We start from the raw sequence: 71,454 nt of genomic DNA, 5'->3' as shown, positions 1-71,454 counted from the left end.
GCAAACCACCCCAGTGCACATTACAGGTCCCTGCTTGATGGAGCCAACAGGACAATGTCTGCAAACAGCAGAGATGAGATCCTGTGGTCCTCAAACCAGACCCCCTCTGGTTTGAGGACCAGAGGTCAACCAGGAACATGAGGTCAGACACATAGAAACAGCCTTCAGGACACCAGGCCCAGCAGAGACAGCCATCACATGTGAAGACATGTTTAAAGGCCCGGCTCACACACATGGAGTCATCAGTCTGTTGTTGTCTGGTTTATTTGACACATATCAACACATTTTTGGTTCAAACTTCAGTTCTGGTTGTTTGTTTATTCACACCTCAGGCTCCTGTAAGAACCAGCCTTCTGATGCTGCCAGTTGTAATTACACATGACTTACCGTGGTCGTAGTCAACCTCCTGGCCTCCTGGCATTACACTTCACTTCCTGTTGAGGAAAGCCTTTGTCCAGTCCATCTCTGTTTGCATTTATGTGATTACATTTCACTTAAATGTGTCTGCTGTATTATCGCTGTCACAGGCCAAAGATTTAAGATGTGATCATGTTTTGTGACACTTTATTTTGTTTCCAATCCCATTTACATTATAACCAATAACTTTGATTCCCCATTGGTAGTTGTTTTCCATTCTACTAGCGCAGAGCTGCAAGAGAAAGGAGTGTGGAGGAGACACACACACAGAAGAGAAGAGACAAAGGGAGGCAAACAAAGCCAAAACAGCAGAGACAAAAACAAACGACACGAGAAAGAACATCTGACCTCCTCCTTCTGTCCAACAACCAATGAGAACATATTTGAAGTCAACTGTGTCCCAAGAACATTTATATTAATTGTATTAGGTCCATTCTTTAAATGGATAAATAAACTGTTTTTCATGAAATGAAACTGTCCAGGTTTAAAAGACGAGTAAAACAACACCATCCTACAGGAGAAATACAGTAACTGTTTTTGTTTTCATTAATAAAATATTTTTTTGTTCTTTACAGATTGATTGTTGAGATTGGGAGTGAAAGGATGTATCTGAACTTGTCACTTCTGTTCTGAGTTCTTCTCTAATGAGCTCCTGTCTCCTCCTCCAGACTGAGCAGCTGTAACCTGTCAGAGAGAAGCTGTGAAGCTCTGTCCTCAGTCCTCAGCTCCCAGTCCTCTAGTCTGAGAGTCCTGGACCTCAGTCTCAACGACTTGAAGGACTCAGGGCTGAAGATGTTGTGTGTTGGACTGAAGAGTCGTCACTGTAAACTGGAACAGCTCAGGTCAGAGGGGTTCATATTCTTCACTATTATTACATAACCTGTTGGTATTTGCATTGGAAAATCCCATTTGATAAAGTCACATAAAGATATGGGACTTGTTGTTTGTCTCATTTGGGTTGAATGTTTCTAATGAATGGACTGATTCCAATAATCTGTGTCCTCAGACTGTCAGGTTGTCTGGTCTCAGAGGAAGGCTGTGCTTTCTCTGGCCTCAGCTCTGAGGTCCAACCCCTCCCATCTGATAGAACTGGACCTCAGCTACAACCATCCAGGAGACACAGGAGTAAAGCTCCTGTGTGCTCTACAGGAGGACCCCCACTGCACACTGGACACTCTCAGGTATGGACCTGTGCTCACACTGTAGCTCCTGTGAAGCAGGAATTGTAGCGTAAACACTAGTGTGTCATAAAGAATCAGTCCATTTGAACAGATTAAACGTAAAGCCTTAATGAGCCACAGTAATGAAACATGTGTGTTCTCCTTCAGACTGGAGCCTGCAGGTTTTCATTGGTTAACAGTTTGCCCATGGAAGAGTGAGTATCAAATAAATGCAAATGCTGTTATGCTTTTTTGTTTTCAGCATTTAATACATTAAGAACACATGAAGAGTTTAGTGTCCAGTTTTATAGTTTTATTATCAGCAATAGTCCAACTCTACATCCAGGACTAAATCCAGAGCAGTTCTTGAAGCAGATCCTGAAGAGTCCAGTCTGGAGCTGTGGAACTGCACTCATGTTTCAGCTCAAACATGTACAACACTGATCTTCATTCTTCTTCTGGAGACAGTGGATTTAAACCAGTCCCCTGTTCTCCTCTGAGCTGTGCCTCTGCTGTCAGTCCTCCTCATCACCAGAACAAATGCAGATCTCACACAAACACTGGCAAAAGGACAGCAGCTGTGAACAAGCTCCTGCAACGCAGAGCCACATGTCTCAGCCCCTGTGTGCACCAAACCCCATCACAACTACTGCTGCTGGAGCAACGGAGGAGCACCAAACCCCATCAGAACTACTGCTGCTGGAGCAAAGGAGGAGCACAAACCCCATCACAACACTGCTGCTGGAGCAAAGGAGGAGCACCAAACCCCATCACAACTACTGCTGCTAGCAACGGAGGAGCACCAAACCCCATCAGCACTGCTGCTGGAGCAAGGAGGAGCACCAAACCCATCAGAACTACTGCTGCTGGAGCAAAGGAGGAGCACCAAACCCCATCACAACACTGCTGGAGCAACGGAGGAGCACCAAACCCCATCAAACTACTGCTGCTGGAGCAAAGGAGGAGCACCAAACCCCATCTGAACTACTGCTGGAGCAACGGAGGAGCACCAAACCCCATCAGAACTACTGCTGCTGGAGCAAAGGAGGAGCACCAAACCCCATCAGAACTACTGCTGCTGGAGCAAAGGAGGAGCACCAAACCCATCACAACTACTGCTGCTGGAGCAAAGGAGGAGCACCAAACCCCATCAGAACTACTGCTGCTGGAGCAAGGAGGAGCACCAAACCCCATCACAACTACTGCTGCTGGAGCAAAGGAGGAGCACCAAACCCCATCACAACACTGCTGCAAAGGAGGAGCACCAAACCCATCACAACTACTGCTGCTGGAGCAAAGGAGGAGCACCAAACCCCATCACAACTACTGCTGCTGGAGCAAAGGAGGAGCACCAAACCCCATCACAACTACTGCTGCTGGAGCAAAGGAGGAGCACCAAACCCCATCACAACTACTGCTGCTGGAGCAACGGAGGAGCACCAAACCCCATCACAACTACTGCTGCTGGAGCAAAGGAGGAGCACCAAACCCCATCAGAACTACTGCTGCTGGAGCAAAGGAGGAGCACCAAACCCCATCAGAACTACTGCTGCTGGAGCAAAGGAGGAGCACCAAACCCCATCAGAACTACTGCTGCTGGAGCAGAGGTTGGGGGTTGGAGCTCTGGAGCCACGGACACAGTCACAGCTGTTGGACTCAGCACAGGATTGTGGTCTCACATGGAGACATTTAAAGAGGGAATGATACAAAAAACGTCTTCTTTAGGTTTCTCCCACATTATAACGACGTTCGTCTGTGGCCATACCGGCTTGTCAAAGTCTGATCCCGTCATATATCAGAAGATAAGCAGAGGCTTGGTCTGGTCAGTACTTGGATAGAGACACTGGGAATTCCAGGACCCACAGAGGGGCGCCAGTGGCAAAAACTGTCCTTGTGTCCTTAGGCAAGACACTTCACCCACATTGCCGAGTATGAGAGATGTGTGTGAGAGATGGTGGTAGTGAGAGGGGCCGATGGCACAGATTGGCAGCCTTGCTTCTGTCATGCATGCAGACTGCATTCAGTCTGCCCCAGGGCAGCTGTGGCTACAGTAGAAGTTTACCATCACCACCAGTGTTGAGTGAATGAATAATGAACTGTAAAGCACTTTGGGCGTCTTGAAAGGCGCTGTATAAATACAATGATTAACAAACCTCCCTGAAGGCTCATCCATGTTTGAGTAATCTACTGATCTCTTCAGGGCCCTATTCAAACCCTCCTTACTGTTAGCAGTATGAGCCTGTACGAGGCTCCGCCCACAAGCCACATCTCCCATGCTCCCACACGACAACTCTCCATAAACACAAAAAAACATGACACAAAACTGAACACAGCAACTGGACAAACCTGATGTTTGTGCAGGAGTTTCAGTAGTGGTTGTGTGTGTTGGGATAGTGCTCTGAAGGGGGTGGGACTTAGCACAGGGAGCAAAGAGAGGGGAAACTCAGAACATAGCCCCTCTTTAAAGGAGAAAGTGTGTGTCCAGGAGCACAGAGGAGTGTAGGAATGTGTGGAGTGACGTCAGAGACTGGAGCTGCACTTTGTCACTGCAGCAACAAACTCCAGAGAAATCCAGATTTACACTGAGAATAATCTGAAGTAGACTCAGATTTACACTGAGAATAATCTGAATAGACTCCAGATTTACACTGAGAATAATCTGAAGTAGACTCCAGATTTACACTGAGAATAATCTGAAATAGACTCCAGATTTACACTGAATAATCTGAAATAGACTCCAGATTTACACTGAGAATAATCTGAAATAGACTCCAGATTTACACTGAGAATTAATCTGAAATAGACTCCAGATTTACACTGAGAATAATCTGAAATAGACTCCAGATTTACACTGAGAATAATCTGAAATAGACTCCAGATTTACTATCTGAATAGACTCCAGATTTACACTGAGAATAATCTGAAATAGACTCCAGATTTACACTGAGAATAATCTGAAATAGACTCCAGATTTACACTGAGAATAATCTGAAATAGACTCCAGATTTACACTGAGATAATCTGAAATAGACTCCAGATTTACACTGAGAATAATCTGAAATAGACTCCAGATTTACACTGAGAATAATCTGAAATAGACTCCAGATTTACACTGAGATTAATCTGAAATAGACTCCAGATTACTCTGAGATTAATCTGAGATTTACACTGAGATTAATCTGAAATAGACTCCAGATTTACACTGAGAATAATCTGAAATAGACTGGTGTGGGGCTGTGAAAGGAAATGTTTTTACACTCATATAAATGTGAGACAAACAGAAGAGTGGAATGATGAGAGTGGACAGGGGACTAACTGCTGCTGTNACATGCGATAATTAGTTTTTCCATTACTTTTTAAATTGATCACACAAAAGTCCCAAGAAGTAACCACAATTTCTAGTTTAACATTTAGCCAATCTGACAGGAATTCTGAAACAACAAAGGTCGCTGTCATACCTTCTTTTGGGAACGCGTTCTTCGTGTCTTTACTTCCAGGATTTCGTGGAGGCATCGTTTGCAGACATTACTCTGTCAAATCATCCGTCGGGGTCACCACTTGTGGGTTTTTTCTGAAGGTTCAATGCGTGTCCTAAAAAGAAGCACAGGAGATGGAGAATCCGAGAGAACAGGCCACTTTATTTCATTTTCCATTGAGAGGGATTCAAGTTGATTACCAAGTACAACTGTCACCCCGGAACGACACCTCTGACCAACTCAAAATCAGGGGTAGCTTTATACTACATCTTGACAAAACATTAACTTGTTGATTTAGCATATACAGCAAGAAAATGAACAATACTGCTGACCCAGTACACCTTATCATGGGTGGGACCATGCCACGGGGTCCACATATGTCAGTTTTTCTGCTTCGTGGCACTCAAAGTCCAGAAAAACATGTTCTTTATGGCACTCAAAGTACAGAAAAAACATGTTATGTAGACCTATAGATAGTCATACGTGTTTTCCACCCTGTTGTCATTCCAAAGTCCATAATATTGGGTGATTTAGCATGACCAACACATAATATTACCCACAAGGTCCATCTTTTAAGATCTCCATCTATGGTCTGCAACAAGTTTTTATAATTGTTTTCAAGCAGGGAGTTGAGAGAGGAATGAATATAGACCCCTAAATATTTGATGCTTTGTACTATTGGTATACTATTAGAGGGTTCATCTAATGTTGTTGATCCCAGAGGCATCAAAGCAGATTTAGTCCAATTCACCCTGTAACCAGAGACATTTCCAAACAGTTCAAATATATTAAGAAGATATGGTATTGATTCTGATGGGTTACTAGTGGATATTTTTTAGGACTTCCTGCTTCTGAAGAGTGCGGACGCTATCCTTGCTTGCTCCTGCTGGTTTCGCTTTTTAATCAGTTTACCTCCTCAAACAACGGATAATGTGTCTATTTTTGATAATGTGTCTATTTTTGATTTCCTTTTAAGTAAATTAATACTTTTAAACATTTTTACATTTTTTAAAACAAATCATCTGATGAGCCAACATGTCAGGGAGAAGAAACCAAGGGAATTCTATCTGTGAGCGCTGTCGGAACTATCAACAAGAAATTTGTGAGCTACAAGCACGGATATTTGCTTTAGAAACTGAAAAAGGACTTCATCAGATGCTACCAGTGACTTCCAGTGGTGAGCAACCTACAGTTACTTCTAGAGAAGAGGGTGAAAATTCTTTCAACTTAAACCTGAGTGATACTGTGTCTTTTCCAAAACTTGGTACTGTCAGCTTCTTCTGGAGGGGCCTGAAAAGAGCCTTAAAAGAGAGTCCAGAAGGATTAAAGGTGTTCAGAAACATGTCTCTTTATTAGGCTCACACAGGTACAGATCTCTTGATTCAAGTTGATTCACACAGCATCTCTCCACGTCACCTCTCCTAGTACAAGAAGAGCTGACAGCTTTATACTGACCATCTCGTCAGAATATTGACAAACTGTAACTGGTATTTACAGGAAATTCACAGAAATGTTGACCTAGACAGTGTAACCACAGATAGTCATATGTTAAAGAGTTCAGACACTCCCCCTTTATGTCTCATATACATCACAAAGTCCATCATAACATGTCCCAAACTCATTGACATTTTAAAGTTCAGACACTGACTTCTCTTTATGACACATGTACAAGAACATTGAACCCCCTTCCACATTACATGGTGAATTAACATGAATGAAAAACTAAAAATACAGAAATTAATTCCCACAGTACTGACCAAAATGCTAAGCCAGCGCAGCGAGTGGTAAAAGACAATGCTAATATCGTTATATCACCCACAATAAAGCTAACAAACAGATTTTCACCACTGTCACAGACTGATGTTAACGTACAAACGTATAATGTACTGTCATCACAAAACAAGAACAATAAAGTTGGCAAAAGAGTGCAGGCATACCGGGAATCTGTGCCAAACGTCAAGGTCAGAGATACGTTGCTGCTGGAGACGGGGCATCAGTGGTGTGAGTCACAGAAGAATCCTAACATGCTGCTACCCGACCTACACTGTTACTGAGATAACAAAACTCCTGCCAAAAGTTTTGTCAACACACCAAGGGGTTAAACAGCTGATTGCGCATGTGGGTGCAGTGGACATCAGAATGGAACAGAGTGAAGTCTTGAAAAGGGATTTCACTAAATTATTCGAGGAGCTTAATAAAGTGGAGGTTAAGACATTTATCAGTGGACCTCTTCCCAACATAGACCTAAGGAACAGGAACAAATTTACCCGACTGTTTCAGCTGAACACGTGGCTGCTGAACGTGTGTGCGGCCAGAGGATTGCACTACATTGAGAACTTTGATCTTTTTTTGGAAACGGAAGGACCTGTTTGAGGGAAATGGCCCACACCTAAGCAGAGGTGGAGTGAGAGTGTTGACGGAAAACCTCCTCCACGCTCTGAGGCACCGGCCTGGACAGGGTCCTGTGCATCCAGTGAGAGAAAAGAGAAAAGGGAGAAGCATCCCTACTGCACCTAACAGAGAACCAGCCAACGAGTCAGCACCATTGACAGCACCACCACTGCCACAACCACAACCACTTCCCCCTCCCCCAGACAACAACTCAGCAGCATCACCACCTTCCCCTCCCCCAGAGAACAAGTCAGCAGAACCACCTCCCCCAGAGAACAAGTCATCATCACCACCTTCCCCTCCCCCAGAGAATAAGTCAGCAGCACCACCTCCCCCAGAGAATGAGTCAGCAACACCACCACCACCTCCCCCAGCGCCACCAGCACACCCATCACCTCCGCTGCCCATAGACCAGCCTGGAGTCCCGCTTGCTACATCTACTCCATCAACGGACTCTTCACTCTCCTTCTCCTCTCCACCTTCACCCATGGCACTGCCCAACCATCTAGAAAGCCTCATCAGATCGGGAATCAAGATGGTTCCTCTCACACCTAATATAGCACGGTCAAGGGTTCTGACATCAACTATGTTGAACTCTCCCCCAAACAAAACTGTGCCTGTTTCACCACCAGAGACTCTCTCAGCCTGGTCCCTCACCTGGTCACTCACCCAAACTCTCCCCTGCTCGCCCTCCCCCGCCTTTCCCCAGAGCTGTTATCACAGAGCTAGGACGCACAGGGCCTCTGCTGTCCCAGGACATACAGTCATGATAAAGGTAATATCAGGCTGGGGCCCTGCGATGGAGCTTTTATCTCCAGTTACAACACGTAGACAGATTAAAAGAAGGACAGTTAGACTGTCTAATCAGAGAAATTTAGTTCACATTCCCTGTAAGAAGATAACATCCAGTCCTACTGAAACTAATCAGAAACTTGCTGTGCTCAATGTCAGATCTTTATGTACAAATCATTTCTAATTCATGATTTTATTTCTTCTTTTAATCTTGACTTTATGTTTTTAACTGAAACATGGCTTGACAAAAACACAGGTCGTGCAGTGCTAGTGGAATCAACCCCTCCCAACTTCAAATTTGAATCTGAAACACGAGCAAATAAAAAGGGTGGAGGAGTGTGTGCATTTTTTAGAGATCATTTGGTTACACACAGGTTGTCATTTGGGGTGTTTTCATCATTTGAGTATGTTTCCTTCAAAATGGAGCTAAAACAATCACCGTCCATACTCTACATAGTCATATACAAACCTCCTCAGCACTGTCAAGGTTTTATTGATGATTTTACTGAGATGCTTTCAGTTGTTTGCACAGACTTTGATGGTTTAATCATTACAGGTGATTTTAATGTACATGTGGATAATGTGTGTGACAAAAATGCCAAAGAGCTTAGTGTTGTCCTTGACTCAGCATGTCAGTGAGCCCACTCACAACAGAGGGCACACTCTGGACCTGCTCATTACAAAGGGTGTAAATGTTTCAAATGTCAATGTGGTTGATGTTGCTCTGTCTGATCATTTCTGTGTCTTCTTTGACCTGTCTGTTATTCCCAAACCACCGGCTGCTCCTACAGTTGTTCGAAGAAGACACATAAATGATAACACAGGTGCACTGTTCATGGAAATGATACATTTTGAAATTGCCTCATGTTCTAATGTTGATGATGTGTTGAACTCTGTGACTTTGAGTGTTTTGAATGTTCTGGATGCCATCGCTCCGATAAAGGTTAAAGTGGTTAAAGATAGGCAAAAAGCTCCGTGGAGGAATGATGACTCAGTCAGGGCACAGAAAAGGGAGTGACGGAAGGCTGACGAAATGGGCAAGTCAAACCTCCAGGTTCATTATGAGATTTACAGAGGAACAATGCATATGTACAACTACACTTTGAGTAAAACAAGAGAGAAGTATTTTTCGGACATTATTGGTAATTGCAGTAACAACTCTCGTGTCCTGTTTGCAACAGTGAACAGATTAACAAACCCTCCAGCTCCACTGCCACTAGAACTAATTTCCACATCTAAATGTAATGAGTTTGCAGTTTTCTTTAATGACAAAGTTCAGGGCATCAAAAATGCATCAATTCCACAACACAAATAACAAGCATGCAGCCACAGAGACACTTAGAGCTGAATCACTTTGCACCTGTAACTGACAAAACTGTTTTAGAGATCGTTACCAGTCTGAGTTCATCTACTTGCTGCCTGGACATGTTACCCACTAGATTTCTAAAGTCCGTCCTCAACAGTTTACTTTCACCACTCACTCACATAGTTAACATGTCACTTCAATCTGGAGCATTCCCAAACGCATTGAAAACTGCGGTCATTAAGCCTCTCCTAAAGAAGAGCAGTCTTGATGCCACAGTACTGAACAATTTCCGACCCATCTCAAATCTGCTGTTTTTTGGCAAAGTCCTTGAAAAAGCTGTTTACCAACAGCTTACGAACTTTCTCCAAATGAACAACTCCTTTGATGTTTTCCAGTCAGGTTTTAGAGATCCACCACAGCACTGAGACTGCTCTTATCAAGGTGACAAATGACATCCGCCTGAACACTGATGCAGGCAAAGTCTCAGTCTTGATCCTGTTAGATCTGAGTGCTGCTTTTGACACTGTCGATCATGGGATCCTCTTACAGAGACTAGAGGACTGGGTGGGCATCTCTGGTACTGTACTAAACTGGTTCAAGTCCTATCTAGAAGACAGGAAGTATTTTGTTGAAATTGGAAACTGTGTCTCAGATCACATGGCCCTGACCTGTGGGGGCCTCAGGGGTCAATCCTGGGCCCCCTGTTGTTCAGTCTCTACATGCTGTCATTAGGCCAGTTAATAAGCAGCAATAATGTGTCCTACCACAATTATGCAGACGACACTCAGATCTACGTCTCTCTGGCAGCAGGAGACTATGGACCAGTGGACTCACTTGGTCACTGCATCCAACAGATCAGTGTGTGGATGCAAAACAACTTTCTCCAGCTAAACTCTGACAAGACTGAAGTCATAGTGTTTGGTCCACAGAAACAAAGGGACAGTGTCAGCAGTTACCTCCAGTCTCTCTCTCTAAAACCTTCAAATCAGGCAAGAAATCTAGGGGTAATAATGGACTCAGACTTGAACTTTAACAGCCACATCAAATCAATAACATCCGCAGCCTTTTACCATCTAAAAAACATAGCAAAAATCAAAGGTTTACTGTCTAAAGCAGACTTGGAGAAACTTATCCATGCGTTTGTCTCCAGTAGGTTAGATACTGTAATGTTCTGCTCACTGGTCTCTCCAAACGAGCTGTGAGACGCTGCAGAACATCCAGAACGCTGCAGCTCGGGTCCTTACTCGAACTAGGAAGTACGAGCACATAAGTCCTGTGCTCAGGTCTCTGCTCTGGCTCCTGTGGCTCAGAGAATAGACTTTAAAACAGCTCTGCTTGTACAAGTGTCTCCATGGCCGAGCACCAAAGTCCATCTGTGACATGTTAGTGTCATATGAACATCTCACACTCTGAGGACCTCAGGGACCGGCCTCCTGCTGGTGTCCAGAGTCACGACTAAACAAGGGGAGTCAGAGTTTCAGGTTCATGCAGCTAAAACCTGGAACAGTCTGAACATGTGAGACAGACTCTTCTGTGACGCTGTTTAAATCCAGACTCAAAACATTTCTGTTTAACTGTGCATAAAACTGAAAGGTTTTCATTCCGCACTCTTCTCTCCAATTTATGTCTCTCTTTTTTAATTTTAATCTTCATGATTATTTATGTTTTTATTTGTTTTTATTATGATTTTAATGTATTTCTTATTCTGTAAAGCACTTTGAATTACTTTGTGTACGAATTGTGCTGTACAAATAAACTTGCCTTGCCTTGCCTTGCCTATTAAAATATCATCCGCATACAGGGAGATATAATGGGCTGTATCATGGATTGTGATAGGCGCCATTTTTCCTGATTGTCTTACTAATTGCGCAATAGGTTCCAAAGATAAACAAAATAAAAGTGGCAATAGGGGGCAGCCCTGGCGTGAAGAATGAGACACAGTGAACCTGGATGAACACACATTACCCGTTAACACAAGTGCAGTGGGATTAGTTTATAAGGTTCTAATCATATTAATAAAACCAGACGAAAAACCCATATGCTGCAGCACATCCCACAGATAGTCCCATTCCAGCCGGTCAAATGCCTTCTCAGCATCAAGTGATAGAATGGTGTTTTGATTTGTAGATTGGCAGGATGATTCTATGATATGGAGAAGGCGTCGAATGTTATCAGAGACTAATCTAGATTTGATAAAGCCAGTTTATATGTTAAACGTTAATATTTTTTAAAGATTTTTTTTTTTTTTTGGTGAAGGGGTTCTCTTCAAAATGAAATATTGGGGATATAAATTACCATAATTTATTAACCCTTTAGGTGCCAGTTTTTGCAATGTACCACCTATTACCACCTATTGACAATTTGAAAAAAAATGTGATAATTCCATTATAGGCATTTTTTTTTTAACTGATTGGCCAGTCACACTATGATCAGTGTGACACTATGACCAGTGTGACTGGCCTATCAGTGGATGTTAAGTGTGAATATGAAAATGATATGTAAATCATCTTACATTTTACATAATTGTATGTGGCAAAAGCAAACATAAAATAAAAGGAAAAAACATTTGTAGGCTTTTAATAAAAGGGGGGATCTGAAAATGTAATATATTTTATATTCCCAATATGTCATTTTGAAGAGAACCTCTTCACAAAAAAAAGAAAAAAAAAAAGAAAAGAAAAATATAAATGCTTGATGATTTTATGGCAGTTTAAAAATCAAAAAACACAAATTGTCCTGAACACTCACATTGTACACACATTACACACATTTTGAACAAGGAACAGTGGTTAAGTTGCCACACTGTTGGTTTTTTTTTTTTTTTTCAAATACACTGGGAGGAGACCTGTTAGACCTGTGGCAGAACAATACAGCGCTGCTCTGGCACACACAAGGTAAGAGACGCTCTTCAATACACTTTAGCAATAATTATAAATGTAAAAAATGGTTTGACACAGGTTTGAATGTCTGGTTTAATTTTGTTGACATGTTTGGTACAACAGAGATGCACAGGGAAAATTAAAATAAAAATGTTTCCTCTTTTTTTTTGAGCTAAAACTGCAAACTTAGAAATTGTTATCAACAAATCTTGTTGCTCTTGTTTTGTACAAGATTGTAATGTTTGGTGCTACTTTAAAGGGCCATTTGTAAGTTCCTATAGGAGAAAATGGCATTTAGAACCAGAGGGGGAACTACTCAGTTACATTTAGGCTACTTGAGTAACTTTTTATATAAATACTACTTTTTAGAGTACTTTTCTGCCAGCACACTCTTAGTCCTTCTTGAGTAATATTTTATTGAAGTAACAGTACTCTTACTTGAGTAAAAGCTGTGCTTCCTCTTCCCACTGTGAGTGAGTCTAAAGTGACAGAAGCTTTATGTGGACAACAGTGTGCGTGACTTTTATGGATAAGCAAGCAGACTTGGGCTGGGTGGACATAAATATTTAGTCGATAACAATTGAATAACACCACTTTTCATACAAACTGCATTATAAATGAGTATATATATTTATTTTTTTGGGGGGGGGTCACGTGAGTGTGTGTGTGTGTGTGTGTGTGTGTGTGTGTGTGTGTGTGTGTGTGTGTGTGTGTGTGTGTGTGTGCGGGTGTGGAAAGGGCATAAAGGGCGCGCTCACCTTGGCCAGGGCGGAGGAGAGAGGTCGGCTGTGTAGCCGTAATTTTTGTTGACCGCTATTGCTTTTGTTTCTGGTTTTAATATATTCCTGCTCTTTGTCCATATATGCACGTTGTCCCTGTGATCCCAGTTACATTAAACCCATAACATAAACACATACTGGATCCAGCCTCTTTTGTTTTACATCACATTCAGCGTGTCATAGTTTTTACTGAAACCAATTCTAGCTCTCTGTGGCTCCCAGGAAACAAAAGTGTGGTGTGGTTCGATATTTTAAACTTTTTTTAAAATAAAACTGAAAAGTAGGGCTTGTGAAAATATTCACCCTCTTCCTAGTCAATACTTTGTAGTAGAGCTCCACCGATATATTGGTTGGCCGATATTATTATTATTATTGCTGATATGGGCCGATATTTCACGTGGCAGACGCGTAGCATTCGGCGGTGACGGTGTCAGCGCCCCCCCCCCCATTTTAAAATTATTTTGATTTGCGCATTTCACTTCAGGCTGAGGGCACAAACTTTAGCGCCCAGACCAATGACATCACAGTCTCTGTTTATTTAGTGGAGTGTGATTGGACAACTGTCCTGTCACTCACGTCACGTCACGTCAACCTGCTGCATCAACTCGTAGCTGCTTCACGATTAGCGGCAGCTGCTACTTTAATCCTAAACTTCCACACAGGAAATGGTGAGGAGAGAGCCAAAGAGCGACACACTGACAGACCCGCCGCCGGGACCCGGGACAGTCACTGCCGGGATTGGGGCAGCCGCTCGTTGCTCTATTCGCCTTTGCCCGCTTGTTTCTGGGTGTAAAGGTTTGACCCGAGCGTTGCGCGCAGAGGCATAATTCTACCTGGTGTCCTGGTGCTGATATGGACTGGCTGTAACTTTCAGATTGAAGTGGGAAATGGGATTAAGACTAATTTTACAACCAGCTTGTGCACTCAGCTCCCCGACCTCGCGTCATGGACCTGACTGGAACAGGATTTGGACCAGTCTTTTCATACTGGACAACAGACTTTTGGAGACAGAACCAGTGGGACAGTGGATAGAAGAAACACTTTGCTTCAGTCTCTGAGAAGGTAGAGGCTTGTTTTCATTAGTTTGCGGCAAATTTTAACATGGAGCCTCACAAATGTAAAGTGTTATAGTTTTAGTTAAATAGTGTTATAGTGTTAATAGTTAACCCTTGTAAGGTCTTCGGGTCTGTGGGGCCTGTTTTCAGTTTTTAACTTCAGAAAAATTATACAAAGAATTATTTTTTCAGCCTGAGATTATTTGGCCTTGGCTCATTTTGAGTGAGGAACATGAATCAGAAAAAAAAAAAATTATTGACCCCCCCTTGATTCCAACTCCTTCACACTTATATTACATACAGGGTCTTCGGGTCCACTGGACCCGGAGCTACTGAAAGTATGAAAATCATAGCTCCTCATTTCCCCTTTCTCCTCTTTGGGCCTGTGTGTGTGTGTGTTGTGTATGTGTTGTGTGGTGTGTGTGTTTTGTATGTGGTGTGTGTGTGTGTTGTGTGTGCACCCAACACTATCTGCACCCACATCTCACCCTCTGAATGAATAAATGAATGAATCTAGGGTTCCCATAAACATCTGTCAGTGAGAATCCCAATCACAACTGATCATGATGGTGAAGAAATTCTCAGTTCAGACTGCGATGGAACTGATTCTAGAAGAGACAAAGGGTTTTGCTGGTGCAGCTGAGGAAGATGTCACTGAGAATGAAGAACAAATTTGTGAAAATTCAGGGTCAGAGAGTGAGTTTGAAGAGGAAGGAGACAGGAGGGTGAAGATCAGCCAACAGAGTCAGGAGCAGGAGCAACCATGAGCAGCCAGCAAACACAAGTGGACCTCAGCCATAGGACCAGTCTGCCAGCAGCTGGTCCAAGGACCAACTTATGAGAGGTGAGCTGGTGAGCAGTGAGACATAGGAGGGGACAATGTATGATTGAGAAAAGATGGAAAAATTCAATGGTGTTTCACTTCAAGACACCCGGCTTCACATGGCTGCCAACATGATACTGAAGGCGCCAGGGCCTACACGCTCGGCAGTCACACATGTAGATGACATCAGGTCTTCTTTTGACATTTTCATGCCACCCCAGATCAATAACATGATCATGGACTGCACCAATATAGAAGGAAGGAGTGAGGAAGGGAGGAAGGTTTTTGATGAAAGTAATTTAGATGCCTACTTTGAGATTTTTATCCTTGTCAGTGTTTTCCATGTTTTTCTGTGTTTTATTGCACTTTTTACACTTGGTGTTTCACCAATATATCGGTCGAGCTTTACTACAAAGTATTGACTAGGAAGAGGGTGAATATTTTCACTTTTTACACTTGGTGTTTCACCAAGTATAAAAAGTACATCTGCAATAGACACAGTGAAACTCTGCCCCTCGTGTGATATAGTCTGTCATGAAAATGTCTGTGTTCAGTGGAATTAATGTGTTGTTCAGAGATGTTGTGTAAACTCACCTGTGTAAGTTAAATTTCTGCTACACTCAAATGAATAGTTCACTATAGTGTTGTGAGAACTTTTTTCATTTGTACATTGTTTGATTATCATCCAGTCATGGCTGTTATATGATGCATTTCTTGATTTTATTCTATTTTAATAACCCTAACCTTTACAAAAACGTGTGGCCTTTTTATTCATATGTCAGGCCTTATTGTTTTTTACTAAACCTGAGCCTTTTATTATTGTCTTGTGTGTGTATCGTCTACCACACAGCCTCAACAACTATTGCAGCTAATAATAATAATTTTAATATAATAATGATAATAATAATAACACATAATTAGCCTAATACTGTTAAAGAAAAACATGTTTGATAGCATTTCTGCTGTGTATGACTCCACCGTGTTAAAATATTTCTCAAATGGTAGTGCCCCCCCTGCTGGTGACCCACGCCCCTCCAGTAGATGTGCTCTGACACCGACTCTGCGTACAGATCACCGTCAAAATACACAAAGCTTAAAAAACTGCACATTTTTCTTAAGTGCACTAACTGATTGATATTTATGTGCTTCAGTTTCTCTATACTGTTTAGAGAAACTAACTCTAACCCTTAATCTAACTTTACAGCTCCTTAAGCTGTAGAGTTAGATCCTATGCAAAGTGAATATATGTTTGTCGCACAGGGATGGGTCGAGATGGCGTAGGCTGGAGGGAGGGGCCCAGCGCCAGACTTGCACCGCGCAACTACGCTACTGTCACGTGGGCATGTTATACCTCGTTATAAAGATTAGACTCTCTATGATATGTTCATTTAATCCAATTTACAGACAGATAAATGTTCTAATATGTGGCTCCACATCAGTATTTATCTGCGGAGTCATTTGTCTGTGTGTGTGTCCGTACTGTCCCTGAACACACGTCACTCACGTCACTCACGTGTGTTTGTTTACACCCACAGACATAGATCCATGTGCAACACTGAGATTATTTTCTTTTTACGGACAATCGGTTTGAGTCTGGATTAAAAGGACATTTATTAGTGCAGACTTGTGATGTGGGAGGAGCCTGTGTGAGGCTGAGTGTTGGAAATATGTCGAATCTGAGCTAGTTTTGGTTCTTTCTCATTGGTTAGTGATTAGTTGCTGTGTCTCTCACACATAAACAGGCTGTTTTCTGTTGGTCTATTGTAAAGTGACTACATTGGTCGTATATTTGTTACTGGACCTGCACTGATATGTAAATGATCTGTGAATAGACGTGTGAATGATCCACATTTATGCATATAATTAATTATCGCATTTACGGCTAAAGGCTAACAGTGGTAGTTTCTTTAGTAGCTAGTAGTGATGAGTCGGTCGTGAACAAAGCGGCTCTTAGAACCGGCTCTTTGAAGCAAACGACGGGAGCCTGATCCTTATTGGGAGCCGTGTTTTCTCTTTCTCTCACTTTTTTTCTCTTTACGTCACGTGCAGACTCGTGGGAGTTTGACAGCGGCAGCGGCTCAAAACGAAACTTTCAGAAATCTGCATGTGCATAGGAGAGAAAAAACGTGCATGTTTGGCTGTAATTCAGCATAAAATAAACCAGGACTAATCTTGGGCTCGAGAGAGGGAGAGAGATAGAGACCAAGTCCCAACACTCAGTCCTGGTTCAGTTCTGGTTTAGTCCTGCTTGCAACAAAACAATCTGAAGAGCCGCTTGGGAGCCGAAAGAGCCAGCTACTTTTAGTGAGTCGAGCCAAAAGAGCCGGTTCTCTAAAAAGAACTGGAATCCCCATCACTAACTGCTAGAATGTGAAACAAAAATGCCATTAGTCTGACCTACTGTCTGTAAATATGACGTAAAGAGGCAGAATAACAATAAATGTTGCCTAAATAAACCCAATTTAAAATGTACTACAGCCAAACCTAAGTTTTTTTGAACAATTCAAGATTTACTGTGAATTTTTACATCACTAAATATATTGGCGATTATATCGGCTATTGGCAGCTCCAACCCCCATTTTATCAGTATCACATCGGCCACAACAAAATCCATATCGGTCGGGCCCTACTTTGTAGAACGGCCTTTTGCTGCGATTACAGCTGCAGGTCTCTTGTCTGTATCAGTTTTGCACATCTAGAGATTGACATTTTTGCCCATTCTTCTTTGCAGAACAGCTCAAGCTCTGTCAGGTTAGATGGAGGGTGTTTGTGAACAGCAGTTTTCAGATCTTTCCACAGATTCTCAATTGGAATCAGATCTGGACTTTGACTTGGCCATTCTAACACCTGGATATGTTTAGTTTCGGACTATTCCATTGTAGATTTTGCTTTAGGTTTAGGATCATTGTCTTGCTGGAAGGTAAACCTCTGTTCCAGTTCTCAGGTCTTTTACAGACTCCAACAGGTTTCCTTCCAAAATGGCCCTGTATTTGGCTCCATCCACCTTCCCATTAACTCTAATTATCTTCCCTGTGCCTGCTGAAGAAAAGCAGCACATTTTGTTCCACTTCATGATTGTGTTCCACTTGGTGTTGATTCTTCACAAACAATTCCAATTTTATATCTTTATGTTTGAAGCCTGAAATGTGGCAAAAGGTCAAAAGGTTTAAGGGGGGTAGTACTTTGACAAGGCGCTGTCCATACACACAAACACTGTGTATGTGCTCCACAGATGAACACCTCCTCACTGAAGATACTGGTCCTCCTCACCGGCTTCTGCTTAGCCCTGGTGTTCAGTTATCGATCCTGGATCCCGGCTAACCCTGACATAAGAGAGGCCGGCAGCTCACTCAAGCCCTGGTGATGACTTACATATAACTTATAACTATATTTAATGGTAATTCAGTTTATCTGGAGGAGATCACAGGGGGAAGAGGAGCAGGTCAGAGTTGCAGGAGAAGGTAGAAAGATCAGAAGCAGGTAAGAGGAGCAAGAGGAGGACAGGAGAGCAGAGGAGTAAGAGGAGGACAGAGGAGCAGGAGGAGAGCAGACGAGGTCAGAGGAGGACAGAGGAGAGCAGAGGAGAGCAAAGGAGGAGGTCAGAGGAGGACAGAGGAGAGCAGAGGAGAGCAAAGGAGGAGGTCAGAGGAGGACAGAGGAGAGCAGAGGAGGACAGAGGAGGAGGTCAGAGGAGGTCAGAGGAGCAGGAGTAGGACAGAGGAGGTCAGAGGAGAACAGAGAAGAGCAGAGAAGAGCAGAGGAGGACAGAGGAGAACAAAGGAGGAGGTCAGAGGAGCAGTAAGAGGAGAGCAGAGGAGGACAGAGAAGGACAGGAGAGCAAAGGAGGGCAGAGGAGCAGGAGGAGGACAGAGGAGAGCAGAAGAGGACAGGAGGGCAGAGGAGGACAGAGGAGAGCAGAGGAGAGCAAAGGAGGAGGGCAGAGGAGAGCAGAGGAGGGCAGAGGAGCAGGCGGAGGACAGAGGAGCAGGAGGAGGACAGAGGAGGACAGGAGAGCAGAGGAGGACAGAGGAGCAGGAGGAGGACAGAGGAGGACAGGAGAGCAGAGGAGGACAGAGGAGGTCAGAGAAGAGCAGAAGAGCAGAAGAGAACAAAGGAGAGCAGAGGAGGACAGAGGAGCAGGAGGAGGACAGAGGAGCAGGAGGAGGACAGAGGAGGACAGAGGAGAGCAAAGGAGGAGGTAAGAGGAGGAGGACAGAGAAGCAGGAGAAGGACAGAGGAGCAAGAGGAGGACAGAGGAGGACAGAGCAGAGCAGACAAGGACAGAGGAGAGCAAAGGAGGTTAGAGGAGCAGTAGGAGGAGAGAGGAAAGCAGAGGAAGACAGAGGAGGACAGAGGAGGAGAAGCAGGTGAGAGTGTCATGGAGCACAGAGGAGGTCAGAGAAATCCTGCTGGAAGAGGAAACTGAAATGATGGCTTTGGGGATCGTGTGCAGTTATAGTGAAGAGAATGGGGGGACTGACTCCTGGACTCACTGACAGTGTTTAGTGGAGCTGCTTTTCTCATGTTCTTTCTGTTCCAGGTTGGCTCCTGTGGCCCCGGGCCCCTGCCAGTGTCCGGCTGGCTCAGTCCAACTGAAAGAGAAATTTCCAAAGGATCAACTGGACCAAGTGTTTGAGCGAAGGAAACAAGAGTATGAGAAGCACAAGAACAGGCAAGACTGCTGCCTGTCAGCACTACCCTCATCTTTACTTATTGCTGTTAACATTTCAACAAGCAGCAGGAATTTAAGCAATTCTTAAAGACTCTCTCTGGTGTGAATCGTCACTACCTAAAGGTTCTGAGCTTTCACATGAGGTGTGGCCTGTCCATAAACTGAGAATGAGAAACGTGGATGTGTCCTCTGTCTGCAGGTTAAGGCTCTGGCAAACAGGGTTAACTTGTGATTGTATACATCAGGGGTTTCAAACTCATTTTGGTCCAGGGGCCGGATCAGAAAACTCATGGGCCAAAAATAACAATAAGTTCAAATATTTGTGTCAGTATTTTTAATTGATGAATTCTTTCTTTTACAAAATATTATAATATTATGAACAACCCGAAACTTTAAGAAAAATGCAATTTCAACACAATGTTTTAACATGAACTTGGATGCATTTCATAAAATTTAATCATGCTTTCATTTTGCTCATGAAACTTGGCATCTTTTAGCCTGCACAAGTGCATCAATATCATCACCATGTCCTGAGTAGCTGCTGTCTTCAGAATCTCATTCAGGTGCTTGTGTGTTGTGTGTTTAGCTTTGAGCACAGCTTTGTTCTATTAATGTTCATTTTTGAGAAAACCTGCTCACAAAGGTAGTAACTGTAAATCTATTATTTCTAGTTGCATGTCACATTAGAGGTTTTGACTGTGAATGGTGTGCGAAAAATTGCTAATTCTGTCTTCAGGTTTTAAAATATAATTAAAATATTTTAGTAGAAAATCAGCCAAGGGCCAGATTAAAGGTCTTGGAGGGCCAGATCCGGTCCCTGGGCCGTATGTTTGACACCCTTGGTATACATAGTTCATTTTAACTTGTTAATTTAAAACTTTATGGACACCATATTTTGGACTGTTAAGAGTTGAGAGGATGTTATATATTCTCCATGTATGCCCCCTACAGGAGCTCAAGTGCAATGTCCAGAGTGCTGCTGGCTCGGCCCAACTCTCCTCTGCAGTATCCCATCCAAGGAGTGAGTGTCCCCCCACTGAAGAGGCGCACAATACCAGGTAACTCCAGACCCACCAGGTCAGTGACTGCTGACAGAAAACACACAATTAGTGGGTTTATTCTGCCAGGCAGGGCTGAGAAACTTTGTCAGGTTTTCTCTCTTTAAGGTGCCACAGAGATAAGGACACAAGTAAAGATTTGATCAAAAGATCAGCCCTCTGCACTAAAACAAGGCTCGAGAAAACTTAAGAACAAATGAGGAGATGTGCTTAAAACAATACGGAGTCAAAACAACACTGAATAAAACTGCTTTGTGGTCGTGCACACAGATATCCTTTGTGGTAGAGGAAAAGAGTGGCAGGAGAAGGGTGGCAGGAGTAGAGTGACAGGAGCAAACAGCAGGGTTCATGAGAGGCACAGGCAGTGTGAACAAAGAAGGAGAGGACGAGAGAATCATGAGCAGTAGAGGAGAACCACCTGAAACATAAGAAACATGATTGATGTTTAACTCTCTGGCATAGTTCGGTGTATTTTACGTGCTTTAGACTTTTCATCAGTCGATCATTTTGTACACGTTCATCCAAATACTGTAGCATGAAATTTGGTGAGGAGGTGGTTTTTTGGATGATGTTTCAACTCTCTGCTCAATGTCCACATCAGACCATCTGTAAGCTGTGTTCATCAGATTGTCACCGTAGCATTGTTAAGCACATCAAATGTGCACAGTATTTGGACAGTTTTTTGTTCAGTATTATATTTGATTTTTTGGGCTCATTCTGTTCAAACATTTCTGCTCTAAATTTTGGTATGAACTACCTGACTTATTGTGATTCAGCGTGCAGTCCCGCCCAGCCCCAACTCTCCACTGGCACCATGTTACTACTACAGGCTAATGAACGGAGAACAACAGAGCTGTGTGCTGTACAGTTATGGAGAGTTCAACTTCAAGTCAAAGTGCGTCTGAGAAACAGTTTTTAGGGAGTAATATGTCTTCTCTTCAGCGGAACCCTTCTGCCAAGCAAGAAAAGAAGCATTAAGTTGGAATGAGTGCATCTGCTGCGGCGAAATCCTACAGCTCTTATTCTGATTCACACTGTTGCTTGTGGTGGCGACTTTCACCTAAAGCGAGAGGAGGGACCCAGAGCAGAGGACACACTGACTCAGACCCACCGCCGGGACCTGGCGCACTCCCTCACTGCTCTGTCCACCTTTACCAGCTCATTTCTGGGTGTAAAGGTTTGTCCTGGGCATAGCGCAGAGGGTTTAAGTCCACCTGGTGCCCTAGTGCTAATATGGACTGGTGTCAGTTTCCGATTTAAGTGAGATTAAGATTAGTTTTACAACCAGCTCGTGCACTCGGCTCCTAGACCGCGTGTCACTGACCTTACTGGACTGGGACTTGGACCAGTTTCATGTCTTCCTATTGGACAGTAAAACACTTTTGGAGACAGAACCAACAGGACAGTGGCAAGAGGAAACACTCTGCTTCAGTCTCTGGAGAAGAGAAGAGGCTTGTTTTTATTTGGGGCAAATCTGAGGATGGAGCCTCACAGGTAAATAGTGTTCTAGTGTTAATAGTTACATAGTGTTATCTTGTTAATAGTTCAATAGTGTTCTAGTGTTAATAGTTAAATAGTACATAAATGAGCTCGTGGGTGTGACGGAGCTGCTCTGGTGTTCTGCTGTGTGCTGTAGGAGCGGTGCTGATGCTGTGTGTTGCTGTTATGATCATAGCCTCTTATTGTAGTTTTGCTGACATTGTTGGGGGTGTTTTGTGTTGTTGGGGCTGTGTGTGAGCGGTGTGTTGTGTTGTTGGGGCTGTATGTGAGCGGTGTGTTGTGTTGTTGGGGCTGTATGTGAGCGGTGTGTTGTGTTGTTGGGGCTGTATGTGAGCGGTGTGTTGTGTTGTTGGGGCTGTATGTGAGCGGTGTGTTGTGTTGTTGGGGCTGTGTGTGAGCGGTGTGTTGTGTTGTTGGGGCTGGGTGTGATCAGGTTGTGCATTGTGCTCTGATATAGTTCAGCCAATAGTGACTAAAATGACTGTTTCTGGCATTCGTTACAATACTATATAGCCTATATATAACATATATATATTTATAATATCCATCCACCCAGTTTCTTCTTCTTATCCGGTCCGGTGTTATCTGGTGCAGTGGGTGAGTTGTTGTACAGTTGTAGGGAGTATTATCTGTCCCTCTATAGTCTGGTGCAGTGGGGGAGCAGGAGTGTCCATGATGAAGAGCAGTTTGTCCAGTGTCCTCGTGTCCCTCACTGTGATAAATGTCTCCAGCTCACAGACGATCACATGAGCAGTTTTACAGATCAGTTTGTCGATCCACCCAATGTCCCTTTTCCTGGAGCTGCTCCTCCAGCAGAACACAGAAAAGTCCAGGACGCTGGCCCCACAGACTTGGAGAAGATCTCCAGTAACTTGCAGCACACATTGAAAGACTTGAGCTTTCTCAGGAAGTAGAGTCTCCTCAAGCTCTTCTTGTACACAGTATTACTGTTGTCCCTCCAGTCCATCCTGTCATTCACCTGGATGCCAAGGTTCTTGTAGCAGTCCTCTATTTCCACATCATGGCCCTGGATGGTGACAGGCTCCACTGGTGTCCTCTTTCTCCTGAAGTCAGTCCTCAGTTCTTTGGTCTTGTCAACATTCAGGAGCAGATGGTTTGTCTGTGATCACTCCACAAAGTTTGCAATCAGTGTCCTGTCCAGTGTCCCCTCCAGCTCCTGTCCATTATACACTGTACCACCACAGAGTCACCAGAGAACTTCTGCAGGAGGCAAGACTCGGAGCTGTACTGGAAATCAGAGGTGTATAGAGTGAACAGAAGCAGAGACAGGACTAAACCGTGGGGGACTCCTACATTGACCACAGTATCAGACAGGGTGCTCCCTGTGGCACGTACTGAGGCCTGCCTGACAGGTAGTCACAAATCCAGGAGACAATGGAGGAGCTTACACCCATCCTGAACAGCTTCTCACATGAAAGGGCTGGATTCTGTTAAAGACACTGGAGAAATCGAAAAACAATTGCTAATTACTGACCCACCCCATGCTGCAATAACAGAGAAGAGCTCAAAATAATCTGCTTTGCATTTCATATTTTGGAAAGAAATCATAATTTGTGTAATTTTCAACTAAAATCAGGATCAATTCAAAACAGCAATAGTATTAAAAACTACAATCATATTTTATAGTAATGACCAGCAAATCTTCCTGGATGTCCAAATACTGTGCATGTTTTATGTGCTTAAATATATGAACATGATGTTTTTAAGCTATGCCAGATGTTTAGAATGTGTTTGTTTTTATTGCAGGTTTAGCACTGTATGCAGGAGAGCAAAGCTACTATAAGGTAAGTCTGGGTGGGGTTGGTTTGTATAGAATACTGCAGATAAAGCCAGAGCCTGGGACAAGAAGAAGGTCTATGGCACAATCACAGGGCCGGTTGTGACAGTTGTCAGTAAAAGTTGTAGGACTGGAAAAGTCTGGGGACAGAGTTCAGTCATGTTTATGAAATCTGAAGTCAAAATCTTACATATGGTTCTTTTCAGAGTTACCGCTCAAAGATCTTGAAGCACACATATTGTGCAAGAGCTTTTAACCAGGTGTCACTTCTCACTCACACACTCAGAGTGGTACTTAGGCTACGTCCACATGACAACGCTCCTGGATTTTTTTCTTTGCGGGTTGAAAAAAATTTGCATCCACACACGTGCCCGTTCAGTAAATATTCCCATCCACACAACAAGGAAGCACTGAGTGAAAATGATGTAATACATCTGCCACACCTGTATGTGGCGCTGTTACCAATGATAATAATATTTAATATTGCATATCTCATCACCGTGTTTTAAACTTTAAGGTAATTTAGCCGATTTTAGATGTATCCCAGAAATATAGCTGTTTTGTTTTGAGTTAAAGTTAAACATGCGTTTTGTTTTTTTTTTTCGTTTTTAGCCATAAGATTTGGATGAGAATTATTAGAATAACTTGGTCTCAAAATGCAACAGTTTAATTGCTCGTGCACAATCTTTGGCAATTAGCAATGGCATTTGGCATTAGCAAAACAACCCTCTGTCACACAAAGAACCCACATATTCCACTGAGTCGTGTCCTTTAGTCTGACAGATGCTGAACAGCATCAGCTCACAATACTGAGCTGTTTTGTTTAGTTTATGCAAATGAGCCATGTGGTTTTAAGTTTTGTTTATGTAAAACTTAAACAAATATGCTCAAAGTTGTGTGGATAGGGAAGACTTGCGGACCCAAAAATGACGTATTGGGATGTAGATCATTTCTGATACAGTGATACGTGGATTCGTTTCAGTGTAACCGTAGTGTTTGTTATTGATTCGTGTGCATAATCTGTGGTGTGTGTTGTTCGTATTGGCATTAACAGTGTGTCTCAGTTGCTGGGTGATGGGAGCGGCTCTGTAGGCTACACCTGTCCCATTTTGGCAACGCTCTTGTGGTCAGTGGAGGTTAGTTCGAGGGCTGTGGACTTCGCTGTATCAGAGGACCTTGGCGATGACAGGATCGTGACATCATCATTTTCCAAAAGCTGCGGTTTGCTTGTTCACACAACAACGCAATGCTGGCGTTCTCAAATTTCTCCACTCTGGAACCCGTTCTCAAAAAACTCCCGAAACGCCGTCTCCGTGTGGACAAAAGGCCAAAACGAATACAAACTTCTCCATTCTGACCAAAAAATATTGTTGTGTGGACGGCCCCTTAGTGTGATAGATGTATGGTCTGTTTGAGCATTTTTTTATTCTCCTGTAGTCAAGATGTCATTGCTCCACTCGACCCCCGTCCTCCACGGGTACACCCACTGTGATGTACTTTCTATGTTCTCCAGTTTTATTTTCTTAATCGGTGATGCACATAGGATTCGGCAGTGTCGAGTAGCCATTTTGGTACAAATGAAAAAAGCATGAGTTGCTCACTAGTGTGATGTGCAGCTCTCCATAGGAGGAACCCACGTCATGACAACAAAGTGTCAAAGTGTTATAGCGACTTCAGCTCCCACTGTACATCACAGTATTCTGGAAGTCAGTGGACTTGCTAAAAAAAAATAGCAAATTATAACTTAATGATCCACGTGTGTCACAGAATATACTGTATCTTAGAGCAGACACAAGCACTGTAGGTCTCCCATAAAAATATACACTTCTAGTCAAAAGTTTGAATGCAGTTTTTCATGTATGTTTTCTTGTTTATGTCCATGATTATTTAAAATTCTTAGTGAAGGCATTAAAACTATGAATGACACATGTGGGATGTAATACGTCAAAATACACTCAAAATATCTCCAAATTTTTTTTGGATTTTAGAACTCTTTAGATCACTTTTGATATTCCACTAATGAACCCTCAGAGAGGTGAAGTGAAAACCATTTCAGAGACTCCATCTAGAAGTTCACTAAGAGAGGGATAAGAGTTTGCAGCACTGTTAACAAAGCAAAGGGTGGATACTTTGAGGATTTCAGTGTATGTATAGAACATGTAAAAATACTGAACATAAAGATAAAACACACTGAATTGACAAATTGAACCGGTCATGTATTTTGAGCACAATATCTAAAAGTGAGGACTGAACCGTGTTGTCACGACCCCTTCTGAGCATGCCCGTCCTGTTGCATTGTTGTGGGCAGGTGACTGTGAGTGTGAGCCGAGGCATCATCAGTGTAACAGACATCCCAGAGGTGACTGTTAGCGGTGAGTATGAACAGCTCCTCTCCTTCCGTATAAAGTTCAGTCTGAGGGATGTTGGATGTTTTGATGTCCAGGTATGAGCTACAAACCAGGACTACAGAAGGACTAAACCAGGACTACATCAAGTCTTAAGCAGGGTTTAACCAGGACTACAGAGGGACTACATCAAGACGGAAGCAGGGCTAAACCAGGACTACCGAAGGACTAAACCAGGACTAAACCAGGAGGACGAGACAAAGACTAAACCAGGACTACAGAAGAACTGTACTGCAGGAGTGTCAAACTCAAATTCACAGAGGCGTGGTCAGTCTGAGTGACCTGCAGGTCCATCAGGCTGACCACGCCCACAGGATGTAACAACACCTGACCACGCCTATTGGAAATAACAACAGCTGACCACGCCCACAGGAAGTAACAACAGATGACCACGCCTACAGGATGTAACAACAGATGACCACGCCTACAGGATGTAACAACAGCTGACCACGCCTACAGGAAGTAACAACAGCTAACCACGCCTACTGGAAATAACAACAGCTGACCAGGCCCACAAGAAGTAACAACAGCTGACCGCGCCTACAGGAAGTAACAACAGCTGACCGCACCTACAGGAAGTAACAACAGCTGACCGCGCCTACAGGAAGTAACAACAGCTGACCACGCCTACAGGAAGTAACAGCAGTTGACCACACCCACAGGACATAACAACAGCTGACCACGCCTACAGGAAGTAACAACAGCTGACCATGCTTACAGGAAGTAACAACAGCTGACCACGCCCACAGGAAGTAACAACAGCTGATATACGACACATCATCACCAACACCAGGGACAGTTCTAAAGATGCAGCAGCCGAAACATGCCAACCAGATTTTTACTGTATTGTCTTTAAAAGAAGAACCCAAGAAGTTAGAATGTCCCTTGAAATTACAATGTCTTATAGAACTCTATGGAGGCAGGTGGATTAAATATTAAAACATCTTTAGGTGCAGAGAGGACAATCTTTTTGTTTCCCCATGGAAGATATAGCCAAAGACCAAACTGACCAAAAAATTAAAAATAGAAAAGTTAGTTTTGCCTGTAGTGTTGCTTCTTAACACATTCACTATTGCACCAAACAAGATGACTTTACTATAATTGAACAAACTAAAACATGTTTATGTGATGTTAAACACAGGTAACGGAACGGCCAATCTCACTGTAGAGTCCAGCAGCATGTTGGCCCTCAACACTGTCCTGGCCACAGTGTCCTACCAAAGCACTGTCTACCACGTCCACACTGCTGATCTGGGTAGGTCCCTAACACGGTCCTACACACATGCACATCTGAGGGTTTTCACTTTAAAGAGTCTAAATATGCAGGGTTTGCTGTAAACATATAATGATCCAGTGAAGATGCACCCGAAGAGAGTTGTCATGAAATGGACTGTAGTCATGTTTTGTTTTGTTTTCTCTGTTTCAGCCTCCTTTTCCTTTGAAAACCATGAAGCCATGTTTCCTATAGTGATCCGCCAGCCTCAGCTGCCAGTGCTGTTCGACATGGGAACAGGTAAGTCCACATAAAGCTCGGTGGGAGTATAAAATATTCACGTTCTAGAATCTGAAATTGACCATTGGCAAAACAGCACATGTACCGACATCATGGTAACGTCTGTGATATCACTCATGTCCATATAAGTAAGGACGCGACGGCGCAGGTTAAACAGTCATTTGCACAGAGTGATCGGTCGAGAACGCCCGCATAACACAAAGTCGTAGAACAAGCACAAAATGTCTGGAGACATACCTGCTGGACTACTGTGTCCTACAGGTGCACGGTGAAGGCTCTTTTGGACAGGTTCTGCACTGTCTGAAGCACACAACAGCCAAACCTGTGGCAGTGAAAGTCCTTAAGAACGAGGGCCAGTACTCTCTTCAGAGAGAAATGGCAATGCTCCAGCATGACATGTGCCACATTGTAAAATTCTTGGACACATTTGTTTGCAATGATGACACATGTCTGATGTGTGGTGTTTGAGATGCTGGACTGCAGCTTATACGACTTTTGGATCCAGTGCCAGAAGAGTTTACTTCTGAGTGAGATCAGCAGTTTCTGGTGGCCTTTAAGGCTCTTAGAGAGCTCGACATTGTCTACACTGATCTGAAGTTGGACAACGTGATGCTGGTCATTTGCAAAAATCACCCATTAAAAGTCAAGCTGATTGATTTCGGAGTGACACACTTGCAGTCGGAGCTGAAGATGGGGTCCACACATCAGAACCTTTATTTTCAGGCTCCAGAGGTCAGTCTGGGACTGCCTCTGACCCAGGCCCTGGACATGTGGTCCCTGGGCATCCTCCTGGTGCTTCTATACCTTGGCAAACCTCCTTTCTCTGGCTACTCTGCATACAACAACCCCAGGACCATTATTAGTGTTCTAGGATCTCCATCAGACGAGCTGCTAGAGAGAGGAAAATACAGCAGCAGCTATTATTCCAAGAGGGATTAAGGATGGACCTTTACAACACGGGACGATTATGAAACCCACACAATAGTGGAAGCCTATGATTGTGCAGGCCCACTGGAAGGCAAGGCGATTTGATCACACCCGCAAAAATTGTATTCCCTGAATTTATGGATAGGATGGAGTTTCTAAACCTTGTAAGAAGACTCCTGCATGTGGATTTCTCCAAAAGAATTACTACAAGTGAAGCTCTGCAGCATGACTTTAACAAAAACCATACTGATTATGGAAAGTTGGCCAGAGTCCTTATGGCCCAAGTTACGAGAAACGCCTCCAGAGACCCTCCATATCCCACCACAGCAGAGGTCCCTGAGGACTTGTCCAATAACATCAACAAGGAGGTCCAGGAGATGCCTTCACAACAAAATAGATCCAGCTCACAGGACACAAGGTACATATCCAGGGACTGTGAGTGTTTGGAGCCTGATGAAGTTGGTGAAGACATCCAGGAGAAGGACCACTCAGAGGAGGTCCAGGAGGAGAACTACTGGACAGAAGTTGACCACCGGATCAAGTGCATTTTTGCATCAGAGATCACTGAAGACCCTGAGAGCCAGACAAGCGACGCACCTTCCCCAAGTTCGATCTCTGAGGTTTTATAGAGTCACTATGGAGTCGGGGGAGCATCATCTCCAGATCTCCATGATAGTCCTGAAGGCCCTGTGAGCCAAGCGCAGGATGTGTCACCTCCCTGGAACAGTCCAGAGGAGGTGGTGAGTGACATCACTGAGGAGGAAGAGAGTTCCAACTCCTCTCCTCGCTCTGGTGTCTACCGCAGGCTTTCAGCGGCCAGGACTTTCTGGAGAAATGTAACTGCCTCATCCAGTTCAAGGTGTTCAAGGTCCAGGATGAGGAAGATCTTTAGTCGTGCGAATCGCAGTTCAGCCTCTAGGGGGCAGTAAGACACTTTAGTTAGTTTAGTCAATGGGCCATTATCACGCTTCCGGGTTTTGTGGGCGGGGTTTGTCGAATTTGTGCACTTCCACTTCCAGTGCAACAACAACAATGGCTCAAACGACGGCTAGATGTCACTACTCTTTTCAAATTATGAATTAATCAACACGATCAATGTATATTCTTTGTAAATACTTTGTAATAGCTTTATAATGGGCAAAAGAAGTTACTGGGACCAGTTAAAGCCCACAGCGGGAGCAGGACAAATGTAACAAAAAAGGAGCAAAAAGTCCGCTTCAAACAGGTGTTCTCGCTCTATCTTTTTTATTTTCTCATAGCATCGTGAAGTCCATTGAAGTCCGAAACGTCTCTCAAAGCACCGAGAAAGCCTGGTTGAAGCGGACTTTTTTCTCCTTTACATGCTAGCACTCGTATGCCGACGTTAGCTGGCTGAAACTGAGAGGCGAACGTTCTTCCTCTCAGAATACAAATAACATGGGTGAATTTACTTAACCTCATTTCAAAATGAATACTCTTGCTTTTTTTGGGTATGTTGGGTAAACGCCTTATATCCATACACCAAACTGACATTAGCATAAGCTAACCCTCCTGTTCTAAAGCATAGGCAACCCCTGTCCCTACATAGCGTCACTCTGACAGACCCCCGCTCCGACATACTGTCATTTCGACAACCCTCCACCCTGACATGCCCCCATTCCGACACCGATGAACCAGGACTAAACCAGGACTAATCTTGAACGAGCGAGAAAGAGCGAGAGAACCGCCATCCCGTATTGGAGGGTATTTGGCGAGCTCTGTGCCATTAGAGCGCGCAGAGCTTTACGCACGCTGCTCTGGTGGCAGATGCCAGGTTAATGAGTGCGTAAAAGTCCAAAACTTTAAGTGCGCGCACGAGGAGAATGAGCGCTGCAGCCGCCTCTTTATAAACTTTTATGGGTTTATAAGGGACTGACGCATTTCTGGGTCCCTGTGTAAGCCGCTCTGTCCTCTATGACCAGCTATAATTCTAATATTTTAGCCCTTATTCATGAAAATATCCAGATTCCTAAATCATTGATCTTTTTAGTGTCTCTATCTGACTGAGAGCCCGGCACCGCTTCTCTCTCGCCACACGCTGAGCTTCACAGGGCATTCTCATGCGCCCTGGTCTTTGGCGACAGGTAATGAATGTCTCCTGCTCCTGTCCATTCACAAAAATGTCCAAACTGTCACACTGACACAATTCAGTTTTTCGTAGTTTCTCTGCGTGGCCGTATCACTGCACCTTGAGCCAAATGCGCGTCACCGCGCGCTTCCACCTGCAGTGTCAGGTAACGCCCCGTCACCTCTTCATTCATAAAGTTCCAAATTCTTATGCATCTGTCCCTTGTAGCCGCGCTGCTCTGCTGCACTCGCAGAACCAGGACCTTTACGCACAGTGGTGCCTTCAACAATAGGATTCTGCCACTCCGACCAAAGGATAAAGAAATGTCGGAGTGCAGGGACGTTTGATAAAAAATAGAAATGCCGCTACTCTGACAATAACACGTCAATATCGGAGTGATGGTTTGTCAGATCGGCAACTGTAAAGTTATGTTAGCTAATAACACTCACCTTCATAGTCGTAGGTGAAATTTTCAAAAAATAAACTGTGTCCGTTGTCCACTTTGGAGCGGGCTGTGATTGAACGTTGATCAATGAGACGATGTACGTCGGAAAAGGATATTTTCAGTAAATTTATAAGGGATGTAGTCTATGTAAACAACTTCAGTTCGTCCATCATGAGTTCAATCAACAGAGTGACAATTCACCGGAAGTAGGCGTGCACAAAGACACTGAATGCAGAAGTACTACGTATCAGCGTGATAATAGTCTATTAACATTTTTTAAGCATCTTTTTGGTGCTCTTTGGATTTTGTTTTGCATTAACAGGTTTTTCTGTATTTGGCAAAACTAATTGTTCAAAAGGAAAATTGTTTGCCTATTGCAGGAAAATATTACTTAGCAGAGCTTTTTATTGATTGATTAACTGATTTACTGACATTTACTGTTTTGTTGATTTATTGATTGTTCATTTATTTATCAAGACATTTTAAATAAATCATTGATATTCAAATGATATTTGCTCTCAGTCTGTTTATTCGTAGGTTTGTGCAAATAAAGCATGTAAATGTTTTTTAGCAGTAATAATAATGGTCTTTAATATATTTTAATTGGTCATTTGTTCTTAATTCACTAATAAACATTGTATTAGGGTTGAAATGCTTACATCTGTGGGGATTATTATGTTTGTGGGGATTTTCTGGTGGAGGGTCTCTGTGGAGATGTTATTGCTTTGTCTGTAATGTTCCATGGTATAAGATTAAACATATACTAGCATTCATTCATTACACATGTTTCTATTGCTCATAAATACAGTAATTCCTTGTGTGAAAAAGGGCGACTCTTCACAGATCTGAATTGTAATGTAGCATAGTGCTTCAACTTCCTTGTCTCCGTCTGTGGAACATTCTAGACAGCACAATAACATTTCCATGGAGACGAGCAGGTGACGGACCCTCGACTAGAAATGCCGTGCTGTTATGACCCAGTTTGTTGGGGCCAGGGAAGTCACAAAAAAAACAAAGGTGGAAAATGGAATAAATTAAGTAATGTTTAATTAACAGGAATGTAAAAGGTAAACGGACTAAAATATATACAGAAAATAACCTAAACTAAGAAAAAACAAAAAAAAAAACAGTATTAACTTTTAACAAGTTTTGTGCCCAAAAAACTAAAAAAACAACAACAAAAAAACAGGTCACGCAGGTCTAATCCTGAATTATTATCTACATCTCTGAAGATAAAAATATTGCCACATGACATCTGTTTGTTTTCAGTTTGAGAGAAGTACTAATATTATGCAGGGTTTGTGTGTTAAATGAAGGAAATGAATGAATGAAAGAAACAAACCAAAACTCCAGGTATGTTTTTGATGAGGAAACATTATAACATGAATCAGAAAATAGCCTAACATGGGCCCTTTAAAGAAAGTAGTTTTGTGTAGGAACTTATAGTCCATTCTTTATTATCATTGTGGTTTCAAAATCTGTATTATGAGAACTTTTCTACTTCTACTTCTACTACTACTACTACTACTACTACTACTACTACTACTACTACTTGATGCATAAACATGTAATTTGTCCAACAGCTGGTAATGACTCTTCTATATCTGTTAATAAATGCCATACACAGTGTGTTGTAACTATAGGAACAAACTGCAGACAGACTGCTGCAGTAGCTCAGAGGTTAGAGGGATTTTTTGCCTATCAGAAAGGTGTTGGTTTGATCCCCGCAAGTCCTTGGGCAACACACCAACTGTACCTATGTACATATGTGGTGTAGTGATCTTCACTTTACTATGTATAGTGAATAAATGATGCAATGAAAAGCATACATTCAGTGCATTATTATTGTTATGTCAGTCTCCAATTCTAATTTAAAAATGCTTGTTTCTGTACACATATTTTTCTTTTACATTTTGAACAATAATCTTGCTCAAACTCTTCAATGGCACATTTTTATTTGAATTTCACAAATTTGAACATATTTTACACAATATTTAGTTGTAAAATGTAAACAGAATATAATGCACTCTGTTGATCCTGCTGAGTGTGCACTAACCTCAAACCAACAGGCACAGCTTAAATAGGCTGGAGCCTATTTGATAGTACGTAGGCTTTTCCAGACATTTTCCCCTGATATACTGTATCTCTGTAAATGCTGGGGTTTTCCTATCACTATTCACATAAAACAAATCTAAACTTCACTAATCCTCACAAAAGGATCATGTTTGCTGTTCTTCTGTCTCGCAGACATCAGTTCTCAAGTCACCATCACCGTCAAGACCTTCCTACGCTACAACAAACTCAAAGTTCTCCTAAGCAGCATCCGGAGCTTCTACCCCACAGTGACAGTGGTCATAGCTGATGACAGCCTGGAGCCTGAGAAGATCACTGGAGACAACATCCAGCAGTACATCATGCCCCCAGCTCAGGTAACAGCACGATACTGGACACATGTGGAACAGACTCTACCAGTCAAACACATGGACACACATTTTCTATATTATTATATTATATATTTAAAAAATAGCATACTGGTTGTATACAGTATACAGCGTGGTTTTAATGTGTTTGTGAGGACATTGTGATGAAGTGAACACTGTGTCTTACCAGGGTTGGTTTGCTGGCAGAAACTTGGCCATTTCTCAGGTCACCACCAAATACTTCCTGTGGGTTGATGACGACTTTGTGTTCAGCTCAGAAACAAAGATCGAGAAGATGGTAGAAATCATGGAGGCGGTTCCGCAGCTTGACGTGGTACGTTTGTATGCACACATGCAAAATGTTTTCTTATTGTTTTTGCTATTAATATTGCAAATTGCAAATGAACTGAGGTGATGTTCTTTTCTTGATGTGTGTGCTTTGTGGAGAATACATTTATATAAGAATGAGACTTGAGACGGGTGCTGAAGGAATATAATATGAAAACACCACAGTGACACGCCACTGTGACATGGAGAAAGAAAAGACAAGATAAGCAGGTCTGAGACAGCAGCAGCAGTGTGTTTTTTCTGACAGATTAGTGATAGGGACATAAAGCGAGCTGGACTTGGACATCAGGTTTGTCAAAGTGTGCTGACAGATTTGAATACTAAACAAAACCTGATGTGATCATTCACTCACTCCACCGTCTGTAGTGACAGCCCTTCCTGCTGCCATCAACACTCATACTTCTATACTAGGCAGGGTGGGTGCTTGCTTTGTCTGTGTGGTTTATTTTCGTATAAGAAGAGGAGACAGAGATCGAGAGCAAAAGGACCCTCCCACACTGGGTATTCATGAGAGTATATCAGTGACACAGTAAAGACTGGGAGGGTATGACTGTGTGCTATGACACCTGTGGATGTAGAATGAGGAATTAAGAGCAGCTGACTCCACACTTTTAAATCTAAATGAAAACATACACATACAGTGAGCTTTCTTGGGCATATTTCCAACACTATCCTATGCCACACGCTGCATGATGACGAAGAGAAAACCAACTTTGTTTTCCGCCAAACTCATACGCTCCATCCATTTTGATTGGGCCAAACTTTGCCAAAGAGTCTAGTGAGTCAAAATGGTCGACTGCTCTGAGCGTCTGTGTTCGTAACAATTGAAAAAGCTGCTCTAAGTGTAGATATTTCTCAAATAAATGGAAAATTACGCATCTTGGTCTGCGTAATTGTGCATCACTTGCTATTTTTATTTTCAGGTTTATTTCAGTCCAAATGTCCAAATCCAAATCTAATAAACCCCATGAAAATGCAGGACATGATGTGGCTCTGTGTCCTGGACCTGACACCAGGAAAGTCATGGGGCCATTACACTTTTTTGTTTTTGTTTTGAGGCAATAAGGAGATTTTTTTTTTGTTTACTTACAGACTTGATATTTTGCACTTTTATAGCTAAGACCCCAAATTAAACATTTTTATGTCCAAAACTTGTGTACACATGTTTCATGTGTGTTTTGTATAAAAGGGTGTGAGTTTTATGTTGTATTTCTGGTCCTGTAGCTTTTATTAGAGTTATATAATACAGCTACAGCAGCAGATTGTAAAATAACAGGTTGTTCTGAAAAAAGGATGTATAACACTTCATTAGGGGGTAAAAGGGGGAGTTTTAATAACAAAATTAAGAAAAAAAATCCAGGCGAGGACAAATGTTCTAAAATTGCCCTTAGGTCTGGAAGGGTTAAGAAAAGAGCTACATAAAAAAAGTTATTATTAGTATTGTATGTCTCATCTGCTGCCTGTTTCCCACAAAGAAGTCAAAATCAACACTTCACACAGAAAAACAAGTCTCTCCGGCCTTTAGAAGACTATACACTCTTTCATCAGCTCAGAGTGACTGTAATGCCCTTCATGTGGGTGTGTCCCAGTCCACACTCAGCGCTTCCAGCTTGTACAGAACCCTGCAGTGCATGTGGTAACCAACACCCCCAGACGTCAGCACATCACCCAGTCCTCAGTCTATACACAAATACAGAAACTACTGACTCTAAAAGTAGTTTGTTATTCTTAAAGTCTTGAAGCTGTTAGTTATTTTTGCTTCTTCCCTCCAGCTCGGGGGCTCAGTGGATGGGAACCGTTTCCCCTTTGTCCTGGATTATGAAGAGGGGGACGAGATGGAGGGCGGCTGTCTCTCGGCGCGCTTGAATAAGGTCCTGCAGCCACTTCCTGGTTACCCACAATGCTCTCTGGTCAGTGGAGTGGTCAACTTCTTCCTGGCTCGCACAGACTCGGCCCAGAAAGTGCGATTCGACCCAGTGCTCAAGCGAGTGGCCCACCCAGGTGAGAGTCAGGCTGAGCACCATCTGTCTCCATAACACTTAGACTATATACCATAAACATATACCATAACAGACTATATACCATAAACATAAACATATACCATAACAGACTATATACCATAAACATATACCATAACAGACTATATACCATAAACATATACCATAAATATATACCATAAACATATACCATAAAAAACTATATACCATGAACATATACCATAAAAGACTATATACCATAAACATATACCATAAAAAACGATATACCATAAACATATACCATAAATATATACCATAAACATATACCATAAAAAACTATATACCATGAACATATACCATAAATATATACCATAAACATATACCATAAAAAACTATATACCATAAACATATACCATAAATATATACCATAAACATATACCATAACAGACTATATACCATGAACATATACCATAAATATATACCATAAACATATACCATAAAAAACTATATACCATGAACATATACCATAAATATATACCATAAACATATACCATAAATATATACCATAACAGACTATATACAATAAATATATACCATAAACATATACCATAACAGACTATATACCATAAACATATACCATAAATATATACCATAAACATATACCATAAACATATACCATAACAGACTATATACCATGAACATATACCATAAATATATACCATAAAAATATACCATAAAAAACTATATACCATAAACATATACCATAAATATATACCATAACAGACTATATACAATAAATATATACCATAAACATATACCATAAATATACACCATAAACATATACCATAAATATATACCATAATACCATAACAAACTATATACCATAAATATATATCATAAACCTATACCATAACAGAGTATATTCCATAAATATATGCCATAAATATATACCATAAATATATGCCATAACAGATGACTTTTTTATTTTATTTTATTAAAATAATAGAAAAACATGCGTCCGTACTGTGAGTGGGCTTGCATCTCCACAAACCTGACTCTTATGTGGCCTGGAGGGGGGCTTTCTCCTGCTTGTTTCCATGGAAATATTGTCCCTTTGGTAATACAATTCCTCAGTATGGTATAAAACTTATTTATGCTCTGAAGTACGGTTTGAACTTTCTATTTCCACGGAATCATGCTCGTGATGTGCCACCTCCAGAAAGTTACATCATGTTTCTTTAAGATCCTTATGGCAGGATATCCAGTGAAAACCACTTCAGGGACTTTATCTTGAAGCTCATGGAGAGAAGGGTTTGCAGCTGTTGACAAAGCAAAGGGTGGATACTTGGAGCAACCTGAATGTAAAATATAGAATATACATTACATTTCTTGTATAAAACTGTGACAAATCAGTGGTTTTGTATAAATCTGCTGGGACAGAGGACACAGGCTCAAAACTGGGACTGTCCCGGGTAAACAGGGACGTCTGGTCACCCTAATTTACACTGTAGATTCTGACTGAAAGCATCAAAACAAAACAAAAACTCAAAATAACCCCAAACTTGTTTTACGTGGTGAAGTGAAAACCATTTCAGGAGAATTCATCTCAGCTCATTGAGGGAAGGCAGCTGTCGACAAAGCAAATGGTGGATACTTTGATGAATCTGAATTTAAAATCTAAAATATATGTGCTTATTTGTTACATAATGTCATATATCCTGCATCATATATTTGATGTCTTATGTGTGTATGTAAAATGTAGTAATCATAAAGACAAAAAGCACTGAATGAGAGGCTCTGTTCAGACTTTTGACTGCTAATGTGTGTGTGTGTGTGTGTGTGTGTGTGTGTGTGTGTGTGTGTGTGTGTGTGTGTGTGTGTGTGTGTGTGTGTGTGTGTGTGTGTGTGTGTGTGTGTGTGCGTGTGTGTGTGTGTGTCTCCTCAGAGTTCTTCATGGATGGTCTGGGTTCTCTGATGGTGGCCTCATGTCCAGGCTTGAAGATCAAACACCAGTCTCGCTCCCAAACTGACCCAAACTACGGCAAATACAGACACCCCAACAGAGACGGAGACATGTTGTTCAAATATCACCTGTACTACTTTAAGCACAACCTCAAGTGTATAATGCGCTGGTGACCCACTCGGCTCTTTTCCACGCTTCCATAAAGCTCCTAAATTACTCCGAACAGACTCCCGTGACCTTCTGGTTATGTTAGAATGTTGTTACCTCATCAAAAACAGACCTGGACCTACTTCTCCAAAGCTCAAAATGCTATGTTTCAACTTGTGATGTCATTAAGTGGTCTAGTTTTCAAGTGAACAGCTCCTTCTTACCTTTAGTTCAGCAGAGATTGGTAAATTCTTTTTTTTTTTTTTTAAGTTTTATTTATTTAGGGACAATGCATATTCATGAACATATACTTGTAAATACGCCAGAATTAGCCCAAAGGCGACTTTTCATCTGTTGTCCCTGGCAGGTCAGAGAGACAGAGACATAAAACATAAGAACATAAAACGCGTCACAATAGACAAACACACAAGCATGACATACAACACTGACATTTACATAGGAGCAGAACATTAGTGATCACAGATCTGGTTTCTCTTAAGCCATCGTTTCAGATTACTTTTAAATGAACTGAATGTGGTGGAGTCTCTTATAGCAGCTGGGATGTTGTTCCAGATTTCTATGCCCTTGACTGATCACATCCGTTGACTGAAAGTTGTGCGTCTATAGGGTATTGCACAATCGCCTCTGGTACAGGCTCTTGTTACCCGACCACTAGTGCTGGACTTGGGCTAAATGAACTCACCCAGAGCTGGTGGAGCAAGTCCATTTAAGACTTTGTAGACTGAGCAGGCGAGTTTAAATTTTTGAAAATTTCCAAAACTTAAGATATTATACTTCTGTAGTATGAGAAGTCAACTTTTTTAAAAAGTAAAAAAAAAGTTAGCTTTTTTAAAAAGTGATTCTATTATTTTTAAGGTTGTCACGCTTGTCAGTGGCCATTTAGTAATGCAGTGTTCAATATGAGAGAGAATCCTGCTGTGGAGAAACATTTTAGCTGCATTTTCTAATTCAAATTCAGGGTTGAAATCATCAAATCCAGTGATTCTAGTGAAGGTGTATGGAGTTTAAAAAACACAGTAGAGCACTTCTTCTATCACCACATGTGAATGAAACAAAACACAACTCCAGGTCTGTTTGTGATGAGGAAACTACATCAGAACAGAGATCAAAATAGTGCAATATGAGCCCTTTAACATGAATGGTTGGAACTAGGGATGGAATGATATGGATATTTTCATGATATACATCTCATGGTTCAATATTTGATATTTTGTGGAGGCTAAATTGTGAATATGACACTTCATAAGTGATTTCACTTCAGCCTAATCTCCTTTGGTCATGGTTTTATGTGAAATGTTTGTATCAGTCTTTTAAGTACATGATTAAGTACATGACTGAAGAAAATAAACTACTAAACTAAAACTAAAAAAGTGGGGCAACTTATATATTCAAATGTTCACATTGAAGCGGTGAGAGGTTCTATGCTTGTGTGTGAGTATCTGCTGCTCCTGTTCCTCCTGTACCACTGTCACTTCACTCTACTGCACATGTCTCCTGCAGAAAGAGCCTCTGTCCTGTATGAAAATGTAACATTTAAACAAACTTACAAAGATAACCAAAACCATCCTGTCGGGATTCAGAAAGGCCCGAATAATTCTAACTGGAACTGACGCTGAGTCTGACGACAGCGACACAGAAACGGAAGTGACGCTCCGTTTAACTCCAGAGGTCATGAAGTTGTCCAGAAGTGACACCGAAGATGAAGAATTTAGTGGCTTTAGTGATTTGGAGTGAGATGGAGAGTTTGTTAAACTTGTTCTGTTCTGTTGTTTATGTTATAGTTTATCTGAAGAACTGTGAAATATGTGACGTTAACAGTCTGTTGTTCTCTTCTATTGTTTTTACTAGAACTTGACTTTACACAGGAAATGTTGGTTCCTGGTCTCTAATTTTATAAAAATAAATTTTCCCCATAAAGTGCGACTCTTTTCTTCTTAATTACGCCTTTTTGACTGGTGCGACTTATACTTGGAGCAACTTGTACTCCAAAAAATACTGTAGTGTGATGGCCCACAATATTATTGTGAGACTATTATGTCATGGTACACATACATGTCCAGTGCTATGGACAGGATGGAAATAGCATTACTATTTCTTTTGTGTGTAAAATCCCTCAGTTGTCTCGGTAGAATCCATGGCAAAAAAAAAAGAAATTTTTAGAAATTTGTCAACTGGACAAAAGTTTTTTTGGTCAAATACATTTACAGCTCATCCAAGCTGCTTCTTTAGTTCTCAGCTCAGTTCAGAAGTGACCAAATAAACTTGTCAACTCCATTTGACAAATTCACTTTCTCCTTTTGTCATATTTCTGTTGTGTTTTGTCAGATCTTACATGTTCTTCTATATTCTGGATTATTATGACATTGTACATAGAGGAAAGAAAGAAAAAAGTCCATTTCCATAGTGTGGAACATGCCAGGTAAACCAACGACAGCTGCCCTCTCAGGAAAAAGTCACACAGTGCAGCTTTATAAGACACATATGATGCAAAACTCACTTGGAGTTGTATTTCACGTCAGTCCCTCTGGTTTCTGTAGTCGTCTCTAAAAAATCCTTTCTATCTCAGATTCCCAGGATTGTGATGTCAGAACAATCTGTATCAGAACAGTCAAAGTCCAATTCACAAAGGCCAAAATGAAAAAAAAAAAACTGGGACTAAGTCATGGGCCAAACTATTTATTGAAAAATGTCAACAACGTCTACATGTTTTCTCTTCTTTGAGATATGTAATGTTAAACCTTTTCTTATTCAAATAAATGTTTAATAATAGTCTTACTTAAACATTGAATCCAATCCAAACAGAATATAAAATAATAACAACATTTTAAATAAATAAAGTCTATAGTCTATCTGTATCTGGCGTGCAACTCGAATACAGATTTGATATGACCTCATGGGTTAAACATAATTATATCACAGGCCAAATTTGGCCCCCGGGCCTGAGTTTGACTTGTCTGCTGTACTGTTTAAATCATGGGCCGAGTGAGTTTTGGCAGTGGTAGTTCTCTCTGCTGCCAGTATACATCATGCTGCACCAGATCAGAGGATACTGAGCACTGACGCTGTGAATGATGTTTGTTTGTTTGTTTGTTTGTTTAGTTTTTTGTTTTTTAGGCATCATTTTAAGTTTGAAAAGTGTCAAAGCAAAGGTATTCAAGAGCACGTTTAAAGGCCTGTAACAATATCAATAATGCAACATAATAGTAGTTCTTTAAAGGTGCACTCTGGTGCTTTCCTGGTGCAGGCTCCGTCACCTGTCTGTCTCCATGGAGATTGTATTTCTTTGCCCATTAGTGTGGCATTAATCTGGTCTATTTCCATGGAGACAAACAGGTCAGATCTGTGGAGAGGTGGGTTTTTCAAGACATTTTCGAGCAATAAAAACACCTCTATTTGAACAAATGCAGGATAGATGAGCTTAATGCTACACTGTGGAACATTTCAAGGGAAGCAATTCCACCTAATTACATCTTCAAGAAGACATAAGAAAAGTTTGTACATTTTATTGATGAGTGGATGTTTTCACACTGACACATCTATTGTTAATACACACTGCTGTTGTGCACGTGGGCCAGACACTTGAGCCGTTGGTCTACAGCTCGTAGCCTGGTGGGTCAGAGGTGGTGTGTGAACAGTGAGGAGCTGTCTCCCCCTGCTGGACAAACACTGTAAACACAACCTGCTCTGTTCAGTGGCAAACAGCAACAACTTTTGTTGTTATTGTCATTTTTACATTTTTATTTATTTGATTTTGATCAGGGGCAAATCAAATAAATTCATAAATAAAGTTAATAAATAAAAAAATATTCAAAAACAATGTCAGAATGTCTTTCACTTTTCACCAGAAGCACATGCAGCAGCAGCTCACTGGCCGCAGTAGTCTACCGCTCTCTTTGTAGTTTTTAGTTTTTAGTCACCAGAGCCTTAACCTGCAGATAGAGAACACACATACAGGTCTTTCTCATTCTCAGTTTATGGACAGACCTCATGTGAAACTCAGAACCTCCAGAATTCCCTCCCTGAGCTGCAGAGGCTGCACTAGCACTGACACATTTTAAGTTTAAAACAACCAGAATTTCAGGATTGAAACTGGTAAATCAAATGAGAGACTCATGTGAGGCTCATTCTGCTTTCGGATTGGATAATCGTCTTGAACCAAAACACCAAAGAGTTTTGGCTCCATCCACGCTTACGTCACAAACCAGGAAGACATTTGGAAAGATGCGATTACAACTTCCTAGACCCAGTTTTCTTCATCTCCATGTCATTGGCGTGTTCCGTTATGTTTGACTAGTCAATAATTCCAACCATCCCTCAGTTTTCATCATTTCTCCACTGACACACAACTCTGAGTGCACTGGTACATGAGATTAGAAGAGATGAGACCAAACTCCAGATGATTCCAAACAGCACATACATCTGCGTGCACAGAGTGAATAGAGCCTATTATAACATGAACAAATTATCCATCATGTCCAGTGTTTTTGTAATTAAGAACAAATCAGCATTACAATTTTCATGTGAACCCATTTGCATACTATCTGTGGACACAATAGAATTTAAAATCAAAATGGTACACACTGTCTCTTTAAATGTACATAGTTCACATCAGTATATTTCAGATTTGACTCACAATCTTGCCTAGTGCACCTAGTTTTTCTTTCCTTCCTGGTTGGACACAGGCAGCAGAAATGACACACATAAAGGTAATAACTGTTACCTAGCAACCATAAAGTAAACAATGGCCCACACTTGTACAAACAATAGCTATTTACCACCTTTATTTCAATGTTTAATCTGTCAGAAAAAGTCCTTTCTTGTGCATAAACTGTCTCTACAGTTTTTGTTGCCATAGGCAGAGGAATTCTATTTTACAGCTCAGAGCTACTTTTTAGGATTTTGGTTCTTTGTGTTTTCTCCCCCTCCCTCTTTTTGTTGCAGAGCTTGAGTGGGGCAGGGGGCGTGGCTTCTTCCAGAGCAGATGAGACACACCTGCAGTCAATTCCTTCATCGTCCTCTGTACTTAGTTCTGGTCTTCTCACCACCGACTCTGCCAGATAACTCCATCCTGTTCAGAAGTGCTCAGTCAGGCTCTTGGAAATATTTCCGTTTTGTTTGCTGCTTCGATGTTCTTCTGGGATTTACCTGCTTTTGTTTTTGCCCAGGTGTCTCCGTGGTCGTCTGCTGTTGCCTCTGGAAAAGCCGACCAGCCTGCCTCCTCAGCCTGTCTCTCGTTTGGGAAATAAACTGTTTAAAACTAGACTGAGTCCTGGCTCTGCTTTGGGGTCCCTCTTGCCAAACCATAACACTACTAACTGACTCTTAACTGATGTAAAAATATGAGAAGTATTTATGGAAGTGGAGCATTTATAATACAGTAGTATTCAGTTACAATTTCTTGAGTAACCTTTTTTATTTTTCAACTCTTGAGTAACATATTAGAAGTTGTTCCTCCTCTTCCCACTGTGACAAAAGCTTTATGGGACAATATGAAACGATCTGAACCTTTGCAGTTCTTGCAGCTCCTTCACATCTGATTTAGTTTGTCTCATTTTTGTGTCTGTCTTCTAAAAATTCCACATTTGGTGCATTTGTTAAAAGTCCTATATACACAACATTTGCTCTTGTGAAGTTATTGTAATATTATTACCTCCTTCAAAACAGACCTGGAGTTGTGTCTTGTTTTGTTCACACATGTTTGAGTAACACTTCTGTAAGAGAATTCAAGTCATTTATCCTCCACATACATCTCTCCGTTTAACATTGACTCACAGGAGCTACAGTAACACCATCATCTTCCACTGGCATAACCGGTGCCTACTGACCTTCATAGTCTCACCACACTTGTTTTATAAACCTCCTCCTCTAGAAGCAGGTTCAAAGAGGCTTGAACACTCAAAGATCATACTATGTTGACTTTTGTAATCATACTATGTTGACTTTTGTAATCATACTATGTTCACTTTTGTAATCATACTATCTTGATTTTTTTCAAGTCCCCTGAGCTGTATTATTAATGGTAAATACAATTCTCCTGCTTATGACGTCCAGTTGGTCTCCAGCCTTTTACTTCCACCCTTTCTTGGACAAACTGAAAACTTCTACAACACCTTTATTATTAGTTTGTCTACATCTCCAAAGCTCAAAATGCTCTTTTTCACCTTGTGATGTCACAAATCTGTAGTTTTTAAGTTAATAGCCACCTGAAATGATCCAAATGATTCTAGCAAAGGTGTGTGGAGTTTAAAAACACAGTGGAGCACTTCTCTATTACCACATGACATCACCAGGTAGAAAAGAGTGTTTTCTGTTTGAGAGCAGAGCTCAGTGTAAATGTGCAGAGTTTGTGTGTTAAACATGTGAAAGAAACAAAACACAACTCCAGGTGTGTGTGTGATGAGGAAACTACATTAGAAGTGGATCAGAAACAGCCGCTTTAATGTTCCAGTTACATTCACTTCAAACAATAAAGTGGATGACACGTCCTGACAGTTACCTTTAAGTTACTCTTACTCGAGTAAACTTTATGGCTACTCTGTCTCACCAAACCAAGTCATAATGGCAGCATTAGATGATGTAACTCCACTAACGTCCTGGACAGGCCTGGAGCGCTCTACGTCTCTCCTTTGTGTGTGTGTGTGTGTGAGTGTATGCATAGTGTGTGTGTGTGTGTGTGTGTCTGTGTGTGTGAGTGTATGCATAGTGTGTGTGTGTGTCTGTGTGTGTGAGTGTATGCATAGTGTGTGTGTGTGTGTCTGTGTGTGTGCTTGTATGCATAGTGTGTGTGTGTGTGTGTCTGTGTGTGTGCTTGTATGCGTGGTGTGTGTATGTGTATGTTTGTGCGTGCAGGGGTGTGCGTGTGTTTGTGCATGCGTGCATGTGTGTGTGTTTGTCCATGTGTGTGTGTGCGTGCATGTGTGTGTGTGCGTTTGTGCATGTGTGTGTGTGTGTGTGTGTGTGTGTGTGTGTAACTCTAACCCCATGGATCATGACCAGAAGAGTTTAGGCTGAAGTAAAAGTACTTCTAAAGTCAAACCCGATTAAACAACAACAGAATTCCAAGAAAGAAAAACAGCATCTGAACAGGAAGTTTGTATTTACAGTTTCACTTACGACTTACTGTAAATATAAGAGACAAAATATCAATTCAAACAAACAACATTTGAATGCATGAGTTATTCATTCCAGAGCTCTAGATCTTTCAAACATAACACTTTATTCTCTTTTTAAACACTTCTACAGTGTTAGACTTTAAAAGAACATCATCACTCAGATTGTTCCATATACTCACCCCTCGAACACAAATACACTTTTTTTTTCTTAGATCTCATCTTCAAAATAAACCACAATGAGACTGAAAAAATGTTTTATATTGTTTTTTAAGTGCACCAAGTTAGTACAAGTTTTGAAATGATCATCTAAGATATTCGGTAAGTCTGCTCCACGTCTGTAACACACATGCTTTTGAGAGGGGTTCAAGAGAATTGTTTTTTAAAATTCATTTGATCTCTCAGGTTGTATTTGAATTAATTTGTGCAGAACAGTTTTTGGATGTTTTCTGGAAGCAGGCTGAGTTTAGCTTTAAATAAGATTTGGCATGTTTTAAATCTTACCAGGTCCTCAAATTTCAGTTTGTCAGGCTGGTGCCACCTAGTGGCTCCACTCAATTTCATTTCTCTCCAGCAACTAGTTCAGGAATCAGAATAGGCGAGTTTCATTGTTGACAAAAGCGTGCGTTGCATGCTGGGAATTATTTTGGTCAGTGGCAGTAAACACTAATTCAACATGACAGACGGAGCGAGAAAGCACGTAAAGGGTATTGATCCCGGTTATTTATCCACTCTAACGGCAGAGGACCCAAGACCATTTGACCAGAAATCACCCTTTTCAACCCCGACAAAGAGTCGACGAAACCAAATTTCTGGTCAGAATAAATAAATATTCACTTTGGTGATATCCACAATGACTTGGTGGAAACTCCTGGGCCATTCACAGCAGAAAAGATGAAAACCTCCAAGAGTCTGGATGTGTTGTTGAACTTGTTGGAGTCCACGGTTTGTTAGGATCTTCTACGTTTGCTCTGCGAATGTTTGAAAGTCGTTTAATTCACCGTTAGTGGTTCTTTTCACTCAGAATACGAAAAATACATTTTCCTTCTTCCGTGCTTCTATTTGTGCATCCAGATAATGCAGCAGGAATTTACCATTATCGGGGAGAAATACGCGAGGTTACGCACTGTGTTTGACCGATATCGTGTTTCTTGCCTCCGACCAAAATACTTCCCAGCATGCAACACGGGCTTTTAATAACAATGACGTCAGCTGAAACTCTCCTGTACACTAGATGGTTTGCAAAAACCCTGGAAATGAAAGTTCAGGCACCAGCCAATCAGCGAAGAGCCAGACATTCTGTGTTGTCAACAATTCCCGAGATCGAGGATTTAAAGCCAGAACAAAGAGAATGTTTGGTGAATCAAGGGGAAAGACGTTATTGTTCTTCTTCCTACAGGATTTGAGAAAAACTTCATATACCAGTTAGCCCCGTTAGCAGAGCATTACATACATCACGACCAAATAGCAGCGATTGGTTAAATAATAAAAAGTACCTGCCTACTGTCGAGTGAATGAATCCTAAGGCTGCGAGGTCAGACGGTTTTTACGAAGTGAAACGAAGTAAAACCGGCTGATGAATCAGGCTAAATTTCAATATCTTTGACTGGCAAAAAATTGCCTTCATATGTTCTCTATCAACTTAGTGAGTTATTTGTATTTTGTTGTTGTTGTTTTATGTAATTTAAACAATAAGTCTGGGTTACTTTTACAAGAATTTCCCCAGACGTCTACACAGTCACTTCAATGTGGTGAGATAAGAGTGCAGTGGATTATATTCAGGACTCTTATTTAGGACTTTGCACACACAGACACACACACATACACACAAATACACACACATGCACGCACGCACGCACACACACACACACACACACACACACACACACACACACTGCTCTGTTCACACAGAGCTACAGGCAGTGTGGACAAAGGAGAGAGGCAGACGGAGGCTTTTAGCTCAGCACTCAAACTCTGCACATAACACTGGTTTGGTTTTATACACTCACATGCTGAAGGGGATTTGATTGTGCCAACTTTTTGAACCTGTTACATCATCAAAGTGTGGCCCAAATGTCCCGTCTCATCACCAACCGAAACAACAGAGTGGACAGAGGAGAGGGTCTTTCCTGTTGTGTCTCCAGACTTCACCTGGTGCCCCCTGGAGGCTGCTGCGATGCTGCAGGACACAGAGGGCACAGATGAGGGACACTTTTGTCCTTAGTGCTGTTACTACCCTCAAACTGACCTGACACTGGATCTGATGACAAAGAATTGAGTTTACTTTCATTTCTGTTTGAGTGAGTCCAGTAAATGTCCTCCTCTCCCGAGGTACAAATGTTCTGTTCACTACTCCCTACCTATTTGTTTACACTTTCTGTTTATCAGCAAGCTAACTAGCTTGTTAGCACACTCAGTACAGTTCAATAGTTCTTTCCAATACTACGGCCTCCGTCTATGGAACTGTCTGCTGAAGGAGCTCAGGGCTGCAGAGAACGTTCATGTTTTTAAGAGCAGGCTCAAGACCCACCTTTTAGTTTAGCTTTTGATTGAAATCTTATACTTTTACTTGTTTCTAGTGTATACATTTTATTATATTTATTTATTTTAGGCATATTTTTAGGATTTCCAGTGTTTCCTCTGTAGGAGCCTCTGCATCAGGAGCGGAGGTCGGCTGTGGTCGCTGGGTCTGTCCTGTGGGCTCCTGGTGGAGAGTTGGTGTTTGGGCTTCATTTCTCCCCTGGCTCCTGCACTGAAAAAAAAAAGTTGCTGGATTTGCGTAAAAAAGTTCTGGAAAGCGGTTGCACGCAATAAAATTATGTTTAGGCTTTGAAACTTTTTTCGATCTCCTCTACACATATTTTTCTCGGAACATGAACATCACTTTTTCATGTTGATGAAATTTGATCAAATCATGCTGAATATGCATATTTATCTTATGTTACCTTATCATGAAATGTATAAGTATGTATAATTTAATTTAATTGATCTAATTCTGTAAAAGAAAACAAAAACAGTCTTTAGTTTTCCACAGTTCTGTATTGTCTTAAAATACAAATCTCAAACACACAGAGACACACAAGTACAGAGACACACAGTTTGGAGCTGGACAGTGTGAAGATTTATTCCAGTGAAGAAGCTCTGGTCTCTGTGGACACAGAATAACACATGATGATCACATTCTGATGATCTACTCTGTTCTACATGTTTAAATACACTTATAGCAATTGTTACTACAATAATGGACCAGAACAGAATCACAAGAACATTAGAAGTGTATCTGCAGAAACAAAACTCACCATGTGCTGCTTTTCTTCCTCTAAACGCAGTAACAGGGAGGGCATCTGGTATAAAGTCTCCTAGTGCCACATCACCCTGTAGAAACACAATAACTGTTTCAATAGAAGTACATTTTGAAAATTTCTTTTAAAATCATTTGAGTTGGTTTACTTACTTTGTTCATCTGTGCTCTGTGTTTTGTTGGTTCTCAAACATCTTCCTTTTATCTGAAACATCAGCTGTAACATTCATGAACTTCCCCACAGCTCCAGCAGAACCTGGACGTCACTCTGTGTTTGTAGACGACTCTGGAACAAACACATTCACATCTGATACAACTGTCACACTCTTGTAGATGGACAGTCAAAGACAATTAGTTTCAAGCTGTCCTTACATTAACTCTAATTTCAAATAAAACACCACAAACATGTTTTAACAATGACGACATTCTAGGCCGGAGAAGCACATAATAAAATCTCTGAAAAGTCTCACCTCCAGATCAGCTCTCATAATCCTCCTGCTCCACACTGTGTGTCCTCTGCTCATCCAACTGTCCTGTGTCCTGTTACATTTGAATTTTCCCGCCAAAGGTTTTGGGGAGGAGAATTCCAGAGGGAGGAGCCTCACCAGAAATGATAATAAAGTCATGTTTCCTCAACCTGATTAAAACATGCAGGTCTCACATCGGCCACAATCAAGCGATGTTTGTAAGATTTAAACATGCTTGACAGAGAAACGTAAAAAAGTGATGTTATTGTTGTCAAATTTGTTTTTGCAATTTGAGGAACCCCCCTCGGACCATTTTTTCAGTGTGTGGTGGTTCCTGGTGGTGGTGGACGTCTCTCTACTCCTGGTGTAGACGGCTCCTCTGATGGTGCTTTCTCAACTGGTTCACCTGTAATCAGCCTCACATCTTAATATGTGTCGTTTTTTGTGTTTGTGTGTGTGTGTGTATGTGTATGTGTGTGTGTGTGGGGGGGGGCTGACCTGGTCTGGAGCAGGTGAAGAGCTGGAGTTGAGCCTCAGATCAGAGGTGTGTGTCTGCACACACACATTAATCACGTCTGTGCTGTGAGTGTGTGTGCAGTGAGTGTACCTGCCATAAACCCTCTACAAACACTACTCCAGAGCTAACGGAATTCTGGTCAACAGCAAAAGTAGGTCGTAGACCTTTTGAACCAGCTGTGTATATATGTATATACACACACACACACACAACTCATATATGTGTTGGTGTGTGCGTGTGCATGTGTGTAGGTGTGTTGTGTGTATTTTAAATATTCAGCCCAAATAATTTCAAGTCCTCACATTCAACAGTCAAAATTCAAAGTGTAAAATTTGCTGTGAAAAAAAATTGCAATCGATCCAAAATGATCTGATCTAACTTTGTAACTGCAGGAAATGGTGCAGTGAAGTGATCTGATTGGTCAGAATGAGCCTCATCAAAACCTTGTCTTTTTTAATTGTGTAAGCCCCGCCCACAGGCCAAGAAGAAACAGCCTCTGTCCTCCTCGCTCTCACAGGATGCACACTTCTGTCTTGAATTTGAAACATATACAACTAAAATTCAGACTGGATATTAATTCAAACATGTTTTTTCAGAGTTAAAAAAAATTCAAAGTGAGAAATTCAACAGCATTTAAAATTCAAAATCTAATGGAACAAATGATCCTCCATAAACTTATGAATTTACAAAAACATAAATAATCTGCTCATGAATCAGTCCAGAAACCATGGACAATGACATCACTGTCTCTAATCGAAAGGGAAGCCTTTTTGTTTTGTGCTTTATCTAATGCACGTTAGGATGATTTTCAAGTGCAACTCTGTCCTTGCTCCACTCACAAGATACTGGAGGCACACTGTGTTCCATCTGAAGAATCACACTTAAGTATATGTTTAAATATAACATCTGACTCATCAGTGTTCGGGCTGTGGATGTGAGTGGATGTGAGTTGGATTTCCGGTGGACCCGTCAGAATAAATCTGCGGGGAGGGCAAATAGAACCCTGGCCAAGAGCGCGGGCAAGAAATGAGACATTTTAGATATAAAATAACAATGAAAAACACAATGAAAATAAAATACCAAACAAATAAATACATAATAAAAGCATCCAGGGCATCTGCAGCATTTTGAAATGAGGTGAAGTGATTCTAGCAGTTTTCATAGTTTGGATTCTGTTTATAGGTTTAAATGAAGAAAAAACTGGACTCTGCTTTTACTAGAGCGGCTGTGACACCAAAAGCAACACAGTGTTTACAATCTTTTCTGAACAAGATTCCAGAAAATATAAACAACAGAATGGATGAATTTTTATGTTTAAATTCAACCACCTTCTGTCATGTGACCAAAAGAGCTGGACAGACTGAGAGATTTGTCTCCTGAATGACAAACAACTACCCAGTTCAAGCTCAAATTGAAATGTAAGAAGCAGCGTCTCATGACAGACATGGTGTAGCCTATTGTTTAAATCTGAGTCTGAGCAGTTACATGTTCTTGATGGTTCTTGATGCCATTGGTCCTTCAGCCTCATAGACTGAGTGTCAGAACTGGGCACGTGGTTCTTAAAGGAAGCTGTAGTGTTGTGCTTCATACTCATTTGTCTCATGGCCTCACTGATAAACATGTTGTGTCTTAAAATCCACTATCAGCAACTTAAACTAAAACAACTGGACTTAGTGAGCGTTTTCTCTTCAAATACATTCACCGTTACAAAGGTCAAGATAAGGATTGATTTGAATCCTGCTGTTATAAAAGATCATAACACCAGGAGGAGCTGTGGAGCCAACAGTACATACGCAGAGTTATGACATTTTTACCACAGTCAACATCAAAAACCTTAAATACCTGAACACCTCCCTCTGTTTGTGTGTGTGTATATATATATATATATATATATATATATATATATATATATATATATATATATATATATATATATATATATATATATATATATATATATATATATATATATATATATATATAGTATGGGCTCACTTTCAGCTCCATTGAATAGCTCAAATGTGATGTAAAACGTGTCTCTCTGTAAGAGCTGGTGTCATTTTGGTCTTAAAATCTTTGTATTTTCCTAAATCAAGATATAAACATTAGTAACAGACCAGTCCGGCGCCTTCTTTCCCCGAGGTCATTCCCTCTTGTGTTAGCGGCAGGTTTGATTGACAGCGTTACCTTCAACAGCCTCGCTCCTGATTGGCTCTTTGGTTGCTATGATACGTGCAGTCAGAATTCCTATTATGGAACTCGTCTGATTTGCCCCTATAACTGCAAGCCTGGCTGAGCTTCATTTGACTGTAGGTGACGCCACACTCACTTAGTCCACGTGTCCACGTGTTCATACAGTCTGTGATAAATCCACAGCATGACATCATGACTGAGCCGTTCCCTCAGTCACTTGTTCCATTTCTCCTGTGTTTGCCTCTTTACACTGTTTATTGTGACGGCTCCAGCATCATCCAGTCAGATGTTATATTTGGTCACATGTACCCCGTAACCCTGAGGGCTAGTAAGATTCTCATATGGTTTGAACTGTTGAAGAAATACATCTTCATTTATGGTAAAAATTTCATAAAAATACTAAAAAGCTTTAAAGACAGTGATCATATTGAGTGAAAAGTCTAAAGTGGTTTGGGGTCAAATACCAGAAAAGCCACTGAAGAAAACCCCCCAAATTCTATTGTAAAAAGTATTCAAAAATACAAGAACCTTTTGTTGTGATGATGTTTGTGGAGATGTACTGTACAGGGGCCGGTCCCTCAGCTCTGGAGTTTGAAACACTAATCAGTTTGTTTAGTTTTTTGTTGTTTCACAACTTAACATTCACCTGCAGAAGACACATCCAAGTGTGTCTCATGCTCAGTACTGCTATAGTGCACAGCCCCTAATAAACAAACAATAAACAAAGAAACAAACAACACGTGAACAAAGAAATAAACAATAAACAAACAAACAAACAAACAAATAAATAAATAAAGAAAGGACACATCCAAGTTTGTCTCATTCTCAGCTTATGGACATTTCTCATGTGAAGCTCAGAACCTCCAGAATTCCCTCCCTGAGCTGCAGAGGCTGCACTAGCACTGACTCATGATGGTGCAGGTGCTGGGGTTTAGGGAGAGACCGTTCAGATCAGAGAGAGGTTTTAAAAACAGATCTATCTGTTTTTACTGTGGATCATTCCTCAGTGTTACCAGTGGAGGGAGACAAACACCTGTTCCCAGAGCCAAAGTCCACTCACGGCTCAAACTCCAGAGAGCCACACTGGGCCTGCAGGACTCCCCGTACCAACACCACTCACCTGTCTTTATCAGGACTAGATGCTGGTGAGTGTTTTTAGGGAGGAGAGGAGGGAAGAGAAGGAGAGAAAAAAGGAGGAGAGGAGATGTGGATGCAAGAACCTAGGTTTGGTCTCAGCTTTGGTGGGAACATTATCAGTTAACACCCCCACTGTATGTTTTATAAAATCTTTTCAAAAATACACAGAGTCTGAGCAGGTCCAAAATGAGTGAGAGGTGGTTTCATTTTTCAGTTCACAAAATACACAGTTTGTGTCCATTGTCCTTCTAAGATGATAGTTTAGTGGAGAACAGTGATGTAGAAGTTAGTAGTAGATTTCCCTGTGCTTGTTGGTGATGAGATATTTGTGAGGTCATGTCCAAACATTTTTCCATGGAATATTGTCAACAGAGTTCGGCTGCTAACTGTGCACGAGGAGGGCTCAGTTTTGGGAGGTGCACTTGTGCTGATAGTCGCTATTTTTCCACGGCGACTCATTATAAGACAAGTTTAATAGAAGATGAAGCTGAGTAAGTTCCTTTTGAAAAGTTTTTCAGAGTTTAGTGCAGCGTCTTCACTCACGTCTGCTCAAGTCGACATCTTCAGGTGCGGCCCTGTCCTGTCACTTGCCCAGTTTAATCTCCTGGCTCCACAATTGACATCACTCTGTTACAGCCAATGAAACAGCAGCAGGAGTAACCCTGTCGTCATATCACTGAATACATCTCAGAACGTCTAAGAAACTAAATGTGAACTAAAATGTGTTCAATTAATACTACTGAGTTTGGAAAAAATATAATAATAAATGTATTTATTTGTTTATTAAATAAATGTCGGGACAATTTTGTCTTCCTCAAATATCGGTTGTGACATATCCTGACCGTCCCTGTGCAAACCTACACCCTTGTGTGGATGTGTTTTGCCTGGAATGTTACACAATATTTCTTTAAAGGCCCATATGACACTATTTTCTGATCTGTGTTCTAATGTCGCTTCCTCAACACAAACACACCTGGAGTTTTGTTTCACTTACACGTTTAACACACAAACCCTGCACATTTAGACTGAAAACAGATGTTATTTTATAATACAGGAAGTGCTCCACCGTGTTTTTACACTCTGTAAACCTTCACTAGAATAATTTGGATCATTTCAGATCTGGGACTGACAATTTCTACTGAACTAAAGGTAAAAGGAGCTGTTCACTTGAAAACTACAGCTTCATGACATCACAAGGTGGAACAGAGCATTTTGAGCTTTGGAGATGTAGACAGACTCATAATAAAGTTACTCAAACATGTGTGAATGAAACAAACACAACTCCAGCTCTGTTTTTGAGACATCAACATTCTAACTTCGTTTAAAGCTCATTGACACCTGGCCCTACTGACCACAGACTCCATCTTTCTCTCCTCTCTCCCCCACTTCTCTCTCTTCTCTCTCTCCCTCTCTTCTCTCCTTCCCTCTGTCCCTCTGTGAGTTTCTGGTGACTCATGTTGACTCAGTAATGTCCCGTCATTATCAGCTCTGTCATTAGTGGCCCTCTGCACACGTGCTCAGATGACCTCAGTGTGCAGCGCATCACGGGGAGTGGCTGGAGGAACATCTCTGCTGCAGAAAGAAAACCAGCGACCGAGTCCCTCTAGACCCTCCGCAGACCCTCACAAGAGGCTGCACGAGCACTGATCCATGATTGTGTGCAGGTGCTGGGGTTTAGGGAGTGACCGTTCAGATCAGAGAGACACATTTTAGATTTAAACCCACTGCAGTTCTGCAGCTCAGGGAGGGAATTCTGGAGGTTCTGAGCTTTCACATGAGGCCTGTCCACATACTGAGAATGAGACACTTGGATGTGAAGGTTCAGTTGTGTTTGTGGTGCCTCTTTATGACCTATAAGTATCCTATAAGTAACAAACTGTGGCCATAAGCAGAGACAACACAAGCTCATTTATTTCACACTAGAAATGACATTTCTCAGTATTAATTGTCTTTGAAGTTGTTCACTCTAAATTATTTGAAATGAGCAAAAGGAAATTCAATTTGTGAACTGGACAAAAGTTTATTTGGTCGAATACATTTCTCAGCTCATCCAAGCTGCTTCTTCAGTTGTGGTCAGACGCTGGTGGACACTTCCTTATATCCGCTGAAACAGGAGCTAACTACACTGAAACTCCTCTGAAACTAACACCCACTTGTTTACACTTTCTGTTAGTTGGCTAAGTCTATTAAACTGCACTGAGTGTGGGTCATATTAGCAGAGTCATTCAGGCCCCTGATGGGAGTTTTCACACCTCTGGTCCTGACCTGCTCCCCCTGCTGTTCTCTTTGTTTCAGGTTTGAGGATGGAGTTGTAAAGAGGAGACAGATGAGGTCTGAGGCCTCCATTTCTGTTCAAGGAAGGATTCTCTTAACAAAACTAGCCTCTTTATCTCCCCTCTCAAACCAGTTCAGTTCAGATCTGTACCTCACTGTCCTCAAAGGAGCTTCATCACCTGTAATGACCTTTAGGAGACAGTGAGTCATTATGTCGTTTATAATAAACTCATGACAGATGATGAGGGACGTGTGGGTGGAGGTGGATCCTGGTGGAGGTCTGTGCAGAGGGTCCTCTGGGTGGAGGTCTGCAGCCACACTCTTGTACACTTCTTGTACAGTACAGTGAAAGTAACAGTCATAAATATAGTACATCAAATCAAATAATTTATTTCCATGTACATAATCACTGTATTGATACTTTGGAGCTGATGTCATCAACAGTTTCTCAGTGAGTCACTCTCACCTTGTGGTTGAAATCAAACTCCTAAACGGGACCATGAACACTCATATTGATCACAGGCTCCTGAGAATGTGGTTTAAATGAGTTTTCAGACTTCAAACTTTTTTGTCTTTGTCTCCATGGTAACTCCTAAACATTTCACCATTAGAGGCGCATGTAGAACACCCCCAGCGTGATGTCACTGCCAGTGTCAGGAAGGTTACTTTTAAAATGTATTCTCCTACAGATTTACAGATTACATACCCCAAAATGTAGTTTGTAACGTAATCTATGAAGTTACTTAAAGTGAGAAATGTAATCTGAATACTTTGGATTACTTGATTTGTAGAGAAGCAAAGAAGAGGAAATCATAACATAAGATGTTTTATCTGCTAAAAGAAAATAAAAAGCCCAGACTTTACTGAACCAAATTAAAAATATGACTGATAGAAGATGAGGAAACACGTCCACACAGCAGGATTTAGTCCTGTTAAATCCTGTTTAATCCTGTTTTAGAAATGGTTTAGTCCTGGTTTAGTTCTGGTTTAGTCCTGGGTTTAGACCTGGTTTGGACCTGGATGTAGACCTGGTTTAGTCCTGGTTTAGCCCTGGTTTGGACCTGGTTTAGTCCTGGCTTTAGTCCTGATTTAGACCTAGTTTAGACCTGGTTTTAGACCTGGTTTGGACCTGGTTTGGACCTGGTTTTAGTCCTGGTTTAGTCCTGGTTTAGACCTGGTTTTAGACCTGGTTTAGTGTCCGGCAATGAGTGGAATTACCGAGAAAAAAAAAAAAAAAAAAGATTTAGCCCAAAATGTGAAAACAGGAAAATCCCTCTGTGTAATCCATGTATTTCAACAAAGTAACTGTAATCCAAATACCACTCAATTAAACAGTAACTGTAATCGAATACAGTTACTCATCATTTGTACTCAGATCACATATTTCTGGTACATGTAATCTGTTACTCCCTGACACTGGTCACTGCTGTGTGTCAGCTGTACACCGTCACATTAGACAGCGGTAGTTCCCATGGAGACGTGACCTGTGTGATACTCGGGCGGTTTCACGTTCTTCACATAACTCTCGTGATCATGTCGTGAATCACTGCGGGGAGGCACGAGAACGCGATCAGTTCCTCCCGTGTCCACCGGGAGGGGCCCTGCTCACAACAGAACGCACACGGAACTCTTACGCACGTGGACGCGCACCCAGCCTGTCACTCAAAAGTCAGCCCAGCGGCACATGAGGCACTGTACTGTACGACAAGACGCGCCGTGTCCCCCCGGATCCACCGAACACTAGGACTGTACAGAAACCAGACACCCGACAAAACACACACATGGAAGAAAACCAATCAAACTAGCACTATAAATATTCATATTAAGAACAGTTGTTTCCTCTCATCATTTACTCACCAAAGGTCCTATTTGGAGTGTTTTGTAGATGAATCCCTATTTTCACCTCCACGTGTACACGCCCACTGTGACGTATGCACTTCGAGCTCCAATTTTTTGTTTGTTAATCAGTGATACAAATAAATAAGGATACACATGTATGACGGACAGTGGCTTTCCTGAATGTCAAGGAAAAGAGCACATAGACTAGTGTACATGGACCTGGTTTAGATCTGGTTTAGTCCTGGTTTAGTCCTGGTTTAGACCTGGTTTAGTCCTGGTTTAGTCCTGGTTTAGTCCTGGTTTAGACCTGGTTTAGACCTGGTTTAGACCTGGTTTATGGTCTGGACCACTATGGAAGTTACCTGGACCACAGAGGGATTACACACTCACATAAGAACACATGGGAATAGAAAAGAAAGTTCTATTATTTAATGCAGAAAAACACATTGTATTGTCTAAATAAAGTGTTTTATTATAATCATTGCATCTGAGTCAGTATTGAACATCGAGTCTGTTCCTGCTCCTCAAGTCTTTGTTACTGAAATCGAATTTGAAAACTTAGCATCGTGACAACCACTGCTTTAAGACAATTAATGTTTATGACATTTTAAAGCTGTTATATTCTGACGGGGCTGATACTTGTACTTACATTTTTTTTTATAAAAAATAAAAAAAATATAAATTTTTGTTTGTCCAGAAATCTGTAACCCACTTATTTTCTGTCAAATCAACCATTCTGAAAACAGAATCTGAAACAGTTTATCTTCAAATCCACAAATAAAAAAATAAAAATAAAAAAAAAAAAATATATATAATAATAATAATAATAATAATAAAAATCTTATAGGATTTTTGAATTCCACCTGGACTTTTTATTTATTTATTTTTGCCTCATTACAAGTCTCTAAATCCCTAAATCTCATGTTTAGCTCACTGTTGTGTCTCTCAGACCGTCCCCCTGGACACCTGCTCCACCTGCTCCACCTGCTCCACCTGCCCTCATATTTACCCCCAGAATTTACACGCAGTTTGAAATCTGACGTTCCTCTGTAGAACCTGAGAGCAGAGACAGGTGGAGGAGAACGCAGACCAAAACTCTAGAGCCTCAGCTTCACAGAGTCATTTGTCCGAGCTCAAAAAGTTTCACAAATAGATTCTCTTTCATGTGATCTTAGTCTGATAAAGCCAAAACTAAAATCTAACCATGTTAAAATGACTTTTGAATTTAAAAAGTTCTATTAAAACTTGAGTAAATTTCACTTAACAAGCAAAATGATGATGGAACAAGACTTTTCATACCTAAAATATGAAAATAAATACATCCCACTGCAGTTTAGAAAAACAACAACTCTGCACTTAAAATAAGAAACAAAATCAAATGTTGCTTGATTCAAGAAAAAAAAACACATTTGACTTGTCAAGTTGAAAAAATGGTCCGAGAGGGGTTGCTCAAATTGCAAAAACTAATTTGACAACAATAACATGACTTTTTTACGTTTCTCTGTCCAGCATGTTTAAATCTTACAAATGCCGCTTGATTGTGGTCGATGTGAGACCTGCAGGTTTTAATCAGGCTGAGGAAACATGACTTTATTATAATCTGTGGTGAGGCTCCTCCCTCACACTGGACACTTCACACTACACTCACCAGGAGGACAGACAGAGGAGGACACAGGACAGAGACAAGGAGGACAGGACAGGACAGGAGCAGAGGACACACTGAGGACACACTCAGGACACAGGACAGAGGACAGGAGACAGGACAGGACACAGGACAGAGACAGGAGCAGAGGACACACTCAGGACACAGGACAGAGACAGGAGCAGAGGACACACAGTGTGGAGCAGGAGGATTATCAGAGCTGATCTGGAGGTGAGACTTTTCAAAGATTTTATCTGTTTCTCTGGACTAGAATGTCGTCATTGTTAAAACATGTTTGTGGTGTTTGATTTGAAATTAGAGTTAATGTAAGAACTGTTTCCATGAGACAAATTGTCTTTGACTGTCCATCTACAAGAGTGTGACAGTTGTATCAGATGTGAATGTGTTTGTTCCAGAGTCGTCTACAAACACAGAGTGACGTCCAGGTTCTGCTGGAGCTGTGGGGAAGTTCATGAATGTTACAGCTGATGTTTCAGATAAAAGGAAGATGTGAATGTTTCAGATAAAAGGAAGATGTTTGAGAACAGAGCACAGATGAACAAAGTAAAGTAAAACAAACTAAAATGATTTTAAAAAAAAATTTTCAAAATGAACTTGCTACTGAAACAGTTATTGTGTTTCTACAGGGTGATGTGGCACTAGGAGATTTATACCAGATGCCCTCCCTGTTACTGTGTTTAGAGGAAGAAAAGGAGCACACGGTGAGTTTTGTTTCTGCAGATACACTTCTAATGTTCTTGTGATTCTGTTCTGGTCCATTACAGGTTCTTTAAATGTATTTAAACATGTAGAACAGAGTAGATGATCAGAATGTGATCATCATGTGTTATTCTGTGTCCACAGAGACCAGAGCTTCACTGGAATAAATCTTCACACTGTCCAGCTCCAAACTGTGTGTCTCTGTACTTGTGTGTCTCTGTGTGTTTGAGATTTGTATTTTAAGACAAAACAGAACTGTTGAAAACTAAAGACTGTTTTTGTTTTCTTTTACAGAATTAGATCAATTAAATTAAATTATACATACTTATACATTTCATGATAAGGTAACATAAGATAAATATACATATTCAGCATGATTTGATCAAATTTCATCAATATGAAAAAGTGACGTTCATGTTCTGAGAAAAATATGTGTAGAGGAGATCGAAATAAGTTTCAAAGCCTAAACATCATTTTATTTTCATGCAACAGCTTTTTATAACTTTTTTTACGCAAATCCAGTGACCTTTTTTCCCCCAGTGTACTCAAATAAAGCCAAATGTAATTAATTTAAGTCACTTTAACTTGGCTAGATATTGCTTTTTGCAGTGAAAACACACGGTTTTTTTTTTTTTTTTTTTTTTTTTTTTCTTTTTAACTTAGATTTTTTTTCCTCCCTTCTGATTATGATTAGGCTCTGTTTCATCATCACATACACTATTAGAAAACACTTCTAGCATCTTGTAAAGTGTTTTATTGTTACAAATAACTGACCCAAATCAGTTTTACCATGACTAAAACGCCACAGATTCCCACGGGGCCAGAGCAGAGAGCGTGCACTATTTTTTTTTACAGTGCGCCGTGCGTCTTCCCTATTGTGAGTGCGCCTGGGAGCGGAGCGCGGAGGGGCGGTGCTGCTCCTGTCCCCAGCCTGCCTCACTCCACTCTGCGCCCGGCTACACTCCACATCGTACCGGAGCTCCCAGTCCCTCCACCGTGTTTCCAATCCTACTTTTTAATCGCTCTTTTCACTTTTTTCGTTGGAGCATCCCGCGCAACGAAACTTCCTTAACCCATCGGGACATGTGACTGGACAACCCCGCCGCTTCTTTTCGTTTCTTCCCCTAATCTTTTCCACACTTCTCCAACTGTTTCCAAGCGTTTACAGTTCGCGAAAGACGACTCGAAGAACGAAGAACGACTTGGAACCCACTCGTCGTAGAACAAGAAGCGACTTTGACGAGGAGCCGACGCGAGAGACGAAGAAGCGGCGGCACAGCGCGGTCAGTCAGAGCCGAGAATCGACGCCAGGACTCGGCCAGCGGTGGGGGGAAACATGCCGCAGGTGGACATGCTGCTCGTGGTCTTCGTGCTCGTGTTGCTGGGGGTGTGCGTGTACGGTCAGGACCCGGCTTCCAAGCTCGTGTCGGACCGGTACGTGGTCTACTGGAACCGAACCAACCCCAGGTAAGAGACCGGGAGCGGCGGGGCGAGCTGAGCTGTGGTGACCCGGGGGTGGCGCGGCTTGTGCGGCACGCTGCATCGGCTCACACCGGGGTATAGATAGGTTTTGAATAGACTCTTGTGTAGCCTATGGTTGAGCCTATGCATACTGATTAAACAGAGCAGGTCGATATGAAAAATAAAAACAACAGCCTGCGTAAAGCTCTCGTATGTTCGGAGGAGATGTTTCAGATAAGTCAGTTAAAGTCTTTCTAAACTAAAAAAGCTAAATTGCACAGCCTATTTAAATCCGTAAAGGCAAAAACAATGCAAGTTTGCCAAAGTTCAAACCACTCCAGGGAGCAGCGGAACTTCCTCTCAAGTGTCACCCGGGCAAGGCGCTCTGTTTGCGGCATGCTGCCAGGGCACGCATCGCTCTGTCTACATTGTGCCAGTTTTTTTTTTTTTTTCTCCCTCAAGTTTTAGAGTGAAACTTAACAGACTTCTTGTATATGTAATTTAAGCGTTTAACTCACATTTGAATGAGTTTAAAGTAAGAATTACGCAGACTGACCATTGTAAACAGCACTGAAGTGTGGTGCGTTACGCGTCTGTGCCAAATCTGACCCGGGGCGAGAGGCTCTTTACGCGGCGTGCGCACAGCTTCATTCACCGCTCTGTCACAAAATGGATTACAAATTAGTATTTTAGTTGTTTGAAATTTCAAATTTATCAGACACGAATCAAATTGAGTTTCCTCTGATTGGCGTTGCCTGTTGTTTTTTGGCTTCCACCTTTATCTGACCATCTTATCCGCGTATCAAAATGCATTCGTCATTTCCTTAGTTTAGTTAGTGAATGTCGTGACCTACTTGAGTGAGATGATTTGGATGTAGGCCTTGTCGGTGTCTGTGTGATTTGTTTTAACGGTTAGTCTAGAGTTTGTTTCTTGAACCTTGTGGACGCGTAATTTTGTCTTGCTGGAGTGGGCAGGCTGCTGTGTTTGAGAAAACTAAGTAGGCTTAATACTCTTTTAAACCACCATTACACTTTCGAAACAGTGAAGATGGAATAACACGTAAAATAATGAAGAATGAAGAATGATTTGACTCGTTCTGACCCTATGTTTTCTTTTGTAAGTAGATGCTTTGGTACATTATTATTTGATTATTGTGCATTGATGTAACTGGACTTATTTTAACATTTTCAAGCAACTTGTTAGAGTTCCACCAGTCTGACACCGGTATATGATCAGCTCTGATACTGAAAAATAAACTGGATTGGATATCAGCTTCAAAATATCGGTTCAGTCGATATCCTGCTCGGACATTAGGGCTGGGTATCATTAAGAAGCGGCCGATACGATACACAGCTCGATACATAGGCCACAATACGCTTTTTGATACGGTGCACATTTGATTCAGTACGATTCGATACAATATATTTCAAATCGGTTCGATACGGTTCAGTGGAAAACGTCTAATAAATTATTTTAAGTCTGTACAAAGTGAATATGAAAACCACAGTGAAAATACCATCACAACTGTAGCTCTTACACAAAATAATTTAGAAGAATATAACTAAAAACACTCTTGGTGATATATCGATACAGCAGCCCACGATATCAATACTGTATCATTAAATTAAACAATACAATATATTGGTATTTCAATATTTTTGCACCTCCCTATTGGACATATAACCTGATGTAATAAAAGTCTCAGAATGTTTGGACTTTTATTTATTCAGAGCTGTTGTGTTTGCCTGGGATCCAGGATACACACTCGGTCTACACTTCACAAAGATGTGAGCGTGCTCAGCCGGGAATCTTTATCAGGACTGAAAAAGCCAGATCGCTGCTTCCTGACTTATTACGGAAAAATCATTTCGCCTCATCAAATTGACTCAAAACAATACAAAATATCTGAATTTTGCATTGTTTGCATTGTCACTTTAGTTTCTCACTTACTGTTTCCTGTTTGGATGTATTTCAAAGCGCGGTGTGCTTTTTACTGTCTGAGAAAAGTAAAATGTAAATGTAAAAAAACAACAATTATTTCATTATAAACAGTTTGCAGTGGTCCAAAGTTCTTCCTCACTTCCCTTCTGCATTCAGAGCGTCCTCACTACTCACCATGATGACTTTATAAGCAGAGTGGAGTTTTGTCATGACAGTAAACAACAACAACCAGCATGTTAACACACAACTCCTGGTTCTTTGACAAAAAAACTAATGCAAACACTAGGATACATGGCAAAGTAATTTTGACCCTAGGAGCTGCTTATACACTTGTTGTCCTGCTTGTCCAGGGCACATTTGGTGTAAAGTCCCTATAATACCATCCAGTGCCTCCTCATTTTCTTTTCTCTCCAGCAACTAGATCAGGAATCAGAATACACTGGACGGTTTGCAAGAACCCTGGAAGTTGTAGACCGTGTACTGGCCAGTCAGCTTTGTTTGCTGTTGTGCTGGCAATTACTTGGACACCACTGAGTGTTCCGGTGTGAGATAGTATTTTGACCCCGGGGTGAACATTCCTCTATAGTAAAGTGACCCCCCCATAGGATTGTGACTCCTCTTACTTTTTTCTTTAGTAGTTACTTATCTGATCATTATTTCTCCTGTCATTTACTTTGATTATATATTGCTACATATTCACAAACTTTTAAGGTGTTTTAAGGAATGTTGTAACGTAACGTATTGTTCAAATTGCATATCCATAAAAGTCTTGTCACTTTTTAGATTGTATTTTACATTGTTGTGGTTTTTAGTTTGCTCTGTTCAGATAATCCTTCATCATAATGTCAATTTAGGCAAAGGTGTGTAAAAATAATGACCTTGAATTTGGTCATGTTGTGTTTTCAGACATGTTGTTTCGATCATTCGTCTGTTGGGTTTGTGTTCGTCTTCTATGTTTTTCATGCATTTAAGAAAGAACAACACACACAGAAAAGGACTTATTTATTCAACACATTTAAAACATACACATGTTCACACGTCACACATTTGTTTTTGATTTAGAAACATTTTGAACATTCACTGACTCTGTTTTGTGTATCAAACTGTAACACGTCTGTGCCTTAAGTCCATCACTCATCATGTTGTAGCACGAAAATATGAACACACATCTTCATGTTACATTTTCATCTAATGCAGCAAATGTCTTTATCTAAGAGTTTACACATCACAACTATAATCAACATATTGGGGGTTAGATTATTATAGTTACAGGATTTTGACCTTTTTTATATATAATTGATCATTGTCAATATACAACTAACATGACTTCTTACTTTACATCATCAGAACTATAATAAACACGTTGGGGGGTCAGATTATTATAGTTACAGGTTTCTCCTGTTTAACTACTCAGTTGATCAGCTCTGTCTATTTGAACAAGATTCCAAATGATTAAACATCACTTTGATTAACCAACTCATTAATAATTACTTGTCTCATTTACAGTCAAATATGTTTAAACAACTAAGTCATTTTTTAACATTCAAAAGTTATAATCGACATAAAAATGCATCTGCACAGCAAAAAAGTGGAGTGTTAAAATTGACTCTCACAGAATCAATTGTAACATTTTCTCTGTGTTTATATGAGTCTTGAGTTAATTTAACATTTTTGGAAATGTTAATTAAGTAACACTGGACCAAAGTTCCTGTTTAACCTCAGAATCAAGAGTTATATTCATGTTTTGAGAGTAAACAGATAACACTTTGTAGAGTTCTCCTGGTTTAGCTAAACAACACACAGAGGGGTTTTATTTTTACACTTTATTTTAGTTAATTTAAAATGAAATTATGAACGAAACTGGTTCAAACTGGTTTTCTCTGGTGGGTGTTTGAAGTGGTGGGTTGAAGGGCCAAATGAACACTTAATGAAGTTGAATTAACTCTAGGGGAAGTTGATTTAACTTCAACCATATCAACTCTGGCAAATAACCCCAACTCCAACCTCCATTTAACTTTCAAATAGTTAAAGATAACACTTTTTGTGTTATAAACAACAGTGAAATATTTTAACCCTCCAGTTTTTGCTGTGTGAGTTCTTCAAAAAACACTTAAATATGTCAGTATGTTTTCAGTTGCAGATATAGTATTAATATTCAAAGTTTTACTATAGATTTCAAGTTCTTTATTAATAAAATATAGATTTTCATGGGGGGTCAATATTCTATAGGGGGTCAACATACTAGAATAGGATTCTGACCCCAGTTTATGGTATGTTGACCCCGGGGTCACCTCACCATGGATTCAAAATCCTATACCACACACCGGCGCATTACATACATCACGACCAAATAGCAGCGATTGGTTAAATAAAAAAAGTATCCGCCTACTGTCGAGTGAACGAATCCTAATGCTGCGAGTTCACACGGTTTCCACCAAGTGAAACCTGCTGATGAATCAGGTTACTATATTACACACAACTGATGCAATATTAGTCTTTTTACATCTCCAAAGCTCTATTCCACCTGGTGATGTCATGAAGTGGTTGTTAACAGGTACCTTTTTTTTACCTTTTAGATCAGTAGAGATTGGAAATTCCAGAGCTGAAATGATTCTAGTGAAGGTGTGTGAAGTTTAAAAACAAAGTAGAGCACTTCCTGTACCACCACATGACATGATAAGGTGGAACAGTTTGAAGGTCTGTTTTCGACGAGGAAACAACATTATAACAAAACTTGAAATACATAGGGGAAAAATCCAAAACAGGAGCTTGAAGCCACTGGTTTCAATATTTATTTTCTTAAAGTAGTCATTTCAGCTTCTTAAATGTGCTCAAAGCAATGCAGACTTTACATTTCAAGTTTATTTAGCATCTTATCTGCATATCTTTTTCCCATTCTGATGTAGATCTCATGCCAGTTGTTGGTCACCTTGTGGTCAGACTGGCCGGGGTCGCTGACAGTGGGCGCCCTGTTCTTATGCTAACGTACTTTCTCTTCTCAATAGCAGCTTTTGTCCACGCAGATTTCCACAGGCACAAAGTGAAGCCGTGAGGGAAGACAGTTTGTTGTGGAGAAAATCAAAACCTTTAAAGTTTTATAGTCTCGCAAACAGCCGCGTTGTGAAAAAAGGGAGCAGAGGTTTGTGACGGGCTTTACCGAGGCGTCCAGCTTTTACAAGAGCTTTAGAAATGGGATGATAATTGTGTGGTAGTTTTTAGGGAGTTAGTGCTTTATTTATTTATTTATTATTATTATTATTTATTTTTAAAGGTGCACTGTGTAACTTTTCTAGTGCTTGTTTGCTTAGTGATAGAAGAGTTAAGGGCTGCAAAGTAATAATATCTCCATGAAGGCGAGCAAAGGTGGACTAAACCAGGACTAAACCAGGACTAAACCAGGACTAAACCAGGACTAAACCAAGACTAAACCAAGACTAAACCAAGACTAAACCAAGAATGAACTAGGACTAAACCAGGACTGAACCAGAACTAAACCAGGGCTGAACTTGGGCTGAACCTGGACTGAACCAGGACTGAACCAGGTCTAATTAAAGACCAAACTAGGACTGAACTAGGACTAAATGGCGACAGATCATTGATTGATTGATTCAGGATTAATAAAGACTAAATCCAAACTGAACCAGCATTGGAGGAAGTGTAAACCAGGACAAAGTGAGGACCAGATCAGGACTAGACGAGGACAGAGCTACGGTTAAACGGTGACTGAACAAAGACTAACCCAGTACTGAACCCGGACTTCATCAGGTTTAAACCAGGACAATATCAAGTCTAAAACATGCCAAAGTGAGGAGCAAACCAGACCTAGTAAACAAAGCCCTAACCCGGACTTAACCAGGACCAAACAAGGACTTCTCAGAATTGAACCAGCTCGGGTCAAATGGAGGCCAAACCAGGACTGAACCAGGACTGAACCAGGGCTGAACCAGGGCTGAACCAGGGCTGAACCAGGGCTGAACCAGGGCTGAACCAGGACTGAACCAGGACTAAACCAGGGCTGAACCAGGGCTGAACCAGGACTGAACCAGGACTGAACTAAGACTAAACGAGGACTGAACCAGGACCAAACCAGGACCAAGACCTCAGTAGGTCGTAGAATAAAGTGAAATGTTCAAAGTCCTCTGAGTAATGTTGTCTGTAATTCTAATTGTGAGTGAAAAAGGGAAATTGCCTGCCTCCATGGATTTGTTCAGATGGTTTTTGTGATGTGAATATTCCTTGCAGACCACTTTTGTAGATCATTAACAGTAAAACAAAGAGAGGTTGGTGTTTCGGTGTCAGGCGTCAGTCCCAAACATGTCAGCGCAGCTCTCCTGACGCTCTGTGTTTACATATGAATCCAACTCAATAAAAGTCACACAGGAGGAACCGGTCCTGAGGAGTCCGACCCTCAGGCGTGCCCTCCAACACACCACAAACACAACACACACACAAACACAACACACCAAACACAACACAACACATGCTCATGCTCATGCTCATGCTGCCCCCTCACCACTGTTGGGCAAGTGACTTTAAAACTGTAATGTGTTATTTATGACTTGTTTCTGTCATTTCAAAGTATATAGTTACATTACAATATTACTGTATTTAAAATGTAAAACATTACATTACTATTGGATTACTTTTAAATTACTCTCACCAAAATAATTGCGAAGATGCTGAACTTTTACACCATATATGGACTGAACCAGGACTGAACCAGGACTGAACCAGGACTAGACCAGGTCTAAACCAGAATGGAACCAGGACTAAACCAGGTCTAAACCAAGACTAAATCAGGACTAAACCAGGAGTTATCTTGGACTAGAACTTGGCTTTCGCTCGTGATCACGGTCTACACGGGCGCACTTCCGGTGTTTCACCGCTGCTGATATTGCAGGGATTTTAGCTAATTTGTATGAAGAAAAACAAAAAACCCACCACTTCAGTCCAGGTTAAAGAAAAGCATTGTACTGTGTTACTGACATTTTCACCAAGTCAAATATTACCACTTTTTTCCCTGTAATGTCCAACATTACTGCGTGACAGCAAAAGGCAATGCATTACAGTAATTTGTTACTTTTGTAACATGTTACTCCCAACACTGCCCCTCACAGACCGCACAGAAAGGGCGGTAAACTTCTCATCTCCCATCTACTACTGGTCTTTGTAATAATTGTGGTGTTTTTTTGTTTAAAGGTGTCTCTCTGCGTCTCTCTGGGCTCAAGGAACTGTCTCTTTCTCAGTATATGAACCTCCAGAGTTCCCTCCCTGAGCTGCACAGGCTGCACTAGCACTGACTCATGACTGGTGCAGGTGCTGGAGTTCAGGGATTAACCGTTCAGATCAGAAAGACACATTTTAGATTTAAACACACTGGATTTTACCATTGAAACTGGCAACCCAAATGAGAGAGTCATGTGAGGCTCATCCTGCTTCCTGATTCATTCAGTTTAAACTATGTTTGATTGAACTGATAGAGGTCAAGTTTATAACATTTGAAAAGAAAATCTTGCATACAGTTCCAGTTAACCATGAAAAAACAACTAGATAAATAACTAGACTACCTTAGCTATTTTGTATAACTACTTCAGTAGTTCATTATTGTACTGAGGTCATTTGAAGATCAGAGCTGTGAGACTCATAGATGTACTGTATGTGAAGACAAATGCAGTATAGTCCAGGCTTTCTAATAGTAAACTCACTTAATAGGACAAGAACTACTGAGAGGGATGATGTCATGACTTGTTACCCAGACAACACCAGGATGGAGTCTGATTGGACTGTGCACTGTGCCAAAAGGCCTGACTGGTCCATGCACCAACGGAAAGGCTCTAAGTCTAAACCTCAGTCGACTTTCACTCTAGTTTGTGTATAAAAGTCATTGTACAGGTGTAAACACTGAGTCTGTGCACGGGAATTTCAGCACAGACTCCTTGTACAAGTATAACTTTCTAATATTGGAATAAGTAAATTATCTGGACTTTATTTCTGTTTCTCAAACATAAGAGGGAAATGTTTTCCTCAGCACAACCTGATTTTGGCTGGATTGGAGTAAATGGAGCTCGCAGAGGTCAGGTGGGAGTGAGTGAGCTGGGGAGATGACTCAGATGTGGAGCAGGGTCCAGCTCTGATTGTGTAGACGAACTCTGGCTCATTTATGTCCTGCACCGACTGGCTCTTTGCTCTAAGTGAAGCCCTATAAACACAAGGGGCTGTTCACACCACAAAGTTTTTTGGTCAAAATGGAGAAGTTTGTATTCGTTTTGGCCTTTCGTCCACACGGAGCGTTTCAGGTGGTGACAAAAACTGTGTTTTTTGAGAACGGGTTCCAGAGTGGAGAAACACTGGCGTTGCGTTGTCATGTGGAGAAATAAACCACAGCTTTTGGAAAACGATGAAGTCACGATCCCGTCATCGCCAGGGTCCTCTGACCGCAAGAGCGTTGCCAAAATGGGACAGGTGTAGCCTACGGAGCCGCTCCCATCCCCCAGCAACCGAGACACTCACTAATGTTAATGTTAAGAACACGCACCACAGGTTACGCGGATCAACTACGTTTACACTGAAACTAATCCGCGTATCACCGTATCAGAAACGATCTACATCCAAACACGTTGTTTCTGTGTCCACAAGTCTTCGCTATCCACACAACTTTGTACATATTTGTTTAAGTTTTACAGAAACGAAACTTAAAACCGCATGCCTAATTTGCATAAACTAAGCACTCAAAAAAACAGCTCACTATTGTGCGCTGATGCGGTTCAGCTTCTGTCGGACTAAAGAACATGACTCAGTGGTGGGTTCTTGCAAACAACTTTTGCAAAACAAAACAGCTATATTTCTGGGATACATCTAAAATAGGCTAAATGACCTCATTGCATTGATCTGATACTCTCACGTTGTCATAATGTTTTGGCTGATGTGTCGTAGCCTTTCTCATGCAAACTACAGTGGGCCTAGCATTAGCCAGCCCCTCATGTGTAAGAGGCCTTTGTCCCGGTGAAAGCAGCTCTTTTCACATGCACACAGCAATGGCTTTCCACAGTCCTGCTTTACGACCTGGTTTTGTCCTCTCAAAATACAGGAAGCGTCTGCGGCCTCTCATGGAAAACCTGTCCAACCAGGAATATGTCTTTTTAAGTCAAGACATAAGATGATTATCCAAACAGAAGATCCACCAAAGTCAACCTGGTTTTGTTTTTTTTTAGCAGTTCTGTCTCTGCTTTTTCTACGCAGCAGTGTAAAAATAATGTCCCTGTAGTTCATTAAAGGTCCTACATTACTCTTACTCTTGAACTTTTAGCCATGATATTGTTCCCTCCTCAAAAACCGACCTGGAGCTGTAAAAACTGAGGCACTCAAAAAGTACAAAATAATTAAAAGCCTTTAATACCGCATGGCAGATAAAGTAAAAATTAACACTAACCCTTGATTTTAACTTTATCTGCCATGTGGTATTAAAGGCTTTTCATTATTTTGTTCTTTTTTAGTGCCTCAGTTTTTTCAGCTTTGTATTTGAGACCGTTCCCTACACTGCCTCCGCTCAGTTTCATTTCACTCCAGTGACTAGACCAGGAATCAAAATACACTAGACGTGCGAGTTCGGGCACCAGCCAATCAGTGAAGAGCCATATATTCAGTGTTGTCAACGATTCCCGAGATTGAGGATTTAAAGCCGGAATAAAGAGAATGTTTGGTGAATTTGATCAAGAGGAAAGACGTTAATGTCCTTCTTCCTACGAGATTTGGGAAAAGAGTTAGCCCCGTTAGTGGTGCATTACATATGTTACGACTAGGGACGGGCATGATTAGTCAATTAATCGATAATTCATCATTAAGAATTTTGTTGATTACGTTCATTTTTAATCAAACTGAATGTAGGTTTCTGTGCTTAGCGTAGGGTGGCCAAACGTCCATTTTTCCACAGACATGTCCGTTTTCCACGTCCTGTCCTGGCCATCCGGGTTTTTTTTTATAAAGTGATGCAAATGTCCGAGTTTTCATTTCCTTTCATTGGGCGATTAAACTGAGTGTCTGTCGTAGCTCTCTGTGACTCAGAAGGAGCGAGACACAGTCGGTCAGCCTGCAAAATGCCGAAGCACAAATGCACATTTAACGATGACTTGTACAAGAAATTCCCCGCTTTTCATCCCGGTCAAGACAAGTGTGAGGCCATGTGCAGAGTGTGCAACCCTAACCCTAACCCTAACCCTAAGCAGCACATGTGTTTCAGTGTCCAGTGGGGGTGTCAGGGACCTCAAAGCACCAGGACACCGAAAAACATGAAAAAGGTTTGCCAGGTGAGAGTCGCTCAATGTGGATGACGAGGCCCCACCCCCCTCCCCCCGTACGCTGTCCTGGTTTTGACAAACGCAAATCTGGTCACACTAACCTGTATTCACCTGAGTCATGTCCTTTAGTCTGACAGAAGTTGAACCACATCAGCGACACAAGAGCTGTTTTTTTTCTCCACTTAGTTCATGTAAATGAGT

The 71,454-nt window shown here is 41.3% G+C and overlaps 2 protein-coding genes and 1 long non-coding RNA gene across 3 annotated transcripts in view; 2 read left to right on the top strand and 1 right to left on the bottom strand.

The window, feature by feature from the left end:
- Positions 1–14,821: 14,821 nt before the first annotated feature.
- LOC110159932 (beta-1,4 N-acetylgalactosaminyltransferase 2-like) lies at positions 14,822–38,362 on the top strand. Its single transcript, XM_055153222.1, has 13 exons — positions 14,822–14,999; positions 17,810–17,829; positions 18,311–18,438; positions 19,619–19,750; positions 20,702–20,808; positions 24,076–24,113; positions 26,415–26,478; positions 27,653–27,766; positions 27,938–28,024; positions 33,730–33,911; positions 34,093–34,236; positions 36,023–36,251; positions 38,172–38,362. The coding sequence occupies exons 1-13, from the start codon at positions 14,822–14,824 to the stop codon at positions 38,360–38,362; spliced, it is 1,614 nt and encodes a 537-aa protein (XP_055009197.1).
- Positions 38,363–48,559: 10,197 nt separating this feature from the next.
- On the bottom strand, positions 48,560–48,952 carry LOC129408897 (uncharacterized). Its single transcript, XR_008632142.1, has 3 exons — positions 48,921–48,952; positions 48,766–48,841; positions 48,560–48,614 (listed from the first exon to the last, which is right to left on the bottom strand). It is a non-coding gene; the product is annotated as an uncharacterized LOC129408897 (long non-coding RNA).
- Positions 48,953–60,494: 11,542 nt separating this feature from the next.
- Positions 60,495–71,454, top strand: part of LOC110159933 (ephrin-A5b-like) — a 116,856-nt gene continuing 105,896 nt past the window's right edge. The window contains exon 1 of the mRNA XM_020924531.2: positions 60,495–61,023. Within this exon, the coding sequence (XP_020780190.2) occupies positions 60,893–61,023 (131 nt within the window). The 5' untranslated portion in view covers positions 60,495–60,892. The remainder of the gene's footprint in view (positions 61,024–71,454) is intronic.

This window comes from Boleophthalmus pectinirostris, unplaced genomic scaffold (genome assembly GCF_026225935.1).
Source record: "Boleophthalmus pectinirostris isolate CB_2022bp ecotype Guang Dong unplaced genomic scaffold, ASM2622593v1 HiC_scaffold_18, whole genome shotgun sequence".
Classification (NCBI taxonomy): Eukaryota; Metazoa; Chordata; class Actinopteri; order Gobiiformes; family Gobiidae; genus Boleophthalmus; species Boleophthalmus pectinirostris.
Note: the sequence above shows the minus strand (reverse complement) of the source record. Positions and strands in the feature narration are given on the sequence as shown.

Excerpts from the sequence above, each read along its gene's own strand:
- LOC110159932 (XM_055153222.1), top strand. The coding sequence starts at position 14,822 with ATGGTGAAGAAATTCTCAGTTCAGACTGCGATGGAACTGATTCTAGAA. Across the intron at positions 15,000-17,809 it reads GGTGAAGATCAGCCAACAGA|AACAGCTCAAGCTCTGTCAG; the intron begins GTCAGGAGCAGG and ends TCTTCTTTGCAG. Across the intron at positions 36,252-38,171 it reads CAAGCGAGTGGCCCACCCAG|AGTTCTTCATGGATGGTCTG; the intron begins GTGAGAGTCAGG and ends GTGTCTCCTCAG.